The sequence below is a fragment of the Arachis hypogaea genome, chromosome 9 (genome assembly GCF_003086295.3).
Source record: "Arachis hypogaea cultivar Tifrunner chromosome 9, arahy.Tifrunner.gnm2.J5K5, whole genome shotgun sequence".
Taxonomy (NCBI): domain Eukaryota; kingdom Viridiplantae; phylum Streptophyta; class Magnoliopsida; order Fabales; family Fabaceae; genus Arachis; species Arachis hypogaea.
This window is the reverse complement of record NC_092044.1, coordinates 31,074,300-31,146,388: the sequence shown is the minus strand read 5'-3', so window position 1 is coordinate 31,146,388 and position 72,089 is coordinate 31,074,300. Positions and strand designations below refer to the sequence as shown.

The window sequence follows — 72,089 nt, the reverse complement described above, 5'->3', positions numbered from 1 at the left end:
CCTCGTTTTCTTTTAGAGTGGCAGAGGAATGTAGTTGTGTCTAAGTATACCTGGGAGATGTTAGACGAGGTCGAGCAGGCCTTCGTTGCTACTTTAGAGGACATTTGGGGGGAGCCTCCTCATCTTGAGACCAAGAAATTTCTGGGGGATCCGTCCTTGATTCGTGCTGTTCTGGGTATTTTTTAAACTGTGGTCCCATGTCTTTTGTTCTCTGCTTTCTTTTCTGGGTATTCACAAGTTGTTTGTATTTTTCCTGTTTTTCAGAGATGTCGAAGAATAATGATTCACTGAAGGCCTTTAAAAAGGCGAGGAAGGCTACCGCGGCTCAGAACATCCCGGCAAAGGTGGTCGGGGAAGGGTCGTCCCAAGTTTTATCGAAATCGTCCATCTCGAGCTCTCCTGGCCCGAGGAGGATGATCCCGACTCCCCAGGTTCATTTGGTCGACCGAACTCAGCCTTCAGTGGGTACCTCTACTCCTCCAGTTGCTCCTCCTCCAAAAAGACCTTGGACTATCGAGCCGTTTAATCTTGGTGCTCCCGATTTTGATGCCGTTGGGTTTGTAGACCAACAAATTGCTCCCTATGGTGTGATGCCTACCGAAGATATATCCATTCTTCATCATCTAGAGTTTATTACTCGGAGTGGTGTTACTCTGGCACACATGGGGGCGGCTTTGTACCGAACTGCTCAAGATCTTCCTATTCATGCTACCAAGGCTTTTATGGAGGAGGCAAAATCAGAATTTGACCGAATTAAGGGTTTGAAGGAGGAGCTCGAGGTGGAAGTGGCTGAGCTGAAAAAAGAGCTAAAGGGGGAAAAAGCCCAGGCTGTTGGTCTGGCGGCTGCTGCACAACTTGCCGAGGATACAGCTCAAAAGCACAAGGATAGCTATGTTACTACTTATAAAGAGATGACGGAGCTCAGGAGTAGGTTGGAGTTTGTTCAGGCCGATTATTCTGAACTTCAAAATCATCTCGTAGGTAGTGTTACTGCGGCTTATGAAAATCTGAAAGAGCAATTCCAAGTTCTTTCGCTAGATCTCGACCTTTCCCTTATTAGTCTGGATAATATTGTTAGGGATGGTAAGATTGTCCCTGACGACCCCGATGATGATGATGATGCCGTCCCTCCTCCAGTTACTTCTGTCAAAGCCTCTGTTGTCCCGCCTTCCTCAACCTCGGTAGTTGAAGCTACTCAGCCGGAATCTGATCCAGACGTCCAGATTTTGAACTGGGATGACGGGACAGTGGACGCAGTTCCCCTTTAGACTCGCCCTCCTTCTCCTCAAGATTTTGCTACTGGGAGGCCTTTGGATCCTCGATAATTTTTTTGATATGTTTGTGTATAGCCCGGTTTTTGTGGGCTTTTGAACTCTTTATTTTTGTAAGTTTGTGATCTCTGACTTTGGATGCTCCAATTGCTACTTTAGCAACTTTATTTTGAAAAACAAAATAGTTTCTCTTTCTCTTAGGGTTGGCTTCAAGTGGCCTCTTGAGTCTTTGTTTTATGGTAACTGCCTTGTTTTTGTGATATGCTTGCTTTGCAGCTTTCTTTAGCATTTACCTGGAATCTTCAGAGTGTTTTTTATCCGACCTCTTTTGATTGCCTTTGTGCTCCTCATTTTTGCTTTAGTTGAAGCGTCCATTTAAGGCTAGCTATTTGTTTGAGTATTCTTTTGATAGAATATTTTTTTGATTGACATTGGCGAGGTTGAGGTGATGACATGTCATCATATACCTATTTTTCTATGCTTTTTCATACAAGAAATTGATGAATTGTGCTTAAATATTGAATGCTTTTGTACTTAAATGATATATTTTCTTGATATTTTAATTTTATAAATCTTGTAGAAAATAAGAAGAAAAAGAAGCAAAGAAGCACAAAAAAGGGAGAAAAAAAGAGCTTTGGGGTACACTTTGGAGCCTTAGGCCACGCTTTTAAAAGCGTGGCCCATGACCAAATTAAAGAGGAAAACAACCAGCACGCACACTGCCCTGCCCTTACCAAGGGCAGGGCAGAATCGTGATGCACATTGAGGTTGGAAGCAAGAATTTCGCTAAGGTAAAATCTGGGCGCTCACAACATGACCATGCCTCCTTCAAAGGGCTATAACTTGAGCTACAGACGTCCAATTGATGTGCTTCCAGTTGCGTTGGAAAGCTGACATTCAGAGCTTTCCAACGATATATAACAATCCATATTTGGCATACAATTGAGGCAGAAACGAAAGGCATCTTTAAGGGCCATGAGGAAGCAAGAAACTAGGCCTTACTTTGGTGCCAAGAAAACCAAGGAAAAGAAGTAGCGTGTGCATCCACCAAGTTTCGAACTTGGAACTTCACTTTTGAAAACACTGCCCTGCCCTCCGCGAGGGCAGGGCAGCATTTTGGTGATGAACACACATGCACCAATCTGGCGCACCAAGGGAAGGCTCGGCAGCATCATTCTGGCGCACAGGCATCACCCGGCAGCACCAGCAGCACCATTCTGGCGCACCAAAAAAACTCTACCCTGCCCTCCGCGAGGGCAGGGCAGCATCCTGCAGCACCAACTCACACCAACCAGCACACACCAAGGGCGCACGAACATTTTCTGCCCTGCCCTCCACAAGGGCAGGGCAGCCTCCTGGGAGTGTTATGGGCCAAAAATCAACCAAAATTCAATTTAATTCAATTCCTCACCAAATTGAAACAAGGCCAACCAAACCCATTTCTCCTCAAATCCAAAGCAAGCTAAGCCCACATCATCACTCAAAGGCACATGGATCAATTAAATTAGGATTTTCATTTTTGTAATTTGTTTTAATTTCATTTTCATTTTTTATTTTGTAAAGCCTATATAAAGGCATCAATTAGAGCTCGGAAGGGGAGCTCCATTAAAAAGAGGCTAGACCCACTAGGGAATATTAGGATTTGAGAGCTCTCTCCTTTAAGTTTTCCTTTCTGCTTTAAATCTTGGGTAGAGAATTGAAGAAATTCTGTTTCAATCTCACCTTGAGATCTCTTGTTTACTTTTTCTGCATAATTGAAATTCACATACTGCTTCATCTTCTCTTTAATTCTGCAATTCATTTTTCTTCTTTCTTCTGCAAATTGTTCTCTGAATTGATCAAGGAAGGGCTTGAGATCTAGACTTGTTCTCTAGTCTCATTGATTCCCTGAGATCTTGAATTTCTTTTCTGAGTTTCACAATTGAGTTAAATTTTGTCTTGGTCAAGTGAGCAATTGAGCTCTTGGCTTTCCTTCTGTTTTTACTGTTTCATTGAAATTGTTAGTTTCACTTTGAGACTTGAAAAATGATCTATGTCTCTTTGTTGCACCTCATTGCTCCCAATTTAATTTCCTGCACTTGTGTTCTTCTGCAATTTACATTTAAGCTACTGTGACCTTGAATTTACTTTTCCTGCAATTTAATTTCCTTGCAATTGTTCTAAGCTTGGATCTACTGCTTTCATTTAATTTCTAGCACCCCAGCCCCCTTTACATTTAATGCAATTTACATTTCTTGTCATTTAAGATTCTTGCAATTTTATTTTCTTGTTCTTTAAGTTACTTGCAATTTTACTTTCTGCACTTTAATTTTCCTTGCCATTTACTTTCTGTTGGTTACACTTCATCCAAATTCACTTCAATGTTAGCTTGACTAAACTAATCACCCACTAAAGTTGCTTGATCCATCAATCCCTGTGGGATCGACCTCACTCTGAGTGAGTTATTATTACTTGATGCAACCCGGTACACTTGCTGGTTGGATTTGTGTGTTGGAAATTCGTTTTTCCACAAAAACACCATCATGAGGTCTATCGGGTCGAGTTATCTCCCCTCTGTTGGTTGATTCTCTCAGTTGATCTTTCTTGAGTTATTTCTAGTAACCCCTTGTGATTACTTTTTATAACTTTTTGTAGCTTTAACCCGACTTCTTCATGTTGGTCCCTGTTCTGTTACTAGGTGATCATTTTTCTTAGATCTTGTTCAGATCTCTTTTGAGGCTTTACCTTTTGTAACTTTATCTTTTTCGGGCCGACTTTGTCATGTCGGACTTCGTCGAGTTACTCGATAATCCTCTTTCTTGGACCTTGTTCAGGTCTCTTTCAGGGATTATCTTTCGTAACTTTATCTTTCCGGGCCGACTTCATCAGGTCGGGCCCTGTCGAGTTGACTTGATAATCCTCTTTCTTGGACTTTGTTCAGGTCTTTTTCAAGGATTACCTTTGTAGCTTTACATCTTGGACCGACTTTGTCATGTCGGATCCTGTCGAGTTACTTGGTAGTCCTCTTTCTTGGACCTTGTTTAGATCTCTTTCAGGGATTACCTTTGTAGCTTTACATCTTGGACCGACTTTGTCATGTCGGATCCTGTCGAGTTACTTGGTAATCCTCTTTCTTGGACCTTGTTTAGGTCTCTTTCAGGGATTACCTTTGTAGCTTTACATCTTGGACCGACTTTGTCATGTCGGATCCTGTCGAGTTACTTGGTAATCCTCTTTCTTGGACCTTGTTTAGGTCTCTTTCAGGGATTATCTTTTGTAACTTTTTGTAGGAGTCCGACTTCGTCATGTCGGGCTCTTCGAAGTTATAGTAATCCTCTTTTATAGGGTTGGCCAGACCATTTTCCAGGGCTTTACTTATAACTTGGTTTGTTGGGGCTGGTCCGACTTTAGGTGTCGGCTAGCCTTTAAGCTATTTTATAGCAATTCATTTTATTAGGACCTCGTCAGGTCCTTTCTATGGATCACTTTCTATAGCTTCTTGTATTATTCTATTTTCACCTTTGCCGATTTTGTAGAATTTTGGGTTTTAACCCTCGTTTTTATCGTGATCGCACAGTGAATTTGGTTTTCACTTTCTGTCAATCTGTAGCTTTATAATCGGGCGATGATTATTTTTAGAATAATACGACTTGAACGTTTGTAGAAAATCTAAAAAATTTTATTAAGAGAAATGCAAATATATACATGCGGGGGTTAGTTTGTAGGTCTTGGGCTTGGCACCTCGTTAAAAAACCTTTTCAGGAAAAAGAGTGTGCCTTGTCCCAAGATCCCTTATCCTCCCTAACTATAGTACCTTCTTAAGTTGCAGGCGTGCCATGACCTTGGCAGCTCTCACTCGTCGAGTTCAGAAAGTCTGTAGTAGCCCTTCCCTAGTACTTCTATGACTCGGTAGGGTCCTTTCCAATTTGCAGCCAGCTTTCCTTCTCCAAGTCGAGTTGTTCCAATGTCATTTCGGATTAGAATGAGGTCATTCTCCATGAAGGTCCACTGTATTACTTTTTGATTGTATCTGGAAGCCATTCGTCGCTTCAATGCTTCTTCCCTTATCCGAGCTCTTTTTCGGACTTCTGGGAGTAATTCGAGCTCTTCCCTTTGAAGTTGGAAATTGGCGTCTTCACTATAGTAGATCACTCTAGGGATCTTTCTTCAATCTCTAGTGGGATCATGGCCTCCATCCCGTAGGCTAATCGGAAAGGTGATTCTTTTGTTGTGGAATGTGGAGTCGTTCGATATGCCCATAGGACTTGCGGGAGCTCTTCAGCCCAGGCTCCCTTTGCATCTTGTAATATCCGTTTTAACCCTGCTAATATAACTTTGTTAGCAGCTTCAGCTTGCCCATTGGCTTGTGGGTGCTCAACAGAGGTGAATTGTTGTTTTATATTCAGGTCGGCCGCTAGTTTTCTGAAGCCTGCGTCTGTGAACTGGGTACCATTGTCTATAGTGATGGAGTATGGAACTCCGAACCTTGTGACGATATTTTGATACAGGAATTTCTGACTTCTTTGAGCTGTGGCATTGGCTAGGGGTTCTGCCTCGATCCATTTTGTGAAGTAGTCTATTCCTCCTATGTGGAATTTGACTTGTCCTGATCCTTGGGGAAAGGGTCCGAGAAGATCGAGTGTCCATTTTGCAAATGGCCATGGTGCGGTTACGCTGATGAGTTCCTCGGGCGGAGCGGTGTGGAAGTTGGCATGCTTTTGACATGGCGAACATGTCCTTACGAAATCTGTGGCTTTTTTTTGTAGAGTTAGCCAATAGAATCTGGCCTGTAGTACTTTTTTGGCGAGTGCTTGTGCTCCGAGGTGATTGCCACAAATGCCACTGTGTACTTCTTCTAAGATATCCTTAGTATTGTAAGTTGGCACGCATTTTAGCAATGGTGTTGAAATCCCTCTTTTGTATAAAGTGTTATTTACGATGGTATAGTATTGTGCTTTCCGTTTTAACCTTTTTGCCTCTTTCTCGTCTGTAGGGAGGGCCTCTGTTGTGAGGTAATTAATTATGGGGGTCATCCATCCCTGATCGCGACTTGTTATGGCTAGGACCTTTTCTTCTTCCGAGATTGATGCCTTCTGTAGAATTTCTTGAATAAGGCTTCTATTGTTACCTCCTAGTTTGGTGCTGGCTAGTTTTGAGAGTGCATCGGCTCGGGCATTCTGTCCTCGGGGTATGTGTCGAATCTCATGCTCTCTGAGTTATCCGAGCTGTTCCTTGGTTTTGTCCAGGTACTTTTTCATAGTAGGATCCTTGGCTTGGTAGCTGCCTGTTATTTGTGAAGTGACTACATGTGAATCGCTAAAGATGATAAGTTTTTGAGCTCTGACCTTCCTAGCCAGCTTCAAACCTGCTAGTAGTGCCTCATATTCCGCTTGATTATCGAGGCAGGAAACCCAAATTTGAGGGAGAGTTTGATCTAGGTCCCCTGGTCGCTTTCAATTATTACGCCTGCACCACTTCCCATTTTATTTGAGGATTCGTCTACGTATAGATTCCATTCTGTGGGGACTTTCGGTGTGTCCGTAAATTCCACAATGAAGTCGGCCAGGTATTGAGATTTGATGGCCGTCTGAGCTTCGTATTGAAGGTCGAATTCGGACAACTCGACTACCCATTACAAGATTCTGCCCGCCAAGTCTGTTTTCTGTAAGATTCCTTTTATGGGCTGGTTGGTCCGAATTTTAATGGTGTGAGACTGGAAATATAGGCGAAGTCGTCGAGATGTTACTATGAGAGCGTAAGCGAACTTTTCTATTTTTTGGTAGTTCAACTCGGATCCTTGTAATGCTTTGCTGATAAAGTATATGGGTTGTTGCCCATTGTTGTATTCTCGGACCATTGCTGAGGCTATTGCCCGATTTTCCACTGCGAGGTACAAGATGAGTGGTTCCCCTTCCCGTGGCCGACTCAATATAGGTGGCTATCCCAGAAATTTTTTGAAGTCTTGGAAGGCTTGCTCGCATTCAACTGTCCATTCAAACTCCTTTCCCTTCATTAGAGTGGCGTAGAAGGGGAGAGATCTTATTGCAGATCCTGCCAGGAATCTAGACAAGGCTGCCAGCCGCCCGTTAAGTTGTTGTACCTCTTTGATGCAAGTCGGGCTTTTCATGTCGAGTACGGCCCTGCACTTGTCCGGGTTTGCCTCGATTCCTCTTTGTGTGATCATAAAACCCAAGAATTTACCAACTTCTACTGCGAAAGTACATTTTGTGGGATTGAGTCGCACGCCGTGTTGTCTTATGGTGTTGAATACTTGTGTCAGGTCGGATAATAACATCTCTTCGTTTTGCGTCTTCACTAGCATGTCATCTACGTAGACCTCCATGATCTTTCTAATGTGTTCCAAAAAAACTTAATTCATTAATCTTTGGTAAGTGGCTCTCGCGTTCTTGAGACCGAAGGGCATAACAATGTAGAAGTAATTTGCCTTTGGGGTTAAGAAAGAGGTTTTTTCTTGGTCGGGTGGGTACATTGGGATTTGGTTATATCTCGAGTATGCGTCTATAAAGGAGAGGTATTTGTATCCGGAGGAGGCATCTACCAGTGCGTCGATGCTTGGGAGCGGATAAAGATCTTTCGGGCAAGCTTTGTTGAGATCGGTATAGTCGGTGCACATTCTCTACTTCCCATTTGACTTTTTTACCAAAACGACGTTAGCAAGCCGTAGCGGGTATTTGACTTCTCTTATGAAGCCTGCCTCCAGTAGAGCTCGTACCTGTTCTTCCACCGCTTGAAAGCGTTCTGGTCCTAGCTTTTTGCGCCTTTATTGTACCGGCCGAGATCCTGGCTAGACTGCTAGCTTGTGGCACATTAGTTTGGGATCTATGCCTGGCATGTCTGCGGCCTTCCACGCAAAGAGGTCGGCATTGTCGCGTAGGAACTATATGAGTGATTCTTTTATGTCCCCTTTTAGGAGTGTGCCGATGTTGGTTGTTTGGTCCGGGGTGTTCCCGATCTGGATTTTCTCTATTTCTCCTTCAGGTTGTGGGCAGAGTTCCTCCCGCCTTCGAACTCCACCGAGCTCGATTGTGCGGAATTCTTCTCCTCTGCCTCTGAGGTTTAGACTTTCGTTGTAACAGCGGCGCGCCATTTTTTGGTCTACTTTTACTGTGGCTATTCCTTCTGCGGTTGGGAACTTCATGCATAGATGCGGAGTCGAGACTATTGCGCCGAGTTGATTTAACGTTGTCCGACCTATTAGGGCATTGTAGGCTGAGCTTACGTCAACGACGATGTAATCTATTTTGAGTGTTCTTGACCGACTTCCCTTTCCAAAAGTTGTGTGGAGCGGGATGTATCCCATTGGTTGAACCGGGGTATCTCCTAACCCGAACAGGCTGTCTGGATATGCTCTGAGTTCCTTTTCTTCCAAGCTGAGTTTGTCGAAGGCAGTTTTGAATAAGATATCGGCAGAGCTTCCCTGGTCTATCAATGTGTGGTGAAGATTTGCGTTTGCTAGTATAATAGTGATCACCATGGGATCGTCATGCCCTACCGTGACGCCGAATGCGTCTTCCTTGGTAAAAGTGATCGCCGGGATGTCGGGTGTTTCCTTCTTTTCTGCGACGTAGTATACGTCTTTGAGATGTCTCTTGCGGGATGATTTGGAGATTCCTCCCTCGGCGAATCCACCGTGTATCATGTGGACATGTCTTTCTGGCGTCCGGGATGATCGTGCGGTTGGTCCGACGTCTTCTGCTCTTCTTCTTTTCCTTTGTTCATCATTACAGGTGGCTAGGTAGCGATCTAGCTTCCCTTCTCGTACGAGCTTTTCTATGACATTTTTCAAGCCAAAACACTCATTGGTGGAGTGCCCGCGGATCCGATGATATTCACAATATTCAGCCCGGTTTCCTCCTCCTTTTTTGCCTTTGAGTGGTCGAGCTGGTGGTATTTTTTCTGTGTTGCAAACCTCTCTGTAGACATCCACAAGAGACACCCAAAGAGGGGTGTAATTGTGGTACTTTTTTATTTTCTCTCCATGTCGATCTTCCTTTTTTCTAGAATCTTTGTCTTTATCCCGAGGGGTGAACCCTGCTTTTGAGGTCTCTCCTAATTGAGAGTTTTCCTCCATGTTGATGTACTTTTCTGCTCGCTCCTGCACCTCATTCAGAGATGTGGGGTACTTCTTTGATATGGATTGACTAAAAGGCCCTTCTCGCAGACCATTAATGAGACCCATGATGGCAGCTTCTGTTGGAAGTTTTTGTATATCCATGCATGTTTTGTTGAATCTCTCCATGTAGTTACGCAGGGCTTTCCGCTCTCCTTGTCTGATTCCTAGTAAGCTCGGAGCGTGTTTAGCTTTGTCCTTTTGGATGGAGAATCTGACCAGGAATTTTTTAGCCATGTCGTCGAAACTTGAGATGGACATATGAGGGAGATTGTCGAACCATCTAATTGCTGTTTTTGTTAAAGTGGTTGGAAAGGCTTTGCAATGAACTGCATCTGAGGCATCGGTGAGGTACATTCTGCTTCTGAAGTTGCTGAGATGATGGATGGGATCTATAGTGCCGTCGTATAAGGTCATGTCTGGGAGTTTAAATTCCTTTGGGATTTTTGTCTTCATGATTTCTTTGGTGAATGGGTATTGATCCTTTCGTGTGTTGTCTTCGGGAGTGGATCGGCTGGCTTTCGTCTTGACATCAGCTTCAAGTTTTAGGAGTTTGGTTTCCAGTTCCCGGCGTCGCCTTATCTCTCTTTGCAGATCCTTCTCAGCCTCTCGTTGACGTAGGGCGTCTTCCTCAAGTTGTTTTAACCGATCTTGGAATGCTTCCAGGGCTCCCTCGTTTAGGGAGTTCTTATTGTTAATTTGGGGAGTATCTTTTGGTGTTGTGCCCACGTTTTTGTGTGGCGTTCTTTCTTCTAGATCTGAGGTGTGATCGTTGTCATGGTCGTCTGCCATGGTAATGGGATGACTTCCAGGTCCCCGGCAGCAGCGCCAATGTTTCGAGGGTTACCTGAAAACTGTAAGCCAATCTCGGATGAGATCTTCTGTGACAGCTGGAGCTGTTGTGTCCGACTTGTTGGACTTGGTGATGGTGCTGATCCTTCGTCCCCGAAGGGGGGGGGTACCTACAAGGGACTCCGATGCTTAAGTTAGCAAGGGTATTAAGCAGGTTTTTAGTAGAATCAGAGTATGAGTTATACCTGGGTGCTCCAGTGTATTTATAATGGTGTAGAATGACCTTCTTAGATAAGATAAGTTAGTTATCTTATCTTATCTTTATCTTCGAGCGAGGTCATCTTATCTTTAAAGGAACCGCCTTTATCTCTATAGGCTTGGGCCACCCTTGGATTCGGGTCGTGCTCCTCTGCTTGGGCCCTTTTATTAGGCTTTCCTGTGACTTGGCCGAGCTCTTTAAGAAGAGGTCGATCGCTTTGTCTGTAGAACATCCCAGGTCGGACACCTCGACCCAGGGTATGAACAGCCGGCCTCTCGTTGACGTAGGGCATCTTCCTCAAGTTGTTTTAACCGATCTTGGAATTCTTCCAGGGCTCCCTCGTTTGGGGAGTTCTTATTGTTAATTTGGGGAGTATCATTTGGTGTTGTGCCCACATTTTTGTGCGGCGTTCTTTCGTCTAGATTTGAGGTGTGATCGTTGTCATGGTCGTCCGCCATGGTAATGGGATGACTTCCAGGTCCCCGGCAACGGCGCCAATGTTCCGAGGGTTACCTAAAACTGTAAGCCAATCTCGGATGAGATCTTCTATGAGGGCTGGAGCTGTTGTGTCTGACTTGTTGGACTTGGTGATGGTGCTGATACTTCGTCCCCGGAGGGTGGGGGGTACCTGCAAGGGACTCTGATGCTTAAGTTAGCAAGGGTATTAAGCAGGTTTTTAGTAGAATCAGAGTATGATTTATACCTGAGTGCTCTAGTGTATTTATAATGGCATAGAATGACCTTCTTAGATAAGATAAGTTAGTTATCTTATCTTATCTTTATCTTCGAGCGAGGTTATCTTATCTTTAAGGGAACCGCCTTTATCTCTATAGGCTTTGGCCGCCCTTGGATTCGGGTCGTGTTCCTCTGCTTGAGCCCTTTTATTGGGCTTTCCTGTGACTTGGCCGAGCTCTTTAAGAAGAGGTCGGGTCATCCTGATCGGAAGAGGTCGGTCGCTTTGTCTGTACAACATCTCGAGTCGGACACCTCGGCCCAGGGTATGAACAAGGTCCAAGAAAGAGGATTACCAAGTAACTCAACAGGATCCGACATGACAAAGTCGGTCCAAGATGTAAAGCTACAAAGGTAATCCCTAAAAGAGATCTAAACAAGGTCCAAGAAAGAGGATTACCAAGTAACTCGACAGGATCCGTCATGACAAAGTCGGTCCAAGATGTAAAGCTACAAAGGTAATCCCTGAAAGAGACCTGAACAAAGTCCAAGAAAGAGGATTATCAAGTCAACTCGACAGGGCCCGACCTGATGAAGTCGGCCCGGAAAGATAAAGTTACGAAAGATAATCCCTGAAAGAGACCTGAACAAGGTCCAAGAAAGAGGATTATTGAGTAACTCGACGAAGTCCGACATGACAAAGTCAGCCCGAAAAAGATAAAGTTATAAAAGGTAAAGCCTCAAAAGAGATCTGAACAAGATCTAAGAAAAAGGATCACCTAGTAACAGAACAGGGACCAACATGAAGAAGTCGGGTTAAAGATACAAAAAGTTATAAAAAGTAATCCCAAGGGGTTACTAAAAATAACTCAAGAAAGATCAACTGAGAGAATCAACCAACAGAGGGCAGATAATTTGACCTGATAGACCTCAACCTCGCCAAAGTCAATTAAAAAAATATTCTATCAAAAGAATACTCAAACAAACAGCTAGCCTTAAATGGACACTTCAACTAAAGCAAAAACGAGGAGCACAAAGGCAATCACAAGAGGTCGGATAAAAAACACTCTGAAGATTCCAGGTAAATTCTAAACAAAGCTGCAAAGCAAGCATATCACAAAAACAAGGCAGTTACCATAAAACAAAGACTCAAGAGGCCGCTTGAAGCCAACCCCAAGAGCAAGAGAAACTATTTTGTTTTTCAAAATAAAGTTGCTAAAGTAGCAACTGGAGCATCCAAAGTCAGAGATCACAAACTTACAAAAATAAAGAGTTCAAAAGCCCACAAAAATCGGGCTATACACAAACATATCAGAAAAATTATCGAGGATCCAAAGGCCTTAGCAGCATCTTGAGGAAAAGGAGGGCGAGTCTGAAGGGGAACTGCGTCCACTGTCCCGTCATCCCGGTTTAAAATTTGGACGTCTGGATCAGATTCCGGTTGAGTAGCTTCAATTGCCGAGGTTGAGGAAGGCAGGACAACAGAGGCTTTGACAGAAGTAACTGGAGGAGGGACGGCATCATCATCATCATCGGGGTCGTCAGGGACAATCTTACCATCCCTAACAATATTATCCAAACTAATAAGGGAAAGGTCGAGATCTAGCACAAGAACTTGGAATTGTTCTTTCAGATTCTCATAAGCCGCAGTAACACTACCTACAAGATGACTTTGAAGTTCAGAATAATCGGCCTGAACAGACTCCAACCTACTCCTGAGCTCCATCACCTCTTTATAAGTAGCAACATAGCTATCCTTGTGCTTTTGAGTTGTATCCTCGGCCAGTTGCGCGGCAGCCGCCAGACCAACAGCCCGGGCTTTTTCCCCTTTTAGCTCTTTTTTCAGCTCGGTCACTTCCACCTCGAGCTCCTCCTTCAAACCCTTAATTCGGTCAAATTCTGATTTCGCCTCCTCCATAAAAGCCTTGGTAGCATGAATAGGAAGATCTTGAGCAGTTCGGTACAAAGTCACCCCCATGTGTGCCATCGTAACACCACTCCGATTAAAAAACTCTAGATGATAAAGAATGGATACATCGTCGGTAGGCATCACACCATAGGGAGTAATTTGTTGGTCTACAAACCCGACGGCATCAAAATCGGGAGCACCAAGATTAAACGGCTCGACAGTCCGAGGTCTTTTTGGAGGAGGAGCAACTGGAGGAGCAGAGGTACCCACTGAAGGCTAAGGTGGGTCGACCAAATGAACCCGGGGAGTCAGGATCATCCTCCTCGGCCCAGGAGAGCTCGGGATGGACGGTTTCGATAAAACATGGGAAGACCCTTCCCCGACCACCTTTGCCGGGATGTTCTGAGCCGCGATAGCCTTCCTTGCCTTCTTAAAGGCCTTCAGTGAATCATTATTCTTTGACATCTCTGAAAAACAGGAAAAATACAAACAACTTGTGAATACCCAGAAAAGAAAGCAGAGAACAAAAGACATGGGAACACAGTTTGTAAAATACCCAGAACAGCACGAATCAAGGACGGATCCCCCAGAAATTTCTTGGTCTCAAGATGAGGAGGCTCCCCCCAAATGTCCTCTAAAGCAGCAACAAAGGCCTGATCGACCTCGTCTAACATCTCACAGGTATACCTAGACACAACTACATTCCTCTGCCACTTTAAAGGAAAATGAGGCTCACCATTCTCATCCAGGAAGAAAGGACGAGCTCCTTCAACAGCTCAGATCTTGAAAAAATAATTCTTAAAATCACGAAAAGACTCATCATACATGGAGAAGACTTTATGTCCCTGGGCTAGCCTAAAAGAAATCCAAGAAGCTTTCTTTTTGGTAGTCCCAGGCTTGGTCAACACAAAGAGATACAGAAAAAGGGTTGAAGAGGGTTTAACGCCAAACTCATGACAAACCATCTGAAAGATCTTGATAAAGCCCCAAGAGTTCGGATGAAGCTGAGAGGGGGCCACGTTGCAAGACCACAACAGGTCGGTCTCAAAAGAAGTAAAAGGAAGGGTAATTCCCATCTGGCTAAAGAAGAAATCGTAAGTATAAAAGAAAGGACGCTCTCCCTGGGTCGAAGTAGGAAAGCAGACCCTGTCATCAGAATCGGGTTCCACCAACTCATAATTGCGTTCTTGATTCTCGCTACTACAGATCCGATGGTATTTCCTAAGCTCTGTGCAGAATTCTGCATTAGCTAGGGATACACACAGCAACACCAGGGAGTCCAACCACTCGGACATCCCCTCAGGTACCTTAGAGGATGCCTCAACAATATTTTTGCGAGACGACATGGCCAACTAATCCTACAAAGAAAAGGAAACGTGTTACCAACACCAAAAAACAGGTCTGGACAAAAAGGAAGCAACTCGAGTAAACACGACCTTAAAGCACACAAAAACAGTAAAAGGAAAACCCCAAGACACACACCAAGGTCCAGGGGCATCCTTTAGAGGCAATAGCAGAGTGAAAGAGCTACAAAGATAAAATCATCTTTTTAAACAAAACGAGCGTCCCGAGAAGAAAAAAGGCAAAAAGTCAAAAGAAAGTCATCAAAAACCACCATCTCTACTGAAGAGCAGTCATCAACCAGTATAGCAAAATCATCAACGAAGCAAACAAGTTATCAAAGGAATAACCTTTTTCAAAATGGTAGTACAGAAATCAACCCTAAAAGGAAGCCAGAGCCATGAAATCTAGCCGAAAGCATACAAAAATATGAAAAAATCAGAAACATACATCATAGCGACAGTGGTACGAAAAGATGCAAGCTTTCCAACAACAACTCAGGCAAAATTAAAACTTTATTGGAGAATCGTATTCCAAAGATAGAAACGAAGAAAAAAGTTCAAGCTTTCCAAGCATACGAAATCAAGGCGTCATCTAAAAGGATCAAAAGCAAAAGTAGCAGAAATAAAAAGGTGAGGAAGAAAGCAAAACCAACCTGGAAGAAGGAAGAAAACTTTGAAAAGTGAGTAGCAGAGAATCGATCACAAAGCAGAAGCACCAAGCGAAGGCCAAAGCTTCACAGAGAGACGAGAAGTGCAGAACAGGAAACGGCAAAAGAAAAGCGAAGTTACAGGGAAAGGAAAACCGTCTCTCGGTGTTCCGAGGGTTACCTGAAACTGTAGGTCGATCTCGGTCGAGATCTTCTGTGTTGGTCAGAGCCGACGGGTCCAGCAGATGTATAGCGGCCGGAGCTGGTGTGTCTGACTTATGGAACTGAAAGTGCTGCTGATCCTTCGTCCCCGGAGGATGGGGGGTACTGATGAGCGGATAATTTATACGCTTTTTGGCATTATTTTTAGTATGTTTTTAGTATGTTTTAGTTAGTTTTTAGTATGTTTTTATTATTTTTTAGTTAAAATTCACTTTTCTGTACTTTACTATGAGTTTGTGTGTTTTTTCTGTGATTTCAGGTATTTTCTGGCGGAAATTGAGGGACCTGAGCAAAAATCTGATTCAGAGACTAAAAAGGACTGCAGATGCTGTTGGATTCTGACCTCCCTGCACTCTAAGTGGATTTTCTGGAGCTACAGAAGCCCAATTGGCGCGCTCTCAACGGCGTTAGAAAGTAGACATCCTGGGCTTTCCAGCAATATATAATAGTCTATACTTTGCCCGAGATTTGATGGCCCAAACCGGCGTTCCAAATCAACTCAAAACTGCCCGGCGTTAAACGCCGGAACTGGCACAAGAATGGGAGTTAAACGCCCAAACTGGCACAAAAGCTGGCGTTTAACTCCAAGAGAAGTCTCTACACGAAAATGCTTCAATGCTCAGCCCAAGCACACACCAAGTGGGCCCGGAAGTAGATTTTTATGTAATTTACTCATCTTTGTAAACCCTAGGCTACTAGTTCTCTACAAATAGGACCTTTTGCTATTGTATTTTCATCTTTTGATCTTTAGATCTTTGAATCTTTTGATCACTTTTATGGGGCTGGCCTCACGGACATGCCTAGACCTTGTTCTTATGTATTTTCAACGGTGGAGTTTCTACACACCATAGATTAAGGTGTCGAGCTCTGCTGTACATCGAGTATTAATGCAATTACTATTGTTCTTCTATTCAATTCAGCTTATTCTTGTTCTAAGATATTCATTTGCACCCAAGAACATGATGAATGTGATAATTATGTGACACTCATCATCATTCTCACTTATGAACGAGTGCCTGACAACCACTTCTGTTCTACAAGCAAACAAGGCTTGAATGTTTATCTCTTGGATCCCTTAATCGGAATCTTCGTGGTATAAGCTAGAATTGATGGTGGCATTCAAGAGAATCCGGAAGGTCTAAACCTTGTCTGTGGTATTCTGAGTAGGATTCAATGATTGAATGACTGTGACGAGCTTCAAACTCATGAAGGCTGGGCGTTAGTGACAGACGCAAAAGAATCACTGGATTCTATTCCAACCTGATTAAGAACCGACAGATGATTAGCCGTGCCGTGACAGGGTGCGTAGAACATTTTCACTGAGAGGATGGGAGGTAGCCACTGATAACGGTGAAACCCTACATACAGCTTGCCATGGAAAGGAGTAAGAAGGATTGGATGAAGACAGTAGGAAAGCAGAGAGACGGAAGGGACAAAGCATCTCCATACGCTTATCTGAAATTCTCACCAATGAATTACATAAGTATCTCTATCTTTATCTTTATGTTTTATTTATACATTATCCATAACCATTTGAGTTTTCCTGACTAAGATTTACAAGGTGACCATAGGTTGCTTCATACCAACAATCTCTGTGGGATCGACCCTTACTCGCGTAAGGTTTATTACTTGGATGACCCAGTACACTTGCTGGTTAGTTGTGCGAAGTTGTGATAAAGAGTTGAGATTACAATTGTGCGTACCATGTTGATGGCGCCATTGATGATCACAATTTCGTGCACCAAGTTTTTGGCGCTGTTGCCGGGGATTGTTGAGTTTGGACAACTGACGGTTCATCTTGTTGCTTAGATTAGGCATTTTTCTTCAGAATTCTTAAGAATGAATTCTAGAGTTTCATGATGATCTGTTGAAGTCTGGCTGGCTGTGAAGCCATGTCTAATTTTATTGGACCGAGGTTTCAATTTATTATCACAAGAGCTTGTTGATTTCTATCAATCTTGCTGTTGGAGCAATGATCTGCTAAGGCTTGGCTGGCCATTGGCCATGTCTAGTGTTTTGGACCGGAGCTTTCTTTGAAAGCTTGGCTGGCTATGAAGCCATGTCTAATTCCTGGACCGGAGTCTTAGACTAGCATTGCAATGATTCCTGGGATTCTCATTAAGAATTTTGAATCCTTTATTTTTCTTTTCCATATAATTTTCGAAAAAAATCAAAAAAATTACAAAATCATAAAAACCAAAAATATTTTATGTTTCTTATTGAGACACTAGTCTCATGTTAAGTTTGGTGTCAATTGCATGCTTCTGTTCTTCCTGCATTCATCCATGTGTCTTAAGTGATCTTCAAGATGTTCTTGATGATTTCATTGCTCTGATCTTTGAATTCTCTTGACTTGAGTTTTTGTTATGTGCATTCTCATTTTGTTAGTGTCAGTAGTATACAAACTGCTAAGTTTGGTGTCTTGCATGCATTGTTATTTGATTTTAGTTGCATTTTGATTATTCCTCATTATTAAAAATCCAAAAATATTTTTAATTTGTGTCTTTTCAAGTCAATAATACAGAGAATTGAAGATTCAGAACATACAGCAGAGGATTTACACAGAAAAAGATGGGCGTTCAAAATGCCCAGTGAGGAAGGCAAACTGGCGTTTAAACGCCAGCCAGGGTGCCTGGCTGGGCGTTTAACGCCCAAAAGGGTAGTGCTTTGGGCGTTAAACACCAGAATGTGCACCATTCTGGGCGTTTAACGCCAGGATGGCACAAGAGGGAAGATTCAAATTTTTTTCAAGTTTTCAACATTTTTCAAAATCAAATCTTTTTCAAATCATATCTTTTCAATCAAATCTTTTTCAAAATCAATTTCTTTCCATTTTCAAAAATACTTGCTATCAATTAATGATTTGATTCAACATTTCAAGTATGTTGCCTTTTCTGTTGAGAAAGGTTTAATGTTTGAATAATATCTTTTCTTGTTAGCCAAGTCATTAATTTTTAAAATCAAATCTTTTTAAATTGCTTTTCAAATCATATCTTCTCAATCACATCTTTTTAAAACCATAACTTTTCAATCATATCTTCTTAATCACATCTTTTTCAAAATAGTTTTCAATCATATCTTTTTACTTTCTAATTTCAAAATCTTTTTCAAAAATCACTTGATTTCTTTTCAACCCTTGGTTTTTGAAAATCAATTAGTATTTTTCAAAATGTTTTTCATTTATTTTCGAAAATTTCTTCCCCTCTTCTCACATCCTTCTATTTATGGACTAACACTATTCCTTAATGCACAATTCGAACTCCATCTTTCTTGATAAGTTCGAATTTTCTACCTCTTCCTTCTATTTTTCTTTTCCTCTGACACCTCAAGGAATCTCTATACTGTGTCATAGAGGATTCCATATTTTCTTGTTCTCTTCTCTTTCATATGAGCAGAAGCAAAGACAAAAGCATTCTTGTTGAGGCTGATCCTGAACCTGAAAGGACCTTGAAGCGAAAACTAAGAGAAGCTAAGGCACAACTCTCTGTAGAGGACCTAACAGAAATCTTCAAAGAAGAAAAACCCATGGCAGCTGAAAACAACAACAATGCCAACAATGCAAGGAAGGTGCTGGGTGATTTTACTGCACCTACTCCCAACTTCTATGGGAGAAGTATCTCTATCCCTGCCATTGGAGAAAACAACTTTGAGCTTAAGCCTCAATTGGTTTCTCTAATGCAACAGAATTGCAAGTTCCATGGACTTCCATTGGAAGATCCTCATCAGTTTTTAGCTGAGTTCTTGCAAATCTGTGACACTGTCAAGACTAATGGGGTTGACCCTGAGGTCTACAGACTTATGCTATTCCCTTTTGCTGTAAGAGACAGAGCTAGGACATGGTTGGACTCACAACCTAAAGAAAGCCTGAACTCTTGGGAAAAGCTAGTCAATGCCTTCTTGGCAAAGTTCTTTCCACCTCAAAAGTTGAGTAAGCTTAGAGTGGAAGTCCAAACCTTCAGACAGAAGGAAGGTGAATCCCTCTATGAAGCTTGGGAAAGCTACAAACAATTAATCAGAAAGTGTCCTTCTGACATGCTTTCTGAATGGAGCATCATAGGTATCTTCTATGATGGTCTGTCTGAACTGTCCAAGATGTCTTTGGATAGCTCTGCTGGAGGATCTCTTCATCTGAAGAAGACGCCTGCAGAAGCTCAATAACTGATTGAAATGGTTGCAAATAACCAATTCATGTACACTTCTGAAAGGAATCCTGTGAACAATGGGACGAATCAGAAGAAAGGAGTTCTTGAGATTGATACTGTGAATGCCATATTGGCTCAGAATAAAATATTGACTGAGCAAGTCAATATGATTTCTCAAAGTCTGTCTGGAATGCAAAATGCACCAGGCAGTACTAAGGAAGCTTCATCTGAAGAAGAAGCTTATGATCCTGAGAACCCTTCAATGGAAGAGGTGAATTACATGGGAGAACCCTATGGAAACACCTATAATCCTTCATGGAGAAATCATCCAAATCTCTCATGGAAGGATCAACAGAGACCTCAACAAGGTTTCAACAACAATAATGGTGGAAGAAACAGGTTTAGCAATGGCAAGCCTTTTCCATCATCTTCTCAACAACAGACAGAGAATTCTAAGCAGAGCCACTCTGACTTAGCAACCATGGTCTCTGATCTAATCAAAACCACCCAGAGTTTCATAATTGAAACAAGGTCCTCCATTAGGAATTTGGAGGCACAAGTGGGTCAGCTGAGTAAGAAAATTACTGAACTCCCTCCTAGTACTCTTCCAAGCAATACAGAAGAAAATCCAAAAGGAGAGTGCAAGGCCATCAACATGGCCAAATTTAGAGAGGAGGGAGAGGCAGTGAACGCCACTGAGGAAGACCTCAATGGACGTCGCCTCCAATGAGTTCCCTAATGAGGAACCATGGGAATCTGAGGCTCATAATGAGACCATAGAGATTTCATTGGACTTACTTCTACCATTCATGAGCTCTGATGAGTATTCTTCCTCTGAAGAGGATGAGTATGTCACTGAAGAGCAAGTTGCTAAATACCTTGGAGCAATCATGAAGCTAAATGACAAGTTATTTGGTAATGAGACTTGGGAGGATGAACCCCCTTTGCTCACCAAAGAACTGGATGACTTGTCTAGGTAGAAATTACCTCAAAAGAGACAAGATCCTGGGAAGTTCTCAATACCTTGTGCCATAGGCACCATGACCTTTAAGAAGGCTCTGTGTGACCTAGGGTCAAGTGTAAACCTCATGCCTCTCCATGTAATGGAGAAGCTAGGGATCTTTGAGGTACAAGCTGCAAGAATCTCACTAGAGATTGTAGACAATTCAAGAAAACAATCTTATGGACTTGTAGAGGATGCCCTGGTAAAAGTTGAAGACCATTATATCCCTGCTGATTTCATAGTCTTAGAGACTGGGAAGTACATGGATGAATCCATCATCCTTGGCAGACCCTTCCTAGCCACAGCAAAGGCTGTGATTGATGTAGACAGAGGAGAATTGATCATTCAAGTGAATGAAGAATCCATTGTGTTTAAGGCTCAAGGATATCCCTCTGTAACCATGGAGAGGAAGCATGAAGAGTTTCTCTCAAAACAGAGTCAAACAGAGCCTCCACAGTCAAACTCTAAGTTTGGTGTTGGGAGGCCACAACCAAATTCTAAGTTTGGTGTTGAACCCCCACATTCAAACTCTAAGTTTGGTGTTGGGAGGTTCCAACATTGCTCTGAGCATCTGTGAGGCTCCATGAGAGCCCACTGTCAAGCTACTGACATTAAAGAAGTGCTTGTTGGGAGGCAACCCAATGTTATATTTTATCTATTTTCCTTTGTTATTTTATGTTTTCTGTAGGTTGATGATCATGAGAAGTCACAAAATCAGTTGAAAAAGAAAAAACAGAATGAAAAATAGAAAGAAAAACAGCACACCCTGGAGGAGAACTTGCTGGCATTTAAACGCCAGTGAAGCTAGCAAATAGGCGTTTAACGCCCAGTCTGGCACCATTCTGGGCGTTTAACGCCAGAAAGGGGCACCAGACTGGCGTTAAACGCCAAGAAAGGGCAAGAAGCTGGCGTTAAACGCCAGAAATGGGTACCAGCCCGGCGTTTAACGCCAGAATTGGCACAAAGGGCATTTTTGCTCGCCACTTGGTGCAGGGATGACTTTTCCTTGACACCTCAGGATCTGTGGACCCCACAGGATCCCCACCTACCCCACCACTCTCTCTCTCTTCTTCACCCATTCACCAATCACCTCAACACCTCTTCCCCAAAAACCCCTCACCTATCAAATCCCATCTTTCTCTTCACCACTCACATCCATCCTTCATAAAACCCCACCTACCTAACCATTCAAATTCAAACCACTTTCCCTCCCAAACCCACCCTCAAATAACCGAACCCTACCCCTCTCTCCACCCCTATATAAACCCATCTTCACTCCTTCATTTTCACACAACCTAAACACTACTTCTCCCCCTTTGGCCGAACCACAAAGCCATCTCCATCTCCTTCATTTCTTCTTCTTCTACTCTCTTCTTTCTTCTTTTGCTCGAGGATGAGCAAACCTTTTAAGTTTGGTGTGGTAAAAGCATTGCTTTTTGTTTTTCCATAACCATTTATGGCATCCAAGGCCGGAGAAACCTCTAGAAAGAGAAAAGGGAAGGCAAAAGCTTCCACCTCCGAGTCATGGGAGATGGAGAGATTCATCTCAAGGGTGCATCAAGACCACTTCTATGAAGTTGTGGCCTTGAAGAAGGTGATCCCCGAGGTCCCTTTTAAACTCAAAAAGAGTGAATATCCGGAGATCCGACATGAGATCCGAAGAAGAGGTTGGGAAGTTCTTGCCAACCCCATTCAACAAGTCGGAATCTTAATGGTTCAAGAGTTCTATGCCAATGCATGGATCACCAAGAACCATGATCAAAATGTGAACCCGGACCCAAAGAATTGGATTACAATGGTTCGGGGGAAATAATTGGATTTTAGTCCGGAAAATGTGAGGTTGGCATTCAACTTGCCCATGATGCAAGGAGATGAACACCCATACACTAGAAGGGTCAACTTTGATCAAATGTTGGACCAAGTCCTCACAGTCATTTGTGAAGAGGGCGCCCAATGGAAGAGAGATTCAAGAGGAAAGCCGGTTCAATTGAGAAGGCATGACCTCAAGCCCGTAGCTAGGGGATGGTTGGAGTTTATCCAACGCTCAATCATTCCCACTAGCAACCGGTCTGAAGTTACTCTAGACCGGGCCATCATGATTCATAGCATCATGATTGGAGAGGAAGTAGAAGTTCATGAGGTTATAGCCCATGAACTTTATAAGGTGGCGGACAAGTCCTCTACCTTGGCAAGGTTAGCCTTTCCTCATCTCATTTGTCATCTTTGTTATTCAGTTGGAATTGACATAGAGGGAGACATCCCCATTGATGAGGACAAGCCCATCACTAAGAAAAGGATGGAGAAAATAAGAGATCCCACTCATCATGAAATCCCTGAGATGCCTCAAGGGATGCACCTTCCTCCACAAAACTATTGGGAGCAAATCAATACCTCCCTAGGAGAGTTAAGTTCCAACATGGGACAACTAAGGGTGGAGCACCAAGAACATTTCAGCCTCCTCCATGAAATTAGAGAAGATCAAAGAATCATGAGAAAGGAGCAACAAAGGCAAGGAAGAGACATTGAGGAGCTCAAGCACTCCATAAGATCTTCAAGAGGAAGAAACAAGCCGCCATCACTAAGGTGGACCCGTTCTTTAATCTCCTTGTTCTTTATTTTTCTGTTTTTCAAAAAATCATGCTTATGTTTATCTATGTTTGTGTCTTTTGATCATTAGTGTCTTAGTGTCTATGCCTTAAAGTTATGAATGTCCTATGAATCCATCACCTTTCTTAAATGTAAAATGTTCTTAATTGAAAAAGAGAAGAATTGCATGAATTTTGAATTTTATAACAGATTAATTATTTTGATGTGGAGGCAATACTTGTGTTTTCTGAATGTATGCTTAAACAGTGCATAAATCTTTTGAATTTGTTGTTCATGAATGTTGGCTCTTGAAAGAATGATGAAAAAGGAGACATGTTACTGAGGATCTGAAAAATCATAAAAATGATTCTTGAAGCAAGAAAAAAAGCAGTGAATACAAAAAAAAAAAGAAAGAGAAAAACGAAAAAAAAGAGAGAAAAACGAAAAAAAAAGAAAGAAAGAAAAAAAGAAAGAAATAAAAATGTAATCCAAGGCAAAAAGAGTGTGCTTAAGAACCCTGGACACCTCTAATTTGGGGACTCTAGCAAAGCTGAGTCACAATCTGAAAAGGTTCACCCAGTTATGTGTCTGTGGCATGTATGTATCCGGTGGTAATACTAGAAGACAGAGTGCTTTGGGCCATGGCCAAGACTCATAAAGTAACTGTGTTCAAGAATCATCATACTTAACTAGGAGAATCAATAACACTATCTGGATTCTGAGTTCCTATAGAAGCCAATCATTCTGAATTTCAAAGGATAGAGTGAGATGCCAAAACTATTCAGAGGCAAAAAGCTAAAAGCCCCGCTCATCTTATTAATACTGATCTTCATAGATGTTTTTGGAATTCATTGCATATTCTCTTCTCTTTATCTTATTTGATTTTCAGTTGCTTGGGGACAAGCAACAATTTAAGTTTGGTGTTGTGATGAGCGGATAATTTATACGCTTTTTGGCATTATTTTTAGTATGTTTTTAGTATGTTTTAGTTAGTTTTTAGTATATTTTTATTAGTTTTTAGTTAAAATTCACTTTTCTGTACTTTACTATGAGTTTGTGTATTTTTCTGTGATTTCAGGTATTTTCTGGCGGAAATTGAGGGACTTGAGCAAAAATCTGATTCAGAGACTAAAAAGGACTGCAGATGCTGTTGGATTCTGACCTCCCTGCACTCGAAGTAGATTTTTTGGATCTACAGAAGCCCAATTGGTGCGCTCTCAACGGCGTTGGAAAGTAGATATCCTGGGCTTTCCAGCAATATATAATAGTTCATACTTTGCCCGAGATTTAATGGCCCAAACCGGCGTTCCAAATCAGCTCAAAACTGCCCGGCGTTAAACGCCGGAACTGGCACAAGAATGGGAGTTAAACGCCCAAACTGGCACAAAAGCTGGCGTTTAACTCCAAGAGAAGTCTCTACACGAAAATGCTTCAATGCTCAGCCCAAGCACACACCAAGTGGGCCCGGAAGTGGATTTTTATGCAATTTACTCATCTTTGTAAACCCTAGGCTACTAGTTCTCTACAAATAGGACCTTTTGCTATTGTATTTTCATCTTTTGATCTTTAGATCTTTGAATCTTTTGATCACTTTTATGGGGCTGGCCTCACGGCCATGCCTAGACCTTGTTCTTATGTATTTTCAACGGTGGAGTTTCTACACACCATAGATTAAGGTGTGGAGCTCTGCTGTACCTCGAGTATTAATGCAATTACTATTGTTCTTCTATTCAATTCAGCTTATTCTTGTTCTAAGATATTCATTTGCACCCAAGAACATGATGAATGTTATGATTATGTGACACCCATCATCATTCTCACTTATGAACGAGTGCCTGACAACCACTTCTGTTCTACAAGCAAACAAGGCTTGAATGTTTATCTCTTGGATCCCTTAATCGGAATCTTCGTGGTATAAGCTAGAATTGATGGCGGCATTCAAGAGAATCCGGAAGGTCTAAACCTTGTCTGTGGTATTCTGAGTAGGATTCAATGATTGAATGACTATGACGAGCTTCAAACTCCTGAAGGCTGGGCGTTAGTGACAGACGCAAAAGAATCACTGGATTCTATTCCAACCTGATTGAGAACCGATAGATGATTAGCCGTGCCGTGACAGGGTGCGTAGAACATTTTCACTGAGAGGATGGGAGGTAGCCACTGACAATGGTGAAACCCTACATACAGCTTGCCATGGAAAGGAGTAAGAAGGATTGGATGAAGACAGTAGGAAAGCAGAGAGACGGAAGGGACAAAGCATCTCCATACGCTTATCTGAAATTCTCACCAATGAATTACATAAGTATCTCTATCTTTATCTTTATGTTTTATTTATACATTATCCATAACCATTTGAGTTTGCCTGACTAAGATTTACAAGGTGATCATAGCTTGCTTCATACCAACAATCTCTGTGGGATCGACCCTTATTCGCGTAAGGTTTATTACTTGGACGACCGAGTACACTTGCTGGTTAGTTGTGCAAAGTTGTGATAAAGAGTTGAGATTACAATTGTGCGTACCATGTTGATGGCGCCATTGATGATCACAATTTCGTGCACCAGGTACCTACAAGGGACTCCGATGCTTAAGTTAGCAAGGGTATTAAGCAGGTATTGAGTAGGATCAGAATAAGAGTTATACCTGGGTGCTCCAGTGTATTTATAATGGTGAGATGTGGCCTCTTGTGGATAAGATAAGTTAGTTATCTTATCTTATCTTTATCTTATCTTCAAGTGAGGTCATCTTATCTTCAAGGGAACCGCCCTTCTCTTGTAGGCTTGGGCCGCCTTAGGATCTAGGGCATGTTCCTCTATTTGGGCCCTTTGTTTGGGCTTTCTCGTGACTTGGCCGAGCTCTTTGAGAAGAGGTCAGATTGTCCTGACCTGAAGAGGTCGGTCGCTTTGTCTGTAGAACATCCCAGGTCGGACAACTCGACCCAAGATATGAACAGTGCCACTGCTTGAGCTCGGTCTTCTTTTTGAAGTTGAGTCCTTGACTTCGGTCTTTCTTTGGTGAAGCCGAACTCAAGCATTTTGTTGACTCCTTTTGTAGCAGCTTTGAATGTAGAACGTTTCTTCTAAAAGATGTGCGCTTTTATATCGGCACTTTTTTGGGAACGTGCAAGGGTTTAATGCCTTCTTTAATTTGAGCATTAATTGCCCCGTTTCCCTTTGGCTCTTTACTTTGATTTTGAAAACCCAGAAATGGTTTCTCTCCTTTAGCCTTTTCGTAACTTCTTTTCTCTGCTCTTTTTGCTTTCTGTTCTTTTGTTTGCGCTTCTGCTTTCTCTTGGAGTTTTTGTAGTTTTCGTGTTTTCTCTTCTGCGACATTGCCCTTGTTCACATTTTTGCTTGTGAGAGGGCGTCCCAGATTTCGTCTCCTTCTTCAATTTCTTTGAAGCTTGCTGTTCTTTCCAGGTTAGTACTGGCTTTCTTGTAGCTTCATTTTCAATTTTTGGTGAAGCTTTAATTTTGCATGTTTGAAAGTTTGAATTTTTTTGAGGTCCTGTATTTGCTTGTCACTGTAACATGTTTTTCCTGTCTTATACTTTGATAAAAATCTTTGTCTGTTCCTCGCTTTGTTTGGAGATTTGCTTTTTGTCTGATCTTGAAAAAGGTTACATCTTTAATGGTCTCTGCTTGGCATGTTTGGCAGAATGTAACTATTTTTTGTATTTCTCCTTGAAGAAAGGTGTTTGCTATTTTTTGAATTTCTTTTTGAGACATGCTGGGATGTAAGCTTGTAGATTGATTTCTGGAAACCTTGCTTTGTTACTGCCCCCAATGGATGCCCCAGGACTTTGGTTTGAGTCTTGGGGTTTTCCTTTTCTTTGTTCCATCGCCTGAGAAGTATTGACCGAGTTGTTTTCTCCCTTTGTCCGAGATGTTTGTGGTAACCCCATCTTCTTTTCTTACTTGTAGGGTTAGTTGGTCTCATGTCTTCTTGCAAAAATATTGTAGAGATGTCTTCCAGAGTTCCCGAGGGGATGTCCGATTGGCTGGACTCCCTTGTTTTGTTGTGTGTTTCCATTGTGGATGCTGAGTTTTGCACACAGCTGAGGAAGCGCTATAGGATTTGTGGTAACAATGCCCATGAGGAGGATTACGAGCTTGTCGCTCCTGATTCTGATGAGAGAGTTTGTTTTCCGACTTCCATTGAGAGGGAGCGTCCCTTCTTCTATGCCTATGAATACTTCTTCAGCCAGTTGAACGTTACTTTTTCTTTTACTGCTTTCGAGACCGACCTGTTGTGGTCGTGTAATATTGCCCCATCCCAGCTTCACCCCAATTCCTGGGGTTTTATTAAAATTTTTCAACTTCTCTGCCGTGAATTAGATGTAACACCTTCCCAGACTCTTTTCCTTTATTTGTTTGTTTCCGTCAAGCCTGGCGGTTCTTCAAAAAAGAAAGCTTCCTGGGTTTCCTTCAGGTCCGCCCAGGGCCACAAAGTTTTTGCTATGTATGATGAGTCCTTTAAGGACTTCAAGAATTACTTCTTTAAGGTTCGTGCTGTCGAGGGGGCCCGCCCCTTTTTTCTTGATGAAAATGATGAGCCTTCTTTCCCTTTAGAGTGGCAGAGGGATGTGAGAGTGTCTCGCTATACCTGGGAGATGCTTGATGATGTTGAGCGTGCCTTTTTTGTTGTTCTTGAGGATCTATGGGGGAGACCACCTCATCTTGATACAAAAAGGTTTTTGAATGACCCGTCCTTGGTTCGGACTGTTTTGGGTACTTGTATGACTTGTCTCTTATACTTGTTTCTTAATTTTTTCTTCCTCTTGTTGTGACTGTAACTCTTTGCTGTGGCTAATTCTGTATTTGCAGAGATGTCAAAGAACAATGACTCCATGAAGGCCTTTAAAAAGGCAAAGAAGGCAACTGCTGCTCTGAACATCTCGGCCAAAGTGGCCAGCGAGGGATCTTCTCAGGTCCCAGTGAAGCCTCCTGTGCCGAGTTCTCCCGGGCCGAGGAAAGCAATTCCTACTCCTCGGTTTCGTCAGGTCGATCCTCCACAGACTTCTGCCATTGCTTCTGGTGTTCCTCCCTTAAAAAAGCAAAAAACATCCGAGCCCTTTAACCTGGATGCCCCGGATTTTGATGCTATTGAGTTTGTTGACCAGCAACTTGCCCCCTAAGGTGGGCTCTCCATGGACGACGTGTCTCTTCTTCAGCATCTGGATTTTATCACCAAAAGTAGTGTGAAAATGGCACATATGGGTGCGGCTATTTTCCGAACAGTTCAGGGGATCCCAATTCATGCCACAAAATCCTTCATGCAAGAGGCCAAATCAGAATTTGATCGGATCAAGGGTCTGAAGGATGAGTTGGAGGTGAAGTTGGCGAAGGTAGAGAAGGAGCTGGAGGGTGAGAAGGCCAGCTCTATTGCTTTGGCTGCTTCTTTCAAGTTGGCTGAGGACATGGCATTGAAGTACAAGGATGCTATGTCTCAGCTTATAGGGAATTAATGCATCTCCGGGATGATTTGGAAACTGCTCGGGTTAACTATGCCGAGCTTCAGGGTCACCTTGTGGGCAGCGTAACTGCCGCCTCCGAGAACCTGATGGAGCAGTTCCGGATTGTTGCTCCTGATGCCGACTTGACTCTCGTCAGCCTGGACAATGTTGTGAGGGATGGTAAAATTGTCCCTGATGACCAGGATGATGATGATACTGACCCTCCTCCAGTGCCTTCTCTTAAAGTGTCGGCTTCCTCGGTTCCTCCCGTTACGTCTGATCTGGATTGCCAGATTCTGAACCGGGATGATGGAACTGTAGATGCTGTGCCTATTTAGACTTTCCCTCCTTCTCCCTGTACTGATGCTGCCGGGAAGGCTCCAGATCATGGTTGACCTCCTTTTTAAGTATTTGTGTAATTAACCCGGTTTGTGGGATTTGAACTCTTTTTTTTGTAAATGATGTTTTGTTGACTGTTGATATTCCAGTTGCTATTTTTAGCAACTTTATTTTGAAAAACAAAATGGTTTCTCTGGCTCTTGGGGTTGGCTTCAAGCGGCCTGTTGAGTCTTTGTTTTATGGTAACTGCGATATGCTTGCTTGCAGCTTTCTTTATTATTTACCTAGAATTTTCAGAGTTGTTTTTTATCCATCCTCTTTTGATCGCTTTTGTGGCGAGGTCAAGGTCTATCGGGTCGAATTGTCTCCCCTCTGTTGGTTGATCTTCTCAATTGATCTTTTCGAGCAACCCCTTGGGATTACTTTTTATAACTTTTCGTAGCTTTAGTCCGACTTCTTCATGTCGGTCCCCGTTTCGTTAGTAGGTGATCCTTTTTTCTTAGATCTTGTTTAGATCCCTTTTGAGGTTTTACCTTTTGTAACTTTATCTTTTTCGGGCGGACTTCGTCATACCGGACTATGTCGAGTTATTCGATAATCCTCTTTTTTTTTGTTCAGGTCTCTTTCAGGGATTATCTTGTTTTGTAGGAGACCGACTTCGTTAGGTCGATCTCTTCTAAGTTGCTTTTGTAATCCTCTTTCTTGGACCTTTGTTAGGTCTCTTTCAGGGATTACTTTTACAGCTTGTCTTGTAGGAGACCGACTTCGTTAGGTTGATCTCTTCTAAGTTATTTTTGTAATCCTCTTTCTTGGACCTTTGTTAGGTCTCTTTCAGGGATTACTTTTACAGCTTGTCTTGTAGGAGACCAACTTCGTTAGTTCGATCTCTTCTAAGTTGTTTTTGTAATCCTCTTTCTTGGACCTTTGTTAGGTCTCTTTCAGGGATTACTTTTACAACTTCTCTTTCAAGGATTACTTTTACAACTTGTCATGTAGGGGACCGACTTCGTTAGGTCGATCTCTTCTAAGTTGTTTTTTGTAATCCTCTTTCTTGGAACTTTGTTAGGTCTCTTTCAGGGATTACTTTTACAACTTGTCTTTGTAGGAGACCAACTTCGTTAGGTCGATCTCTTCTAAGTTGTTTTTGTAATCCTCTTTCTTGGACCTTTGTTAGGTCTCTTTCAGGGATTACTTTTACAACTTGTCTTTGTAGGAGACCGACTTCGTTAGGTCGATCTCTTCTAAGTTATAGCAATTCCTCTTTAATAGGGTTGTCCAGACCTCTTTCCAGGGATTTGCTGATAACTTGGATTGACTTGGTCCGACTTTTTAGCGTCGGCCAGTCTTTTTAAGTTATTATATAGCAATCCATAAGACCTCGTCAGGTTCTTTTTGGGATCACTTTCGATAACTTCTTGCATTATTTTGTGTTCATCTTCGCAGATTTGTAGATGGTGGTTTCTGTCCTTGTTTAATCGACCTTTAGGTGAATCGCGTTTTCACCTTTGTCGGTCGATCATTCCTATCGAGATCGTATAGTGAATCTGTTCTTCACTTTCTGTTCGAGCCGTTGCTTTATAATCGGACGATGAATGCTTCAGATTAATACGTCTTGGGAGTTTGTAGAATATCTGAAATGTATTTTATTTAAAGAAAGTGCAAATATATACAGGCGGGAGTTTTTCATACCCTTAAGTCGGATTAAATCTCAATCTTGACGCCTCATTAAAAAACATTTTCAGGAAAAAGAGTGCATCTTGTGATGAGACCTTTATCTTTCCTAACTATAGTACCTTCCTAGGTTACAGGCGTGCCATGATCTGGGGAGTTCTCGTCCCTCGAGTTCGGACAGTCTATAGTAGCCCTTCCCAAGTACTTCTGTGACTCGGTAGGGTCCTTTCCAGTTAGCTGCCAGCTTTTCTTCTCCGGGTCGGGTTCTTCCAATATCATTTCGGATTAAGATGAGATCATTCTCAGCAAAACCTCTTGGCACTATCTTTCGATTATACCTGGCAGCCATTCGCCATTTTAGTGCTTCTTCTCTGATCCGAGCTCTTTCTTGGATTTCCGAAAGTAGGTCAAGCTCTTCTCTTTGAAGTTGAGAGTTGGTTTGTTCATTGTAGTGGACTACTCAGGGAGACCCTTCCTCTACTTCTATTGGAATCATTGCCTCCACTCCGTATGCTAATCGAAATGGTGATTCGTTTGTAGTAGAATGGGGGGTTTTTCGATACGCCCATAGGACTTGTGGAAGTTCCTCAGCCCAAGCTCCCTTTGCTTCTTGCAGTCTCCGTTTCAGTCCGGTCAATATGACTTTGTTGGCCGCTTCGGCTTGTCCATTGGCTTGGGGATGTTCAACGGAGGTGAACTGGTGTTTTATATTCAAGTTGGCCACTAGTTTTCTGAAGCCTGCATCAGTAAATTGAGTGCCATTATCTGTGGTGATGGAGTATGGGACCCCGAACCTTGTAACGATGTTCCTATATAGGAATTTCTGACTTCTTTGAGCAGTGGCATTGGCTAGGGGTTCTGCCTCGATCCATTTTGTGAAATAGTCTACCCCACTATGAGGAACTTGACTTGTCCCAATCCCTGGGGAAAGGGTCCGAGAAGGTCGAGTCCCCATTTTGTAAATGGCCAAGGTGAGGTCATGCTGATGAGCTTTTCTGGTGGGGCGATGTGAAAGTTGGCATGCTTCTGACATGGTGGGCATGTCCTTACAAATTCTGTAGCTTCTTTTTATAGAGTTGGCCAATAGAATCCCGCCCGAAGTACCTTTTTGGTGAGAGCTTGTGCTCCGAGATGATTACCACAAATGCCGCTATGTACTTCTTCCAGGACTTCCTTTATGCTGGAGGACGGTACGCATTTTAACAATGGTATTGATATCCCTCTTTTGTACAGGGTGTTGTTTATGATAGCGTAGTACTGTGCCTCCCTTTTCAACATCTTTGCCTCCTTTTCATCTGTAGGGAGTGCTTCTGTTTTGAGGTAGTTAATTATGGGGGTCATCCATCCTTGATCCCGATCTATTATGGCTAGGATTTTTTTTCTTCTTCCGATATTGATGGGTTCTGCAGTATTTCCTGGATGAGGCTTCTATTATTTCCCCCTGGTTTGGTGCTGGCTAGTTTTGAGAGTGCGTCAGCTCGGGTATTTTGCTCGCGGGGTATGTGGCAGATCCTATATTCCCTGAGTTGTCTGAGCTGTTCTTTGGTTTTATCCAAATATTTTTTCATGATAGGATCTTTGGCTTGGTAGCTTCCCGTTATTTGTGAGGTAACGACTTGTAAGTCACTGTAGATGTTGAGTTTCTGAGCTCCGACTTCCCTAGCCAGCTTCAAACCAGCTAATAACGCTTCGTATTCCGCCTGATTGTTTGAGGTCGGGAATCCAAATTTCAGGGAAAGCTCAAGTTGGGTTCCTTGGTTGCTTTAGATTATCACACCTGCACTGCTTCCGATTTTATTCGAGGAACCGTCCACGTATATGTTCCACTCTATGGGGATTTTCGTGGTGTCTGTGAATTCTGCGATGAAGTCGGCTAGGTATTGTGATTTAATGGATGTCCGTGCCTCGTATTGGAGGTCGAACTCGGACAACTCGATTGCCCACTGTAGGATTCTTCCTGCTAGATCTGTTTTCTGCAATATCCTTTTTATGGGCTGGTTGGTCCAAACTTTAATCGTGTGCGCTTGGAAGTTTGGGCGAAGTCGTCGGGATGTGAGTATCAGAGTGTAGGCAAACTTCTCTATTTTCTGGTAGTTCAGCTCTGACCCCTGTAGTGCTTTACTAATGAAGTAGACGGGTTGTTGTCCCCCTTCATCTTCTCTAATTAGTGCTGAGGCTATTGCTCGACTTCCTACTGCGAGGTACAGTATGAGTAGTTCTCCCTTTTGTGGTCGAGATAGGATAGGGGGCTGTCCCAAGAATTCTTTGAAGTCTCGGAAGGCTTGTTCACATTCCGTTGTCCACTCGAAGTTCTTTCCCTTCCTTAAGGTAGCATAGAAGGGGAGGGATCTTATTGCTGGCCCTGCTAGGAATCTGGACAAGGCCGCCAATCTCCCATTGAGTTGTTGTACCTCTTTGACGCAGGTTGGGCTTTTCATGTTGAGTATGGCCTGGCATTTATCTGGATTTGCCTCGATTCCTCTTTGTGTGAGCATAAAGCCCAAGAAATTACCTGCTTCCACTGCAAAGGTGCATTTAGCCGGGTTGAGTCGCATGCCGTGCTTCCGTATGGTGTCGAACACTTGAACTAAGTCGGTTAGTAATGTCTCTTCACTTTGTGTCTTTATCAACATGTCATCCACATAGGCCTCCATGATTTTTCCGATGTGGTCTGAGAAGACTTTATTCATTAGCCTTTGATAAGTGGCTCCCGCGTTCTTAAGGCCGAAAGGCATTACGATGTAGCAATAATTTGCTTTTGGTGTGAGAGACGGGGTTTTTTCTTGATCCAGTGGATACATTGGGATCTGGTTGTACCCTGAGTATGCGTCCACGAACGAGAGATACTTATATCCTGATGAGGCATCTACTAGAGTGTCGATGCTTGGGAGTGGATAAGGGTCTTTTGGGCAGGCTTTGTTGAGGTCGGTGTAGTCGGTGCACATTCGCCACTTCCCATTTGACTTTCTCACCAAGATGACGTTTGCTAGCCATAGTGGGTATTTAACTTCTCTTTTGAACCCTGCCTCTAGTAGTGCTTGTACTTGTTCTTCTACAGCTTGAGACCGTTCTGGACCGAGTTTTCTTCGTCTTTGTTGTACCGGCCGGGATCCCGGGTAGACTGCCAACTTGTGGCTCATTAGTTCGGGATCTATGCCTGGCATGTCGGCAGCTTTCCATGCGAAGAGATCAACATTATCTCGTAGGAACCGTATTAGTGATTCCTTTGCGTCTCCTTTTAGGATTGTGCCAATATTAGTTGTTTTATCCAAGGTATCTCCGATCTGGACTCTTTCTATTTCTCCTTCGGGTAGTGGGCGGAGTTCTTCTCGTCTTTGAACTCCGCCGAGTTCGATTGTGTGGAACTCTCCTCCTTCACCTCGGAGGTTTAGACTTTCGTTATAACAGCGACGCGCCATCTTTTGATCTGCTTTTATTGTAGCTATCCCTTCTGCAGTTGGGAATTTCATACATAGATGTGGAGTTGAAACTATTGTGCCGAGTTGATTTAACGTTGTTCGACCTATTAATGCATTGTAGGCTGAGCTTACGTTGTCCACGATATAGTCTATCTTGAGTGTTCTAGATTGGTTCCTGGTGCACGAAATTGTGATCAATACTTTTCACAACACAAATAATCCCCGGTGATGAATCCAAAAACTTGGTGTTCAAAACCATGGCATAAACACAACTTCGCACAACTAACCAGCAAGTGTACTGGGTCGTCCAAGTAATAAACCTTACGCGAGTAAGGGTCGATCCCACAGAGATTGTTGGTATGAAGCAAGCTATGGTCACCTTGTAAATCTTAGTCAGGCAGACTCAAATGGATATGAATGATGATATACGAATAAAACATAAAGATAAAGATAGAGATACTTATGTAATTCATTGGTAGGAATTTCAGATAAGCGTATGAAGATGCTTGTCCCTTCCGTCTCTCTGCTTTCCTACTGTCTTCATCCAATCCTTCTTACTCCTTTCCATGGCAAGCTTATGCAAGGGTTTCACCGTTGTCGGTGGCTACCTCCCATCCTCTCAGTGGAAATGTTCAATGCACCCTGTCACGGCACGGCTATCCATCTGTCGGTTCTCAATCAGGCCGGAATAGAATCCAGTGATTCTTTTGCGTCTGTCACTAACGCCCCGCCTTCAGGAGTTTGAAGCTCGTCACAGTCATTCAATCATTGAATCCTACTCAGAATACCACAGACAAGGTTAGACCTTCCGGATTCTCTTGAATGCCGCCATCAGTTCTAGCCTATACCATGAAGACTCTGATCTCACGGAATGGCTGGCTCGGTTGTCAGGTGAGCACTCGGTTGTCAGGCGATCAACCATGCATCGTGTATCAGGAATCCAAGAGATATTCACCCAATCTAAGGTAGAACGGAGGTGGTTGTCAGGCACACGTTCATAGGTGAGAATGATGATGAGTGTCACGGATCATCACATTCATCAAGTTGAGAAAAAGTGATATCTTGGAACAAGAACAAGCGGAATTGAATAGAAGAACAATAGTAATTGCATTAATACTCGAGGTACAGCAGAGCTCCACACCTTAATCTATGGTGTGTAGAAACTCCACCGTTGAAAATACATAAGAACAAGGTCTAGGCATGGCCGAATGGCCAGCCTCCCAAAGAGGGTTCAATCATAAAAACATGATCAAAAGCTCTCAAAGATCCGAAGATTAAAATACAATAGTAAAAGGTCCTATATATAGAGAACTAGTAGCCTAGGGTTTACAGAGATGAGTAAATGACATAAAAATCCACTTCCAGGCCCACTTGGTGTGTGCTTGGGCTGAGCATTGAAGCATTTTCGTGTAGAGACTCTTCTTGGAGTTAAACGCCAGCTTTTATGCCAGTTTGGGCGTTTAACTCCCATTCTTGTGCCAGTTCCGGCGTTTAACGCTGGGAATTCTGAGGGTGACTTTGAACGCCAGTTTAGGCCATCAAATCTTGGGCAAAGTATAGACTATCATATATTTCTGGAAAGCCCAGGATGTCTACTTTCCAACGCCGTTGAGAGCGCGCCAATTGGGCTTCTGTAGCTCCAGAAAATCCGCTTCGAGTGCAGGGAGGTCAGAATCCAACAGCATCTGCAGTCCTTTTTAGTCTCTGAATCAGATTTTTGCTCAGGTCCCTCAATTTCAGCCAGAAAATACCTGAAATCACAGAAAAACACAAAAACTCATAGTAAAGTCCAGAAAAGTGAATTTTAACTAAAAACTAATAAAAATATACTAAAAACTAACTAGATCATACTAAAAACATACTGAAAACAATGCCAAAAAGCGTACAAATTATCCGCTCATCACAACACCAAACTTAAATTGTTGCTTGTCCTCAAGCAACTAAAAATCAAACAAGATAAAAAGAAGAGAATATGCAATGAATTCCAAAAACATCTATGAAGATCAGTATTAATTAGATGAGCGGGGCTTTTAGCTTTTTGCCTCTGAACAGTTTTGGCATCTCACTCTATCCTTTGAAATTCAGAATGATTGGCTTCTTTAGGAACTCAGAATCCAGATAGTGTCATTGATTCTCCTAGTTAAGTATGATGATTCTTGAACACAGCTACTTATTGAGTCTTGGCCGTGGCCCAAAGCACTCTGTCTTCCAGTATTACCACCGGATACATACATGCCACAGACACATAATTGGGTGAACCCTTTCAGATTGTGACTCAGCTTTGCTAGAGTCCCCAACTAGAGGTGTCCAGGGTTCTTAAGCACACTCTTTTTTTTTTTGCCTTGGATCACAACTTTATTTCTTTCTTTTTCTTTCTTTTTCTTTTTCTCTTTTTTTTTTTTTGTATTCACTGCTTTTTTTCTTGCTTCAAGAATCATTTTTATGATTTTTCAGATCCTCAGTAACATGTCTCCTTTTTCATTATTCTTTCAAGAGCCAACATTCATGAACCACAAATTCAAAAGACATATGCACTGTTTAAGCATACATTCAGAAAACAAAAATATTGCCACCACATCAAGATAATTAAACTGTTATAAAATTCAAAATTCATGCAATTCTTCTCTTTTTCAATTAAGAACATTTTTTATTTAAGAGAGGTGATGGATTCATAGGACATTCATAACTTTAAGGCATAGACACTAAGACACTAATGATCACAAGACACAAACATAGACAAACATAAGCACTAAAATTTGAAAAACAGGAAAATAAAGAACAAGGAAATTAAAGAACAGGTCCACCTTAGTGATGGCGGCTTGTTCTTCCTCTTGAAGATCTTATGGAGTGCTTGAGCTCCTCAATGTCTCTTCCTTGTCTTTGTTGCTCCTCTCTTATGATTCTTTGATCTTCTCTAATTTCATGGAGGAGAACAGAGTGTTCTTGGTGCTCCACCCTTAGTTGTCCCATGTTGGAACTCAATTCTCCTAGGGAGGTGTTTAGTTGCACCCAATAGTTTTGTGGAGGAAAGTGCATCCCTTGAGGCATCTCAGGGATTTGATGATGAGAGGGGTCTCTTGTTTGCTCCATCCTCTTCTTAGTGATGGGCTTGTCCTCATCAATGGGGATGTCTCCCTCTATGTCAACTCCAACTGAATAACAGAGGTGACAAATGAGATGAAGAAAGGCTAACCTTACCAAGGTAGAGGACTTGTCCGCCACCTTATAAAGTTCTTGGGATATTACCTCATGAACTTCTATTTCTTCTCCAATCATGATGCTATGAATCATGATAGCCCGGTCTATAGTAACTTCGGACCGATTGCTAGTGGGAATGATTGAGCGTTGGATAAACTCCAACCATCATCTGGCCACGGGTTTGAGGTCATGCCTTCTTAGTTGAACCGGCTTCCCTCTTGAATCTCTCTTCCATTGGGCGCCCTCTTCACATATGACTGTGAGGACTTGGTCCAACCTTTGATCAAAGTTGACCCTTCTAGTGTAAGGATGTTCATCTCCTTGCATCATGGGCAAGTTGAATGCCACCCTTACATTTTCCGGACTAAAATCCAAGTATTTCCCCCAAACCATAGTAAGCCAATTCTTTGGATCCGGGTTCACACTTTGGTCATGGTTCTTGGTGATCCATGCATTGGCATAGAACTCTTGAACCATTAAGATTCCGACTTGTTGAATGGGGTTGGTAAGAACTTCCCAACCTCTTCTTTGGATCTCATGTCGGATCTCCAGATATTCACTTTTTTTGAGTGAAAAAGGGACCTCGGGGATCACCTTCTTCAAGGCCACAACTTCATAGAAGTGGTCTTGATGCACCCTTGAGATGAATCTTTCCATCTCCCATGACTCGGAGGTGGAAGCTTTTGCCTTCCCTTTCCTCTTTCTAGAGGTTTCTCCGGCCTTGGATGCCATAAATGGTTATGGAAAAACAAAAAGCAATGCTTTTACCACACCAAACTTAAAAGGTTTGCTTGTCCTCGAGCAAAAGAAGAAAGAAGAGAGGAGAAGAAGAAGAAGAAATGAAGAAGAAGGGAATGGCTTTGTGTTCGGCCAAAAAGGGGGGAGAAGTGGTGGTTTGGTTGTGTGAAAATGAAGGGGTGAAGATAGGTTTATATAGGAGTGGGGGGGCTCATGGTTCGGTCATGTATGGGTGGGTTTGGGAGGGAAAGTGGTTTGAATTTGAAGGGTGAGGTAGGTGGGGTTTTATGAAGGATGGATGTGAGTGGTGAAGAGAAAGATGGGATTTGATAGGTGAAGGGTTTTTGGGGAAGAGGTGTTGAGGTGATTGGTGAATGGGTGAAGAAGAGAGAGAGTGGTGGGGTAGGTGGGGATCCTGTGGGGTCCACAGATCCTGAGGTGTCAAGGAAAAGTCATCCCTGCACCAAGTGGCAAGCAAAAATGCGTTTTGAGCCAATTCTGGCGTTAAACGCCGGGCTGGTGCCCATTTCTGGCGTTTAACGCCGAATGCTTGCCCTTTTCTGGCGTTTAACGCCAGTCTGGTGCCCCTTTCTGGCGTTAAACGCCCAGAATGGTGCCAGACTGGGCGTTAAACGCCCAACAGCTAGCCTTACTGGCGTTTAAACGCCAGTACGCTCTCCTCCAGGGTGTGCTGTTTTTCTTTCTGTTTTTCATTCTGTTTTTGCTTTTTCAATTGATTTTGTGACTTCTCATGATCATCAACCTACAAAAGAACATAAAATAACAAAGGAAAATAGATAAAATATAACATTGGGTTGCCTCCCAACAAGTGCTTCTTTAATGTCAGTAGCTTGACAGAGGGCTCTCATGGAGCCTCAGAAATACTCAGAGCAATGGTGGAACCTCCCAACACCAAACTTAGAGTTTGAATGTGGGGGTTCAACACCAAACTTAGAAGTTGGTTGTGGCCTCCCAACACCAAACTTAGAGTTTGACTGTGGGGGCTCTGTGTGGCTCTGTTTTGAGAGAAGCTCTTCATGCTTCCTCTCCATGATGACAGAGGGATATCCTTGAGCCTTAAACACAAAGGATTCTTCATTCACTTGAATGATCAATTCTCCTCTATCAACATCAATCACAGCCCTTGCTATGGCTAGGAAGGGTCTGCCAAGGATGATGGATTCATCCATGCACTTCCCAGTCTCTAGGACTATGAAATCAGCAGGGATGTAATGGTCTTCAACTTTTACCAGAACATCCTCTACAAGTCCATAGGCTTGTTTTCTTGAATTGTCTGCCATCTCTAGTGAGATTTTTGCAGTTTGCACCTCAAAGATCCCTAACTTCTCCATTACAGAGAGAGGCATGAGGTTTACACTTGACCCTAAGTCACACAAGGCCTTCTTGAAGGTCATGGTGCCTATGGTACAAGGTATTGAAAACTTCCCAGGATCCTGTCTCTTTTGAGGTAGTTTCTGCCTAGACAAGTCATCCAGTTCCTTGGTGAGCAAAGGGGGTTCATCTTCCCAAGTCTCATTTCCAAATAACTTGTCATTTAGCTTCATGATTGCTCCAAGGTATTTAGCAACTTGCTCTTCAGTGACATACTTATCCTCTTCAGAGGAAGAATACTCATCAGAGCTCATGAATGGCAGAAGTGAGTCCAATGGAACCTCTATGGTCTCATTTTGAGCCTCAGATTCCCATGGTTCCTCACTGGGGAACTCATTGGAGGCCAGTGGACGTCCATTGAGGTCTTCCTCAGTGGCGTTCACTGCCTCTTCCTCCTCTCCAAATTCGGCCATGTTGATGGCTTTGCACTCTCCTTTTGGATTTTCTTCTGTATTGCTTGGAAGAGTACTAGGAGGGAGTTCAGTAATTTTCTTGCTCAGCTGACCCACTTGTGCCTCTAAATTTCTAATGGAGGACCTTGTTTCAGTCATGAAACTTTGAGCGGTTTTGATTAGATCAGAGACCATGGTTGCTAAGTCAGAGGTATTCTGCTTAGAACTCTCTGTCTGTTGCTGAGAAGATGATGGAAAAGGCTTGCTATTGCTAAACCTGTTTCTTCCACCATTATTGTTGTTGAAACCTTGTTGAGGTCTCTGTTGATCCTTCCATGAGAGATTTGGATGATTTCTCCATGAGGGATTATAGGTGTTTCCATAGGGTTCTCAGGATCATAAGCTTCTTCTTCAGATGAAGCTTCCTTAGTACTGCTTGGTGCATTTTGCATTCCAGACAGACTTTGAGAAATTATATTGACTTGTTGAGTCAATATTTTATTATGAGCCAGTATGGCCTTCAGAGTGTCAATCTCAAGAACTCCTTTCTTCTGATTGGTCCCATTGTTCATAGGATTCCTTTCAGAAGTGTACATGAATTGGTTATTTGCAACCATTTCAATCAGCTCTTGAGCTTCTGTAGGCGTCTTCTTCAGATGAAGAGATCCTCCAGCAGAGCTATCCAAAGACATCTTGGATAGTTCAGAGAGACCATCATAGAAAATTCCAATGATGCTCCATTCAGAAAGCATATCAGTGGGACACTTTCTGATTAATTGTTTGTATCTTTCCCAAGCTTCATAGAGGGATTCTCCTTCCTTCTGTCTGAAGGTTTAGACTTCCACTCTAAGCTTACTCAATTTTTGAGGTGGAAAGAACTTTGCCAAGAAGGCATTGACTAGCTTTTCCCAAGAGTTAAGGCTTTCTTTAGGTTGTGAGTCCAACCATATTCTAGCTCTGTCTCTTACAGCAAAAGGGAATAGCATAAGTCTGTAGACCTCAGGGTCAACCCCATTAGTCTTGACAGTGCCACAGATTTGCAAGAACTCAGCTAAAAACTGATGAGGATCTTCCAATGAAAGTCCATGGAACTTGCAATTCTGTTGCATTAGAGAAACTAATTGAGGCTTAAGCTCAAAGTTGTTTGCTCCAATGGCAGGGATAGAGATGCTTCTCCCATAGAAGTCGGGAGTAGGTGCAGTAAAGTCACCCAGCACCTTCCTTGCATTGTTGGCATTGTTATTGTTTTCGGCTGCCATGGGTTCTTCTTCTTTGAAGATTTCTGTTAGGTCCTCTACAGAGAGTTGTGCCTTGGCTTCTCTTAGCTTTCGCTTCAAGGTCCTTTCAGGTTCAGGATCAGCCTCAACAAGAATGCTTTTGTCCTTGCTCCTGCTCATAAGAAAGAGAAGAGAACAAGAAAATGTGGAATCCTCTATGTCACAGTATAGAGATTCCTTGAGGTGTCAGAGGAAAAGAAAAATAGAAGGTAGAAGTAGAAAATTCGAACTTATCAAAGAAGATGGAGTTCGAATTTTGCATTAAGGAATAGTGTTAGTCCATAAATAGAAGGATGTGAGAAGAGGGGAAGTAATTTTCGAAAATCAAGTAAAAGATTTTGAAAACATTTTGAAAAACACTAATTGATTTTTGAAAATAAAAGTGGGAAAGAAATCAAGTGATTTTTGAAAAAGAATTTGAAATTAGAAATAAAAAAGATTTGATTGAAAGTTTTTTTGAAAAAGATGTGGTTAAGAAGATATGATTGGTTTTAAAAAGATGTGATTGAGAAGATATGATTTGAAAAACATTTTTTTTAAAAAAATTTGATTTTGAAAATTAATGACTTGGCTATCAAGAAAAGATATGATTCAAACATTAAACCTTTCTCAACAGAAAAGGCAACATACTTGAAATGTTGAATCAAATCATTAATTGATAGCAAGTATCTTTGAAAATAGAAAGAAATTGAATTTGAAAAAGATTTGATTGAAAAGATATGATTTGAAAAAGATTTGATTTTGAAAAGATTTTGAAAACTTGAAAAAAATTTGCATTGAAAACAAAATCTTCCCTCTTGTGCCATCCTAGCGTTAAACGCCCAGAATGGTGCACATTCTGGCGTTTAACGCCCAAAACTCTACCCTTTTGGGCGTTAAACGCCCAACCAGGCACCCTGGCTGGCGTTTAAACGCCAGTCTGTCCTTCTTCACTGGGCGTTTTGAACGCCCAGTGGTGGACAAAATTGTGATCACTATTCTTTAGGTTGTATTTTTATGGAATTTGAAATTGGCACGAGTGGACACAACTCCGTTCAACTAACCAGCAAGTGTACTGGGTCGTCCAAGTAATAAACCTTACGTGAGTAAGGGTCGATCCCACAGAGATTGTTGGTATGAAGCAAGCTATGGTCACCTTGTAAATCTCAGTTAGGCAGATAAAATTATGGAATTTAGAAAATCAAATAATAAAAAGGAATAATAAAAGGGATACTTATGCAGATTCATTGGTGGGAATTTCAGATAAGCATATGGAGATACTGTATGGCTCACGGATGCCTACTTTCCTACTGCTTCAACTCAATCCTTCTTACTCATTTCCATGGCAAGCTGTGTATAGGGGTTCACCGTTCGACAATGGCTACTTTGAATCCTCTCGGGAAAATGGTCCTCTGCGGCTGTCACTCGCATGGCTAATCGTCTGGAGGCATCACACTGGCCGAAGGCTACATCCCATCCTCGCAGTGAAAACTACGCTCACGCGCTCTGTCACAGCACGGCTAATCACTGGTTGGTTCCCGCTCCTACTGGAATAGAATCCCTTGATTCTTTTGCGTCTGTCACTAACGCCCAGCACTTGCGAGTCTGAAGCACGTCACAGTCATTCATTACCGGAATCCTACTCGGAATACCACAGACAAGGTTAGACTTTCCGGATTCCCAGGATCCTACTCGGAATACCACAGACAAGGTGAGACTTTCTGGATCCTCATAAATGCCGCCATCTATCTAGCTTATACCACGAAGATTCTGTTGGGGAATCTAAGAGATACACATTCAAGCTCTGTTGCATGTAGAACGGAAGTGGTTGTCAATCACGTGCGTTCATAAGTGAGAATGATAATGAGCGTCACATAATCATCACATTCATCATGTTCTTAGGTACGAATGAATATCTTGGAATAAGAATAAGAGAGATTTGAATAAAAGAAAATAGAATTGCATTAATACTTGAGGTACAGTAGAGCTCCACACCCTTAATCTATGGTGTGCAGAAACTCCACCGTTGAAAATGCATAAGTAAAAGGTTCAGGCATGGCCGAATGGCCAGCCCCCCTGAATGTGATCAATAGTCTCCTAAGATGAAGAATAAAACAAAACTGAGACCAAAGATGTCTAATACAATAGTAACTTATCCTATTTATACTAGACTAGCTACTAGGGTTTACATAAGTGAGTAATTGATGCATAAATCCACTTCCGGGGCCCACTTGGTGTATGCTTGGGCTGAGCTTGATCAATCCACGAGCTGAGGCTTCTCTTGGAGTTGAACTCCGAGTTATGACGTGTTTTGGGCGTTCAACTCCGGATCATGACGTTTTTCTGGCGTTTAACTCCAGACAGCAGCATGAACTTGGCGTTCAACGCCAAGTTACGTCGTCAATTCCCGAATAAAGTATGGACTATTATATATTGCTGGAAAGCCCTGGATGTCTACTTTCCAACGCCGTTGAGAGCGCGCCAATTGGAGTTCTGTAGCTCCAGAAAATCCATTTCGAGTGCAGGGAGGTCAGATTCCAACAGCATCAGCAGTCCTTTTGTCAGCCTTTTTCAGAGTTTTGCTCAAGTCCCTCAATTTCAGCCAGAAATTACCTGAAATCACAGAAAAACACACAAACTCATAGTAAAGTCCAGAAATGTGAATTTAACATAAAAACTAATGAAAACATCCCTAAAAGTAGCTTAAACTTACTAAAAACTACCTAAAAACAATGCCAAAAAGCGTATAAATTATCCGCTCATCACAACACCAAACTTAAATTGTTGCTTGTCCCCAAGCAACTGAAAATCAAATAGGATAAAAGAAGAGAATATACTATAAATTCCAGAATATCAATGAATATTAATTATAATTAGATGAGCGGGACTTGTAGCTTTTTGCTTCTGAACAGTTTTGGCATCTCACTTTTTCCTTTGAAGTTTAGAGTGATTGGCGTCTCTGGGAACTTAGAATTTTGGATAGTGTTATTGACTTTCCTAGTTAAGCATGTTGATTCTTGAACACAGCTACTTATGAGTCTTGGCCGTGGCCCTAAGCATTTTGTTTTCCAGTATTACCACCGGATACATAAATGCCACAGACACATAACTGGGTGAACATATTCAGATTGTGACTTAGCTTTGCTAGAGTCCCCAGTTGGTGGTGTCCAGAGCTCTTAAGCACACTCTTTTTGCTTAGGATCACGACTTTAACCACTCAGTCTCAAGCTTTTCACTTGGACCTTCATGACACAAGCACATGGTTAGGGACAGCTTGATTTAGCTGCTTAGGCCTGGATTTAATTTCCTTGGGCCCTCCTATCCATTGATGCTCAAAGCCTTGGATCCTTTTTACCCTTGCCTTTTGGTTTTAAGGGCTATTGGCTTTTTCTGTTTGCTTTTTCTTTTTCTTTCTATTTTTTTTCGCCATTTTTTTCTTTTTTTTTCCACAAGCTTTTGCTTTTTCACTGCTTTTTCTTGCTTCAAGAATCAATTTCATGATTTTTCAGATCATCAATAACATTTCTCTTTGTTCATAATTCTTTCAAGAGCCAACAATTTTAACACTCATAAACAACAATATCAAAAGACATATGCACTGTTCAATCATTCATTCAGAAAACAAAAAGTGTTGTCACCACATCAATATAATTAAACTAAATTCAATGATAAATTCGAAATTTATGTACTTCTTGTTCTTTTGAATTAAAACATTTTTCATTTAAGAGAGGTGAAGGATTAATGGATTTTATTCATAGCTTTAAGGCATGGTTTCATACTAATGATCATGAAGTAGAGACACAAAATATAGATAAACACAATATTAAAAACCGAAAACAGAAAGAAATAAAAAAACAAGGAATGAATCCACCTTTAGTGGCGTCTTCTTCTTGAAGGACCAACAATGTCCTTAAGCTCTTCTATGTCCCTTCCTTGCCTTTGTTGCTCCTCCTTCATTGCTCTTTGATCTTCTCTTATTTCTTGGAGAATAATGGAGTGCTCATGATGTTCCACCCTTAATTGTTCCACATTGTGACTCAAATCTTCTAAGGAGGTGTTGAGTTGCTCCCAATAGTTGTTGGGAGGAAAGTGCATCCCTTGAGGCATCTTAGGAATTTGTTGATGATGAGCTTCCTCATGCACTTCTTGAGAACCGTGCATGATCTCTCTTGCTTGCTCCATCCTCTTCTTGGTGATGGGCTTATCCTCTTCAATAGGGGTATCTCCTTCTATGATAACTCCAGCTGAGTAACACAGATGGCAAATAAGGTGAGGAAAAGCTAGCCTTGCCATGGTGGAGGACTTATCGGCTATTTTGTAGAGTTCATTGGAGATGACCTCATGAACTTCTACTTCCTCTCCAATCATGATGCTATGGATCATGATGGCCCGATCCACAGTGACTTCAGATCGGTTGCTAGTAGGAATGATGGAGCGTTGAATGAACTCCAACCATCCTCTAGCCACAGGCTTGAGATCCAGTCTTCTTAGTTGAACTGGCTTGCCTTTGGAATCTATTCTCCACTGAGCTCCTTCCACACATATGTCCATAAGGACTTAGTCCAATCTTTGGTTAAAGTTGACCCTTCTAGTGTAGGGGCGTTCATCTCCTTGCATCATGGGCAAGTGAAACGCCAACCTCACATTTTCCGGACTAAAATCTAAGTATTTCCCTCGAACCATTGTGAGATAGTTCTTTGGATTCGGGTTCATACTTTGATCATGGTTCCTAGTGATCCATGCATTGGCATAGAACTCTTAAACCATCAATATTTCGACTTGTTGCATGGGGTTGGTTAGGACTTCCCAACCTCTTCTTTGGATTTCATGTCGGATTTTCGGATACTCATTCTTTTTGAGCTTGAAAGGGACCTTGGGGATCACCTTCTTCTTTGCCACAACATCATAGAAGTGGTCTTGATGGCTCTTGGAGATGAATCTTTCCATCTCCCATGACTCGGAGGTGGAAGCTTTTGTCTTCCCTTTCCCTTTTTTAGAGGATGCTCCGGCCTTAGGTGCCATTGATGGTAATGGAAAAACAAAAAGCTTATGCTTTTACCACACCAAACTTAAAATTTTGCTCGCCCTCGAGCAAGAAAGAAAAGAAGAGAAGAAGAAGAAGAAGAAAATATGGTAGAGAGGGAGAGAGGTAGGTTCGGCTAAGGGGGAGAAGATGGGTTAGTGTTGTGTGAAAATGAAGTAGAATGGAAGGGTATTTATAGGGAGAGGGGAGGGTGTATGTTCGGCCATTTTGGGTGGGAATGGGTGGGAAATTGAATTTGAATTTAAGAAGGTAGGTGGGGTTTATGGGGAAGAGTGGATTGATGTGAGTGGTGAAGGGGTAATTGGGAAGAGGAATTGAGGTGATTGGTGAGGAGTGTTGGGTTTTGTGACATGGGGAATACAAATCACAAAAATAGGATTAGGAGGTAAGGTGGGAATATATTAGGTGGGGATCCTGTGGGGTCCATAGATCCTGAGGTGATCCTGTGGGGTCCACAGGATCCTGAGGTGTCAAGAAATTCCATTCCTGCACCAAATAGGCATGTAAAATGCCTTGGCACACCATTTTGGCGTTTAAACGCCCATTGGTGCACGTTCTGGGCGTTCAACGCCCATGTAAAGCATGTTTCTGGCGTTGAACGCCAGTTTCATGCTTGTTACTGGCGTTCAGCGCCAGCTTTTCTCTTCTGGGCACATTCCTGGAGTTCAGCGCCAGGATGTTGCTTGTTTCTGGCGTTCAGCGCCAGAATGGTGCTCTGTTTTGGTGTTGAACGCCGGCCATATGCATCTTACTGGCGTTGAACGCCAGCCTGTACGTCCTCCAGGGTGAAAAAATTTTTTTTTCTTCTGTTTTTGACTCTGTTTTTAATTTTTTTGATTTTTTCGTGATTCCTCATGATCATGTACCTAATAAAACACAATATAACAATATAATAAAAATTAGATAAATAAAATTGGGTTGCCTCCCAACAAGCGCTTCTTTAATGTCAATAGCTTGACAGTGGCTTTCGTGGAGCCACAAGGTGATCAGGTCAATGTTAGTGTAGTCCCAACACCAAACTTAGAGTTTGGATATGGGGTCTTAACACCAAACTTAGAGTTTGGTTGTGGCCTCACAACACCAAACTTAGAGTTTGACTGTGTGGGTTCTTCTTGACTCTGAACTGAGAGAAGCTCTTCATGCTTACTCTCTTCTGTCACAGAGGGAAGGCCATGTGCCTTAAACACAAGGTAGTCCCCATTCAATTGAAGGACTAACTCACCTCTGTTGACATCTATCACAGCTTCTGCTGTGGCTAGGAAAGGTCTTCCAAGGATGATGCAATCATCCTCTTCCTTCCTAGTGTCTAAGATTATGAAATCAGCAGGGATGTAAAGGCCTTCAACCTTTACTAACACGTCCTCTACTATTCCATAAGCTTGTCTCAATGACTTGTCTGCCAATTGTAATAAGAACAAGGCAGGTTGTACCTCAATGATCCCCAGCTTCTCCATTACAGAGAGTGGCATAAGATTTATCCCTGACCCCAGATCACATAGAGCTTTTTCAAAGCTCATGGTGCCAATGGTACAAGGTATTAAGAACTTGTCAGGATCTTGTTTCTTTTGAGGTAGAGTTTTCTGAATCCAAGTATCTAGTTCACTAATGAGCAAGGGAGGTTCACTTTCCCAAGTCTCATTACCAAACAACTTGGCATTCAGCTTCATGATAGCTCCTAAATATTGAGCAACTTGCTCTCCAGTCACATCTTCATCCTCTTCAGAGGAAGAATAGTCTTCAGAGCTCATGAATGGCAGAAGGAGATTTAATGGAATCTCTATGGTCTCTATATGAGCCTCAGATTCCTCTAGATCCTTAATAGGAAACTCCTTCTTGCTTGAAGGACGTCCCAGGAGGTCTTCCTCACTAGGATTTTCGTCATCTTCCTCCCTTGTGCATTCGGCCACATTGATCACATCAATGGCCTTGCACTCTCCTTTTGGATTCTCTTCTGTATTACTTGGGAGAATACTGGGAGGAGTTTCAATGACTTTCTTACTCAGCTGGCCCACTTGTGCCTCCAAATTTCTAATGGAGGATCTTGTTTCATTCATGAAACTGAAAGTGGCCTTTGACAGATCAGAGACTATATTGGCTAAATTAGAAGTGTTTTGTTCAGAATTCTCTGTCTGTTGCTGAGAAGATGATGGATATGGCTTGCTATTGTTCAGCCTATTGCGTCCACCATTGTTAAAGCCTTGTTGAGGCTTTTGTTGATCCTTCCAGGAGAAATTTGGATGATTTCTCCATGATGGATTATAGGTGTTTCCATATGGTTCACCCATGTAATTAACCTCTGCCATGGCAGGGTTCTCAGGATCATAAGCTTCTTCAGAAGCTGCCTCTCTAGTACTGTGATTTTTGAAAAAGAATTTGAAATTAGAAATAAAAAAGATTTGATTGAAAGTTATTTTGAAAAAGATGTGGTTAAGGAGATATGATTGGTTTTAAAAAGATGTGATTGAGAAGATATGATTTGAAAAACATTTTTTTTTAAAAAGTTTGATTTTGAAAATTAATGACTTTGCTATCAAGAGAAGATATGATTCAAACATTAAACCTTTCTCAACAGAAAAGGCAACATACTTGAAATGTTGAATCAAATCATTAATTGATAGCAAGTATCTTTGAAAATAGAAAGAAATTGAATTTGAAAAATATTTGATTGAAAAGATATGATTTGAAAAAGATTTGATTTTGAAAAGATTTTGAAAACTTGAAAAAAATTTGCATTGAAAACAAAATCTTCCCTCTTGTGCCATCCTGGCGTTAAACGCCCAGAATGGTGCACATTCTGGCGTTTAACGCCCAAAACTCTACCCTTTTGGGCGTTAAACGCCCAACCAGGCACCCTGGCTGGCGTTTAAACGCCAGTCTGTCCTTCTTCACTGGGCGTTTTGAACGCCCAGTGGTGGACGAAATTGTGATCACTATTCTTTAGGTTGTATTTTTATGGAATTTGAAATTGGCACGAGTGGACACAACTCCGTTCAACTAACCAGCAAGTGTACTGGGTCGTCCAAGTAATAAACCTTACGTGAGTAAGGGTCGATCCCACAGAGATTGTTGGTATGAAGCAAGCTATGGTCACCTTGTAAATCTCAGTTAGGCAGATAAAATTATGGAATTTAGAAAATCAAATAATAAAAAGGAATAATAAAAGGGATACTTATGCAGATTCATTGGTGGGAATTTCAGATAAGCATATGGAGATACTGTATGGCTCACGGATGCCTACTTTCCTACTGCTTCAACTCAATCCTTCTTACTCCTTTCCATGGCAAGCTGTGTATAGGGGTTCACCGTTCGACGATGGCTACTTTGAATCCTCTCGGGAAAATGGTCCTCTGCGGCTGTCACTCGCATGGCTAATCGTCTGGAGGCATCACACTGGCCGAAGGCTACATCCCATCCTCGCAGTGAAAACTACGCTCACGCGCTCTGTCACAGCACGGCTAATCACTGGTTGGTTCCCGCTCCTACTGGAATAGAATCCCTTAATTCTTTTGCGTCTGTCACTAACGCCCAGCACTTGCGAGTCTGAAGCACGTCACAATCATTCATTACCGGAATCCTACTCGGAATACCACAGACAAGGTTAGACTTTCCGGATTCCCAGGATCCTACTCGGAATACCACAGACAAGGTGAGACTTTCTGGATCCTCATAAATGCCGCCATCTATCTAGCTTATACCACGAAGATTCTGTTAGGGAATCTAAGAGATACACATTCAAGCTCTGTTGCATGTAGAACGGAAGTGGTTGTCAATCACGTGCGTTCATAAGTGAGAATGATAATGAGCGTCACATAATCATCACATTCATCATGTTCTTAGGTACGAATGAATATCTTGGAATAAGAATAAGAGAGATTTGAATAAAAGAAAATAGAATTGCATTAATACTTGAGGTACAGTAGAGCTCCACACCCTTAATCTATGGTGTGCAGAAACTCCACCGTTGAAAATGCATAAGTAAAAGGTTCAGGCATGGCATAAGTAAAACTCCACACCCTGAATGTGATCAATAGTCTCCTAAGATGAAGAATAAAACAAAACTGAGACCAAAGATGTCTAATACAATAGTAACTTATCCTATTTATACTAGACTAGCTACTAGGGTTTACATAAGTGAGTAATTGATGCATAAATCCACTTCCGGGGCCCACTTGGTGTATGCTTGGGCTGAGCTTGATCAATCCACGAGCTGAGGCTTCTCTTGGAGTTGAACTCCGAGTTATGACGTGTTTTGGGCGTTCAACTCCGGATCATGACGTTTTTCTGGCGTTTAACTCCAGACAGCAGCATGAACTTGGCGTTCAACGCCAAGTTACGTCGTCAATTCCCGAATAAAGTATGGACTATTATATATTGCTGGAAAGCCCTGGATGTCTACTTTCCAACGCCGTTGAGAGCGCGCCAATTGGAGTTCTGTAGCTCCAGAAAATCCATTTCGAGTGCAGGGAGGTCAGATTCCAACAGCATCAGCAGTCCTTTTGTCAGCCTTTTTCAGAGTTTTGCTCAAGTCCCTCAATTTCAGCCAGAAATTACCTGAAATCACAGAAAAACACACAAACTCATAGTAAAGTCCAGAAATGTGAATTTAACATAAAAACTAATGAAAACATCCCTAAAAGTAGCTTAAACTTACTAAAAACTACCTAAAAACAATGCCAAAAAGCGTATAAATTATCCGCTCATCACCCAGCTTTTTCTGTGTAATTCCTCTGCTGTATGTTCTGAATCTTTAATTCTCTGTATTATTGACTTGAAAAGACACAAATTAAAAATATTTTTGGATTTTTAATAGTGAGGAATAATCAAAATGCAACTAAAATCAAATAATAATGCATGCAAGACACCAAACTTAGCAATTTGTATACTACTGACACTAATGAGAATGCATATGAGACACATAAACACTCAAGTCAAGAGGAATTAAAGATCAGAGTAATGAAATCATCAAGAACATCTTGAAGATCACTAAGACACATGAATGAATGCAAGAAAAACAGAAACATGCAATTGACACCAAACTTAAAATGAGACTCTAGACTCAAACAAGAAATTTTTGGATTTTATGATTTTCTAAATTTTTTGGTTTTTTTTTTTTTGAAAATTAAGTGAAGAGGAAAAATAAAAATATCAAAATTCTTAATGAGAATTCCAGGAATCATGCAATGTTAGTCTAAAGCTTCAGTCTAAAGAAATTAGACATGGCTGAACAAGCTTCAGCAGGACATTGCATTCAAGAGCTAAATTGATGAAAATTAATCATCTTTGGTGATGATAAGAACATCACCTTGAAACACTAGAATTCATTCTTAAGAACTCTGAAGAAAAATACCTAATCTAAGCAACAAGATGAACCGTCAGTTGTCCAAACTCAACAATCCCCGGCAACGGCGCCAAAAACTTGGTGCACGAAATTGTGATCAATACTTTTCACAACACAAATAATCCCCGGTGATGAATCCAAAAACTTGGTGTTCAAAACCATGGCATAAACACAACTTCGCACAACTAACCAGCAAGTGTACTGGGTCGTCCAAGTAATAAACCTTACGCGAGTAAGGGTCGATCCCACAGAGATTGTTGGTATGAAGCAAGCTATGGTCACCTTGTAAATCTTAGTCAGGCAGACTCAAATGGATATTAATGATGATATACGAATAAAACATAAAGATAAAGATAGAGATACTTATGTAATTCATTGGTAGGAATTTCAGATAAGCGTATGAAGATGCTTGTCCCTTCCGTCTCTCTGCTTTCCTACTGTCTTCATCCAATCCTTCTTACTCCTTTCCATGGCAAGCTTATGCAAGGGTTTCACCGTTGTCAGTGGCTACCTCCCATCCTCTCAGTGGAAATGTTCAACGCACCCTGTCACGGCACGGCTATCCATCTGTCGGTTCTCAATCAGGCCGGAATAGAATCCAGTGATTCTTTTGCGTCTGTCACTAACGCCCCGCCTTCAGGAGTTTGAAGCTCGTCACAGTCATTCAATCATTGAATCCTACTCAGAATACCGCAGACAAGGTTAGACCTTCCGGATTCTCTTGAATGCCGCCATCAGTTCTAGCCTATACCACGAAGACTCTGATCTCACGGAATGGCTGGCTCGGTTGTCAGGCGAGCACTCGGTTGTCAGGCGATCAACCATGCATCGTGTATCAGGAATCCAAGAGATATTCACCCAATCTAAGGTAGAACGGAGGTGGTTGTCAGGCACACGTTCATAGGTGAGAATGATGATGAGTGTCACGGATCATCACATTCATCAAGTTGAAGAACAAGTGATATCTTGGAACAAGAACAAGCGGAATTGAATAGAAGAACAATAGTAATTGCATTAATACTCGAGGTACAGCAGAGCTCCACACCTTAATCTATGGTGTGTAGAAACTCCACCGTTGAAAATACATAAGAACAAGGTCTAGGCATGGCCGAATGGCCAGCCTCCCAAAGAGGGTTCAATCATAAAAACATGATCAAAAGCTCTCAAAGATCCGAAGATTAAAATACAATAGTAAAAGGTCCTATATATAGAGAACTAGTAGCCTAGGGTTTACAGAGATGAGTAAATGACATAAAAATCCACTTCCGGGCTCACTTGGTGTGTGCTTGGGCTGAGCATTGAAGCATTTTCGTGTAGAGACTCTTCTTGGAGTTAAACGCCAGCTTTTATGCCAGTTTGGGCGTTTAACTCCCATTCTTGTGCCAGTTCTGGCGTTTAACGCTGGGAATTCTGAGGGTGACTTTGAACGCCGGTTTGGGCCATCAAATATTGGGCAAAGTATAGACTATCATATATTGCTGGAAAGCCCAGGATGTCTACTTTCCAACGCCGTTGAGAGCGCGCCAATTGGGCTTCTGTAGCTCCAGAAAATCCGCTTCGAGTGCAGGGAGGTCAGAATCCAACAGCATCTGCAGTCATTTTTAGTCTCTGAATCAGATTTTTGCTCAGGTCCCTCAATTTCAGCCAGAAAATACCTGAAATCACAGAAAAACACACAAACTCATAGTAAAGTCCAGAAAAGTGAATTTTAACTAAAAACTAATAAAAATATACTAAAAACTAACTAGATCATACTAAAAACATACTGAAAACAATGCCAAAAAGCGTACAAATTATCCGCTCATCAGTTCCCCTTTCCGAAGGTTGTATGTAATGATACGTATCCCGGTGGCTGTACTGGGGTATCCCCAAGTCCGAACAGGCTGTTCGGGTATGCTCTTAGCTCTTTTTCTTCTAAGCCGAGCTTGTCGAAGGCGGTTTTGAATAAGATGTCGGCAGAGCTTCCTTGGTCAATTAATGTACGGTGGAGGTTGGCGTTTGCCAATATGATTGTGATGACCATGGGGTTGTCGTGTCCTGAGATGATTTCGGATGCATCTTCTTTGGTAAATGTGATTGCTGGGATGTCTGGCGCCTCCTTCTTTCCTTCAACATGGTATACTTCTTTGAGGTGTCGCTTGCAGGATGATTTGGAGATTCCTCCTCCAGCAAATCCGCCGTGTATCACGTGGACGTGTCTCTCCGGTGTGCGGGTGATCGTTCAGACCGTCCGACATCATCATCCCTTCTTCTTTTTCTTGGTTCTTTGTCCCGATTGGCCAAGAACCGATCTAGTTTTCCTTCCCTTACTAATTTCTCTATGACGTTTTTCAAGTCAAAGCATTCGTTGGTGGAATGTCCTCGGACTCGATGATACTCACAGTATTCGTTCCGATTTCCTCCTCCCCTTTTGCCTTTGAGTGGCCGAGTTGGGGGTATTTTTTCCGTATGGCAGACTTCTTTGTAAACATCTACCAAGGATACCCTAAGAGGAGTGTAGTTATGATATTTTTTATTTTCTCCCCGAAGCGATCTTCCTTCTTCTTGGATTCTTTATCTTTATCTCGGTAGGCAGAACCGAACCTCGAGGCTTCCCCAAGTCGAGAATTCTCCTCCATGTTGATGTACTTCTACGCCCGTTCTTGTACTTCGTCTAGGGATACTGGGGACTTCTTTGATATAGATTGGATAAATGGTCCTTCTCGTAGGCCATTTATGAGGCCCATGATGGCAGCTTCTGTTTGTAGACTTTGTATGTCCATGCATGTTTTGTTGAATCTTTCCATGTAGTTACGAAGGCTCTCCCGATCTCCTTGCTTGATTCCTAGTAGGCTGGGTGCGTGTTTGGCTTTGTCCTTTTGTATGGAAAATCTGGCCAGGAACTTTTTGGCCAGGTCGTCGAAACTCGAGATGGATTTTGGAGGTAGGTTGTCGAACCATCTAATGGCTGTCTTGGTAAGAGTTGTTGGAAATGCTTTGCAGTGAACTGCATCTGAGGCGTCAGTGAGGTACATCCTACTTCTGAAGTTGCTGAGATGGTGGTTGGGGTCCGAGGTGCCGTCATACAGAGTCAGATCCGGAAGTTTGAAATCTTTTGGAATTTTGGTCTTCATAATTTCCCTGGTGAATGGATCTTGATCTTTGTGAGAGCTATCCTCTGGGGTGGATCGAGTAGCTTTAGTTTTGAGATAAGCTTCGAGTTTCATAAGCTTATCTTCTAATTCTCGACGCCGCCTTATCTCCCGATGTAGATCCTCTTCTTTTTCACGTTGATGTTGGGCTTCTTTCTCAAGTTGCTTTAATCGATCTTGAAGTGCTTCTATCATCCCCGGATTTGATGAATTTTTGTCTCCATTGGATTTCGAAGTATCTTTAAGTATAGCATCCATGTTCTTGTGCGGCGTTCTATCTTCCAAACCTGAGTCGTGGTTGTTGTCATGGTTGTCCACCATGGTGTTGGGATGACTTCCAGGTTCCCCGGCAACGGCACCAATGTTCCGGGGGTTACCTGAAACTGTAGGTCGATCTTGGTCGAGATCTTCTGTGTTGGTTGGAGCCGACGTGTCCGGCAGATGTATAGCGGCCGGAGCTGGTGTGTCCGACTTATAGAACTGAAAGTGCTGCTAATCCTTTGTCCCCGGAGGGTGGGGGGTACCTACAAAGGACTCCGATGCTTAAGTTAGCAAGGGTATTAAGCAGGTATTGAGTAGGATCAGAATATGAGTTATACCTGAGTGCTCTAGTGTATTTATAATGGTGAGATGTGGCCTCTTATGGATAAGATAAGTTAGTTATCTTATCTTATCTTATCTTTATCTTATCTTCAAGTGAGGTCATCTTATCTTCAAGGGAACCGCACTTCTCTTGTAGGCTTGGGCTACCTTAGGATCTGGGGCGTGTTCCTCTATTTGGGCCTTTTGTTTGGGCTTTCTCGTGACTTGGCCGAGCTCTTTGAGAAGAGGTCGGATTGTCCTGACCTGAAGAGGTCGATCGCTTTGTCTGTAGAACATCCCGGGTCAGACAACTTGACCCAGGATATGAACACTTGGATACAAAAATTTGAAAAGAGAAAAATCAAGAGAAACGAAACAAATTAATGGGGGCATTAAAAACCCTCGCACATTTCCAAGGAAAACGCTAAAAGGCAAAAGCGCACGCTTTCAGAAGAAACGGAACAGAAACGTTCCGCATTCAAGAAAGAGCTCTACGGAAGATAAAGCGACAAAATGCTCGAGTTCGGCTTTACCCAAGAAGGCTTGAAGTCCTAAAACCAAGACTCGACTGCCAGATAAAAGACCAAGCTCGAGCAGGGGCACTGTTCATACCCTGGGTCAAGGTGTCCGACCCGGGATGTTCTACAGACAAAGCGACCGACCTCTTCCGGTCAGGATGACCCGACCTCTTCTTAAAGAGCTCGGCCAAGTCACAGGAAAGCCCAATAAAAGGGCCCAAGTAGAGGAGCACGACCCGAATCCAAGGGCAGCCCAAGCTTATAGAGATAAAGGCGGTTCCCTTAAAGATAAGATGACCTCGCTCGAAGATAAAGATAAGATAAGATAACTAACTTAGCTTATCTAAGAAGGTCATTCTACGCTATTATAAATACACTGGAGCACCCAGGTATAACTCATACTCTGATTCTACAAAAAATCTGCTTAATACCCTTACTAACTTAAGCATCGGAGTCCCTTGCAAGTACCCCCCACCCTCCGAGGACGAAGGATCAGCACCATCATCAAGTCTGACAAGTCGGACACAACAGCTCCAGCCCTCACAGAAGATCTCATCCGAGATCGACTTACAGTTTTAGGTAACCTTCGGAACAACTCTGATCTCACAGAATGGAAGGCTCGGTTGTCAGGCGAGGGCAACCATGCGTCGTGCATCAGGAATCCAAGAGATACACACTCTAGCTTTTGCTTGTAGAATGGAAGTGGTTGTCAGGCACGCGTTCATAGGGACGGATGATGATGAGTGTCATGGATCATCACATCCATCAGATTGAAGTATGAGTAGTATCTTAGAACAGAAATAAGATTGAATTTGAATAAAAGATAGTAGTAATTGCATTAAAACTCGAGGTATAGCAGAGCTCCACACCCTTAATCTATGGTGTATAGAAACTCCACCGTTGAAAATACATAAGTGATGAAGGTTTAGGCATGGCCGAATGGCCAGCCTCCAAAACGTGATCACAGGATCAAAAATACAATCCAGGATCCAGGATGTCTAATACAATAATAAAATGTCATATTTATACTAGACTAGCTACTAGGGTTTAAGAAGTAAGTAATTGATGCAGAAATCCACTTTCGGGGCCCACTTGGTGTGTGCTTGGGCTGAGCTCAAGCTTTACACGTGCAGAGGCTTCTTTTGGATTTGAACGCCAAGTTGTAACGTGTTTTTGGTGTTCAACTCTGGTTCGTGACGTGTTATTAGCTAAGAAGGAGTCCAAACCAGGGCTAATACGTCGGATATTGTTGCTGCAAGAATTTTATTTAGAAATTAAGGATAAGAGTGGTTTCCAGAATTTAGTGGCTGACCATTTGAGTTGCCTGGAGCACATTAAGGATGACTCTACTCCTATCAATGACACTTTTCCATTTGATAGCTTGCATGCAATATCTGAAGTAGTTCCTTGGTATCCACCTATAGCTAATTATTTGGTTAGTCGTACCTTCCCTCCCAATTTTATTAAGCATCAGAGAGACAAGCTTAAAAGCGAGTCCAAATATTATATATGGGATGACCCATATCTATGGAGATGTGGTGCTAACCAAATAATTAGAAGGTGTGTGCCGAAATCAGAATTCCAATCCATTTTAGAGGCCTGCCACTCTTTAGAGAGCGGAAGACATTTTGGTCCTCAAAGAACAGCTAGAAAAATTTTAGACTGTGGTTTCTAGTAGCCCACACTGTTTAAGGATGCTAGAATTTATTGTGACTCTTGTTCTTCATGCCAAAGGTTTGGTAATATATCAAAGAGGGATGAGATGCCCCAACAATTTATGTTGTTCTGTGAAATTTTTTATGTGTGGGATATTGACTTCATGGGTCTATTTCCAAACTCCAATGGTTTCTTATATGTACTGCTAGCTGTGGATTATGTTTCTAAATGGGTGGAAACTATACCTACCCGTACTGATGATACTAACACTGTTGTTTCCTTTGTTCGAAATAATATTATCTGTCGCTTTGGATCACCACGAGCAATCGTGAGCGATCAAGGCACTCACTTTTGCAACAAGAGATTAATAGGTCTACTGAAGAAACATGGAATTGTTCGTAAGGTTGCAATAGCTTACCATCCCCAGACCAATGGACAAGCCGAGGTCTCTAATAGAGAGATAAAGTGTATCCTGGAGAAAGTCGTCAAGCCCCATAGAAAGGACTGGAGTTCCAGGCTTGCAGATGTGCTTTGGGCTTATCGGACAGCATACAAGACACCAATCGGAATGAGTCCCTTCCGCTTAGTCTACGGAAAGGCATGTCACCTCCCAGTGGAGATAGAATACAAAGCCTTCTGGGTAGTGCGGGAATGCAACATGGGATTTGAGAAAACCGGATCTGAGAGGAAGTTGCATCTACAGGAGCTAGAATGCCTTCTACTGGAAGCATACGAGAACTCCAGGCTATACAAGGAGAATGTGAGGGCTGTTCATGACAAGAATATAAAGCACAGAGAGTTCAGACCTGGTGAGTTAGTTCTCCTTTACAACTCCAGGTTGAGACTCGTGCCAGGCAAGCTGAGATCAAGGTGGGAAGGCCCTTACAGGGTAGAAAAGGCTGAACTATATGGCGTCTTCCACCTGCGCCATCCCTCAAGCCCCAAAATTCTCAAGGTTAATGGCCACCGCTTAAAGCTATACAATGATGAGAAGATGAGGGACAACAAAGAGCTAGAAATCTTCCTCTTGGAAGACCTACCAACAGTAGAAAACTGAGCTTCTGGACCGTCCAACTTAAGGACGTTAAAGCAAAGTGCTAGGTGGGAGACAACCCACCATGGTATGATCATTCCTTTCTTCCTTATGAGTTTTATTTCGTTTCATCTTTATCTGTGTTAGTTCATATATCATACATTATCCCTGCATTCTGCAAAAAAAAAAAAAACTCTTGACGCTCACGCATCTCTGGCGCGCCCGCGCCCCAGCAAAGGTCGAAATTGATCCAAAAGTTACAGAAAATTTGGGCTGGAGGCGCATAGGAGGGGGGCTTCACGCCTGAATCACCCACACGTGCACGCACACTGTGCGAACGCGCCCTATGTGCCTTTGCCCATCCACGCGTAGGGGCCCCTGCCGCGTATGCGTGCGTCTGGAAATCAGCGTAATTGAATGTTTTGGCCGAAAGTTGTGCTGGCCTCGCGCTGGATTCACGCTAGAGGTGCAGCCACTGTCGCGCGCAAGCGCTCTGGACGCGTCCGCGTCCCTCCCCTTTTTCACGAGCCACGCAAACGCACGTTGTGCACGTCTGCGTCGGTTGCGCCGCATCACTCACCCAGTGCCCCACCCAATTTTCATTCTCTCTCTCTCCCAAATCCTAATTCTCTCTTTCACAATCCTAATTTCTTTCTTCTTTTCTCTTCTTCTATCTTTCCTACTTTCTTTTTCTTCTTTTCTTCTCCCCTCTTTCCCACTCACATTCTCCATCCACTATCTATTTTCATCTTCTCAAGGTTTCTTTTTCTTTCTTTTTTCTCCCTTCCTCTTTATTTATTTTTGCATTCTTATGTTTGGTGTTAGAAATTTATTTTGGCGGTTGCCTTCTTCTATATTTGCTTGTGGATATATTGAGGAGTGACTTGACAATTAACAATTTTAATTTTGGATTGCATGCATGCTTGGATTAATTACTATACTTAACATGTTTTACGTGCATACCAAGTATTTGTGAGAAAGTCCCTATGGCATTATGAACTCTCAATTCTTTTATTCTTCTACTCTAATGCCTATTTTTCACAAAACCCTTGCAATTCCTTCTTTATTCAATATAATTGTCAATACAAACATGATTGTTAAGTTTGTTACATATGTTAATAAATTTTCACTATTGCTGTTTGATCTATGCTACTCATGCCTTTGCTTGCATACTTTTAAACATCTTGTATCTAATCGCTTTAATATGCCTTGCTATATTTCCATTGATGTCCTAATTGCATATAGTCGCGACCATGTATTTAAGACATTATCCTTTACCTTGGCATTGATTATCACTTGTACCTTCCTCCTCCCAGTTCTAGATATTTGAATTACATGTCCCTTTCCTTTCTCCCTTTTTCAAGATGGCTACCAAGAAGGGTAAAGAGAAAGCCTCGACAAAGACACCAGCAAGGCAAGGCACTAAGAAAACCTTGGCCAAAATACAACCCTCTGCGAGCGTCAAGCCGCCCACGAAGCGGATAAAGAGGATCATCAAAGTCAACGAAGCGGAGAAAGCTTTTCATGCTAGGGACTCTGCACGGTTCGACAACCGTTACTATGAGCAGATGTTCCCCACCTTGGCTGAGCAAAATTACCATAATGAGCACCTACTCATTCTTCCAACACATCTTGTGGATTTTGTAGAGCCTCGAATCGAAAGGAGACAGTGGGGATTCTTGAGGAGACAGCCGCAGGAGGCTAATCTGTCATGGGTAGTTGAATTCTACTCCAACTTTCATCTGCCAACCCTGCCTTCTGTCTATGTTCATCAAAAGTAAGTCCCTGTCTCCGAGGAAGCAATCCAGCGAGTATTAGACCTTCCACCTGGCCCAGAGGGATTAAACGCCTATCAAGAGGCCTCCCACAAGCGCCAATCATACACTTTTAACTGGAAAAGTGTCTTAGGCATCATCGCCCTCCTTGGAAGCAACTGGATCTACGGACGACACCAGGCTAAACCGAAAGGCATCTGCGCATATGCACTTACCTTAGAGGCTCGAGTGTGGGTAAATTTTATGTCCCACTATGTCTTTTCAAGCACTCATGAGTCCTCCTTCACTGCAGACATGGCTATTCTCATCTGGTGCATTCTTACAGACCAACCTCTCAATTTACCCAGACACATCCGGCAAGCCATGAGACACGTGCAGATTGCGGGCAACCTACCCTTTCCCGCATTGGTTTCGGATCTAGTCTCAGCTGCCGGAGCTTCCTATAGAGCTAGAGATACCACAGCCATGATCCCATGGGCGGATCAGTATGTTTCGAGTGGGAAGTACATCAGACCCTCAGCATCTACTACAAGCCAGACTGAAGACCCGACCAGCAACACTCCCTCTCCTTCCACACCACAAGCACCTTCAACTAATCCGCTGCTTCTTTAGTTACTCAAGAGGTTGGACCGGTAGGCGAAGCGAATGGAGTACCATAATAAGCGCCGATTCAACTACCTCAAGGAGCTGATTATTGACAACCACCCACCTCAGGAAAAGCCAGATACTCCAGACTCCACTTCACCTACCAGCACCGGGAGCCTTGACGAGCCTGACTGTGGGGATGCTGCTACAAGCCCAACTTTGCTCTTTACTGATGGCACCGAGGATGGTGCCAAGCTTTAAGTGTGGGGAGGTCAGTACCTGACTTCCGGAGGTAATTTTTCTCTTTCTTAACACCAATATGTTATTTTTCTTTTGTTAAATAGGATAGATTGCATGATAATAATTATTTTCATGTATGTTCTACTTTGTTAAAGTAACAAGTTTCTTTTCAAGACTCCATTTGTGAGTATTTCACTAATTCAAATTAGAAAAATTTGTGTTAAACTTGTTTGAAGATTGTAATTTGGAACATGGCTCATAGCTAAGAACACACAACCTGTGAGATTTTGAGCTTAATTGTATGGTTACATCATTTAACCATGATTTTTATTCTTGTGTGTTTTCTCTCCTCTATGATTGTAATCTATGCTTTGTTCCATTCTATATGTCCATTGTTTAGTGTATATTCATGCATATATACGATTGAGGCCATCATTTGTTACTAGCTCACTATCCCAAATAGCCCACCATTCTAATTACCTTTGTTTGCCAATTTGAGCCTTTTCTATCTCCATTTGTTCTTTATGTTACCACATCACTAGCCTTAAGCGAAAAACAATGAATTACCCCAATTGAATCTTTGGTTAGCTTAAGATAGAGATGATGTGTCAATTAAGTGTGGGGAACTATGGGAACTTTAGTTAATAAGAATGTCTATTACTCAATTGACAATTATTGAGAATTTGGGTGTTACTCATGTGAAATTATGAAAAACCTATGCATTGATTTATTATACTATAAAAAATGTTTTCTGTTTAATTTTAGGGGAATAAAAGTCATCCCAATGTTAAGTTCAAATAAAAAGGATCAATGCATATGAGTTAAAATAGAAAAGTATTTAGATATATGAGTACATGAACATACAAAGTGAGACTATGAGTTGTTAAGCATGATTATAGGAGTATAAAGAATGTGTGTATGTTAGGTGAGAACTTAAGCTATTCAAGGATTCAATTATAACTCACTTGGCCATACATGTATCCTCACCCTTACCTTAGCCCCATTACAACCTTGAAAAAGACCTCATGATGTTTGCATTTATGCATTAGATATTTGTTTATTGGTTAGATGAAGAAAAAAGTTTTAGAACGCATGAGTAGAGGAGACTAGAGTGGATTACCCTAGACACTTGAGTGATTAGAGTGCATATACACTTCCAATGAGGGTTCAAAGCTTGACTCTATGTTTCCGGGTTTCATGAGCTATCTTCCTACAAGTTTACTTGCCTATTATTGTGTGATTAGAATTAGTGGAATCTTATTTTTGTTGTCTTGAAGAAATTGTTTATTTTCTTAACCAAGTGGGTAGAACATTTCAGCATATAGTTGCATTCATATAGGTTGCATTGCATTACATGAGTCTTATTGTCTCCATTCATTCTTTTTAGTCTCCTTGAGCTTAGCATGAGGACATGCTAATGTTTAAGTGTGGGGAGGTTGATAAACCACTATTTTATGATTTATCTTGTGCTAAATTGAGTGGTTTTTATCAATCCTTTGCACATTTATTCATGTAAATTGCATGTTCTACATTTGCCTTCCTAATTTTGTGTTATGATTAAAAACTTGCTTCCTAAACCCTTAAATTATCAATTTTTAATTTTCCTTTTTACCATTCATTGCCATGATCTGTGTGTTAAGTGTTTTCAGGCTTTATAGGGCAGGAATGGCTTAGAGGACAGAAAGGAAGGAACTCAAAGAAACAAAGGAGCTGACCAGCGAGGATCAACGTGCGCATGCACCCAGCACGCACGCGTACATTGGCACAGAAGACCATCGCCGCGCACGCGCACCTGGCGCATACGCGCGACATGCGCGGAACACCATCGACGCGCACGCGCACCTGACACGTACGTGTGACATGCGCGACGTACAGCAGCTGCAGAAATACGCTGGGGGCGATTTTGGGCTAATTTTGGACCTAGTTTTCAGCCCAGAAACACAGATTAGAGCCAGGGGACAGCAGAGACTCAAGATACATTCACACAATTCATCATTCATCAGTTTTAATTTTAGTTTTTGAATCTTTGAGAGAGAGATACTACTTCCTCCAGGGTTCCTCATAGTTATAGGTTTTGCTAGTGCTACATTTTGGATTGGATATTGAGAAAAGTCATTACCTCCGTTGAAACCTTTATTAGTCTAGTTCGTTTACTTTTTCCCTTACTCTTTCATATCCTTAATCTTTGTTCAGAGTTACAATTGGATTGTTTTTAGAAGTTATTAATGCAAGAAGTATTTTTTTCATTTAATTTTATTATTTATTTAATTGCTTCCATTTAATTTTAATTACCATGTTCCCTTTTTACTTCTTTTATGAGTTTATGAAAATGGCATTCATGTTAACCGAGTAGACTCCCAACTTGACTTGGGAGTTGATTAAGAGGAGACCCTTGAGTTGGAATACTCAAGAATTAATTGGTAATTGAAAGTTGTTGGCTAGATCTCTAGTTACTAACGCTAATCCTTCCCAAGGGAGAGGATTAGGACTTGTGAATAGAAGTTGGCTTAACTACTTGACTTTCTCTTATTCGATAAGGGTTAACTAGGTAGAAACAATAATTAATTATCAACTGATCTTGGAAAATCAACAAGGATAGAACTTCCGATTAATCTTCTCCCAATCAAGGCCTTTTATCTTAATCAAGTAAACTCTCTTGTTAATTTTTGCTACTTTAAATTCACTCTTCAACTCCAAATTTCTCAGAGACCAACCTAATCAATAAATAGCACTCTTTTAGCAACTCGTTGGGAGACGAATTGGGATTTCTACTCCCAGTATTTTATTCTAAAATTGTGACAAACCCCTTTCTAAATTAATACACAGAATTTTCGTTCGTTAAGAATTATACTCGCAATGTCAGTTCACTATAAATTTTTAATCGACAACTTTCTGCGCCCATCAATGAGCTCGCCCCCGTGAATATACACCAGTGAGGGTGTTGGATATGAATTATGAATTATGAATTATACTGAGTATAACTCGAATTGGGGATGCACGACAGAGGGACAGTCCAATGGTTAGCTACCAGGACTTGTCGGGTTGGCTATATAACCGACAAATGATATCATCAGCCACTAGGACAGGCATGCATCATATGCATCTATGTGACATTGTTTGGGTGTAAATATTGTACTTGGTTTGCCTTTATGATTACTTGTGATTAACTGCTAATTGTTCTACTTGTTGTAACTGTTTGTTTGTGGTTGAACTTTCCTAATTGTGTTTGCTATAGAGACTCTGTTGGACCGTGATGGTTGGTTGATGTTTGGGTTATTTGGGTCTAAAGCCGTGATTGATCATAAGGTGGGCCAAGGCCATGTCTGGTTGATGTTTTTGGTTTGAAAAAATATGAAAAGATAATTTGGTTCAACATAGATGAATCTTTTGAAAAGCTTTTGAATTTTTAAGAAATGAACAGTTCCTTTTTCCGAAAAGATTTCAGATTCTTCTTTTATTGTAAACCTTTATTTTTGAAAAGAGGCATAAGATGGTTATTAATCACTGGAACGGTTTTACTTCACGTATCCTATTATAGTAATTCCCAAAAACCCTCTATTGTAGGGATGGCAATTTTTCCCGGCGGGCAGGTATCCGCGGGGATTTACCCGCCGGGGGACAGGTTTGGAGGCCAATTTCTCCCTGCGGGGGTGGGGAACGGGTATCCGTTTAGTAAACGGGGCGGGGGTGGGGATAGAGATCCCCGCCCCGTGGATACCCGTTTAATACCCATAAATATGAATTTACCAAAATGTCCCCAATATATATATATATTTTTAACAAACCTTATTCCCACTTTCCCATTTCACTCATTCTCTCTGCCCGAACCTCACTCTCAGATCCTCTCCTCATCACTGCCGCCACCTCCCTCGCTCACTTCCCAGACTCACCGCATGCTTCTCCTCCTTCGGCGAGGTCGCTGGTCGCCTCCCCTTCCCCCTTCCTTTTCCCCCTTTTCTCATCAGATCTCCTCTTCGCGTGCCATCCCTCTTTCTCCTCGTCAGATCATCAACGCCACGGATCTACCCATCACCGTCTCTGCCACAGATATGCGCATCGCCATCAGCACATCGCCGATTTTTTGTCACCGTCTACTCCTTCTTTGGGTCTGCTTCTCGCCGCTGTTGATTGCAACTGCCTCGTCATTTACAGATCTGTGTGTTTTAATTTTTTTAAATCTATTGTTAATTTGCATTGTTATAAAATATGCATTATATAGATCTGGGATTTTTTAAATTGTTCTAAAATATGTATTGTTAATCTTCATTGTTTTAAAATTTGCATTGTACAGATCTGAGTTCTTTAAAATTGTTCTGAAATCAAAGTTTTTAATATCCATTGTTATGAATGCTGTATTGTTAATGTGCATTGTTTCTGAAATATGGGTTCTTTGAATTTTTTAATTTTTTTTAAGGAAAATCTGCGGGGATATCCACGGGGAATGGATATCCGGCGGATATCGGGTATCCGCTACCCGTCACGGATACAGGGCGGGGACGGGGGGCTTTTTGGGGCCGCGGGGCGGGGGGTGGGGGGCATGTCCCCGTCCCCATGGGGACCCGTTGCCATCCCTACTCTATTGAGAACCCTTTCGGGGATGATGTTCTCACTCCCCTACAATTTTTTCCCTTTCAGGATATGGACGCGGAAGTCACGAAGAGCTTATTTAGTTGTTGTAGTGATGTTTTGTATTGCTTTAGTTATTGTTTATTGTTCCCTCGCCTTTATCTTTATACATTCTCTAAGAGGGATAGGAATTGTATTGGTTAGTGCTTGTAAAGTTATTTAATATATATATATATGTATGTGCTCTTTGTGAGTTGTGTAAGTTGTATGGTATGTATGGATGTACGTTACCTAACAAAAGTATTTTGGAGCGGTATTGCGGTCTAAAGTTTTAAACAAGCTCATATTTTAGTATTAAATAGCGTAAGAGTCGTCGTAATGTCCGAGCTATCAGAGTAGCGCAGCCGGAAGCGTGAGCTTTGATAGTTAGGGTGTTACATCGTACAATATATATGATGTACAAAAGAATTTCTTATTTTAAAATTAATTCTGGTTAGTGAGATAAAATTTAAAATATCTTTTTATTTTCTTACTTAAATTTAAATTTAAATTTATAATTGATTAACAACTCATCCTTTTTTAATTTCAATAACAAAATAAATTGGTTAGATGCAAAATATTCAGTATTTAATAATTTAAATAATTTAAATTTTAATTACCAAAAATTAGGTTAAAAATTAATTATAAATATATATATATTTACGTACTAATATATATATATATTATTATAGTACGTAAATAATAATATCCAATGTATTGATTATTTATTTATTTTTTTGATAGAATTAATGTATAATCTATTGAATATTGATTTATTATCCAAAATTTTTTTATAAACTTTGTAATATATGAAAATAATGATCTTATTTTTTATTATTATTTAAGAAATTCTTCATAATTTTTTAATTGTGTAATTAACTTAATTAATAACCTTTATTATTGTTTTTATACTAAAAAAATATCAATTTATACTATTTACATATTTTTTATGGAAAAGTCTAGGGGGGCAGCAACTTCATTAAATTTTGGCCAGTATATAACCAGCAAAGAAAAGTGAGCCATTAGATAAAATCTCACACCAATCTCAAACCATTAAAATCATCATTAATGGCTATTTGATGGCTACAAATCACAAAAGTTGATGGCTCCTTAGCACTCCTCTTTTTTTATTACTAATAAATAAATAAGTATTTGCACTATTATACTTATTATTCTAGATGATGAATTAAGTTACTTATTTTATATGTTAAATAATATTTTGTATGTTAAATTTATTAAATATTAAGATGAAAAATTGTTCAATAAATTACATAAATAGTCATTATATAAAAAAATTATACATCATATATATTGATCCCCTGATATATAGAGTTTCATGTATATATTAAGATTATGTATTTTAATTATATGAGTGATTATTGTTATTTTCACTTTTTCATTATATTAGAAAATAATATTTAAAACTAAAAAAGAGATAATTAATTTTTTTAATTTGAATTAAAAAATATCTTATAAATATATCCAACTTTTACATATACTAAGTATTATAATATCAAATAGTATAGTATTTGCTATAACAATGACTCAAAATATTAATCTAAGATATATTTGGACCTAGTAAGATCCCAATGCAAGCAAAATCAACTAAAATTCATTATTAGGGTTCCAAATCTGACTTAGGTTCATTACCTTAAAGGTCCAATGCAGATAAAGTTCACGCATTCCCTCTTAAACCAGCTAAGATTGGATCTCCGTTGATAGTTAGATATGGTTATGAGTATTCAGAGGAGCATGAGAAGCCCCTTCCTATCCCTCACTCCTATTTTAAAAAAATGTCCCCATTCCTTCTCCATCATTGCAAGTTCCTGTTTAATTATACTTTAGGAAACGCAGATCTCCTCGGGAATTTATGAATATTTTTTTAAAACTTTTGAAAAAATTAACACAAAACATAATATAATAATCATAAAATAATCAATTCAATATAATTCAACACAATTTATAATATATTTATGAAAAATAACATTTCAAAAGGAGAAAATATAAAAACATATTCTAACATATTAACATAACATAATTTTTTGGGACGATACTGAGCGATGTAGTTACGGACTTGAGAGACAGAAAAAGTGAGTCAGAGAGAGAAAGAAAGAGAGAGGATCGAGGCTGAGAATGAGTATGGAAGAAAAAGAAATAATTCGAATTGGAGGCAGAAATTAGGGTTATTAAATTCAAGAATTGAATTTATGTATATATAAATTAGGATAAATTAATAATTTTATATTCGTGTATATTTAAAGATTCCATGGGGCAGGTACTTATGTCCGTGTCCCCATTAGGGGTGGCAAACGAAAAAGTCTATCCTATCTCGCCAAAAGCCCGCCATCTGGTGGGCTGGCCCGCCTCGCCCCGTCTAATAAGGCGGTCTTGAAATTCTCTCTCGTCCTGATTAATGGTAGGCTGACAGGTTGGTGGGATCTCTTTTTTTTTATAAACCATAAATATGAAATAATATATATAATTTCACAACAATTTCAATAAATTTATAATTTCTAAAAATAAAAAATTATAATTTTTAAATTCACACACATTAAAGTCTTTATAATTATAAATATGTAATAATCATAAATATAAACCAAAATTTTTAAAACAAAATAATAAAATTAACATTGTCCAAAGTAAAACAAATATTGTCCAAAATATATAATTAAACATCTTCAAGTTTGTAATCAATCAAACATAAAACATAATCTAAAATATAACTTAGAACATCTTCAATTATCATCTTCATCCTCTTGTAGATCAATAACATCATAGAAATTTTTAAAAAAATGACCCTGACAAAATAAAAGCTTAGCCCAGCAGGTAAGCCTGTCCCACCCCCACCCTGTCCAGCCAAAATCCATAGATTAGGTGGTGTAGGGGTAGCGGAATTTTTATGTTTGGTGGTTTCAAATTTCCAACTCAACCCACCTTTTTTGGCAAGTTATGTGGGCCAGCTCGACGGGTTTGGTTCATTTGCCACTCCTATTCTCCATCCATTTTCACATGGCAGGTCGTGAGGATTTCACGAGTCACCATCTAGCCCTAAAACGCGAGTAATCCATACAAATATCCGTTTCGACTGTTTTTGTGATTATCCCTATTACTAGCATTCATTGGTTCATAACGTGAAGCTATTCTAGCCACTCAATAAATTTTCATATAATTAAAATTTAGGTTATATCATTTTTATAGAGTCACATGTATCCTTGTTATAAGAATATTAATAGAAGATAAATGGATAAACACTATGTTATTGTTTGGATATAAGATAGAAAATAAGAGGAAAGAAAATAGAAAAAAAAGTATATTTTTTGTGTTGTTTAGATGAATGGAAAAAAAATAAATTTTTTTTTTACTTAGATGGAAGAAAAAATAAGAGAAAAACGTTATAATAGAGTAAAATTATACTAATATTTTTATATATTACATATAAATTATAATTCAAATGGTAACTCCGTATTTTTACCCATGTTTACACTTTTGCATCAGTTTTCTTTGCAAATTTAAAGAGAAAAAATTTACATGAGCTCCACATACACTTTTATGTTTTTCATTCAATTACTTTGTTGATCCAAACAATAAAAAATTAAATTTTTTCATCTATTTTCTTCTCCAGTATTTCATTTCCCTACAAATTCTTCTAATCCAATCAATGCATAAATAAGTCACATTTTTCATATATATATAACAATAACTAATATCATATATTTGGTTAATTTGCGTTGATAAACCAAAGCCACCCCAAAATTTAGTTTAGTCCTTAATTCACATGATTTAAATTTAACTCAAGATAAATGATTGATTTGATTAAATTATTAGTAAAAAATATCTCGAGAACCTATTTTATTCATAGATTTATTATTTTAATAATTAATTAATTAATCTAATTAATTAATTAATACAGATAATTAGTATAATTAATTTGGTTTAATAAATTAAAAAAATACTAACAAAACATTAAAAGAAATAAATTAAAAAATACTACCAAATCAAATTGATATAAATTATAATAAATTATGTGATATTTAGATATCTAATTAAATCAATTAGTTGATATAGTTAATTTATCATAATAAATTGTATTTAATAAGTTAAAAGAAACAAATCGCTAAACAGTAAATACTCTCATAAGCATGTCACGTCAACTCCATCGTTAAATGTAGAAACCTAATTTTTATATAATAGAATAGATAATAAATACAATATATGAGAATATGTGACATATTTTAATTATGAAATTGGTATTATATAATAGATTTTTTCTAAATCCTTATTGCTTGTTCGTTGCTAATTTTTACTTAATTACTTAATAATTTTCGCCTATAAAACTACCAACTACCTAATATTATGATTTAATTAATAAGAATGATGACATTAATATTTTTTCATAAGTCTTGTTATTATTTATAATTAGGAAATAGCCATAAATAAATTTATTTCTTTAACGAATGTTAATTTTGTTGTCAAATTCTATATTGCCTTTAAAATTTTAGCGTAAATGAGTCTAATTTCTACATTTGAAATGAATTTATTCAAAAAAAATAATATGTAAATCATATTATTATTACAAAATTACTTTTTTTTAACATAATTAGTGGTGCTTATTTAAACCATTAAATTTAGCGTCTAATGATATTAAAATCAACCTATTTTATTATCTTGTGCCTTTAAAGAATTTACACGACTGACATAAAAATATAACAATTGAAAAAAAAATCATTACAATGGGTATATTCATTTTAACAAATATTTTTCTATGTAATACTATAAAAAAATACATTGGCCACTTTGAATTGCTATAGGTTAACTTCCATTCACAGTAGTAGAATGTCTAAATTGAGATATATTCATCAAACAAACAATCAACAAAATACTCATCCATACTTTCTCATTTTGGGTATATTTATACATAAAAGAAATTATACATAAAGAAAAAAAAGATAAAAAAAGAGTTGAAATAGCAAAAGCGATAAAAATCACGATTCTTATAATTTTGTGTGGTCATCTATATATAGTAGACTAGACAATTATGATTATCTAACAAAATTAATTTGTATTTATTGCACTCAACTTGAATAAGTAAGAAATTATCTTATTTTAATTTTGTCTTTATTCACATGATTTGAAACTAGCTCAATATATATGATTTGATTGATTTAATTTAATTATTAGTTGAAAATATCTCAGTTGTCTATTCAATTCATAGATTTATCATTTTAATGACTAATAAATTAATCAAATTAATTAATTAGTACACACAATAAATTTGGTTTAATAAATTAAAAAAATAAATTAAAAAATACTAACAGAATATTAAAATAAATAAATTAAAAAATACTACCAAATCAAATTGATATAAATTATAATAAATTATATGATATTTAATATCTAATCAAATTAATTAGTTGATATAATTAGTTTATGGTAATAACTTGTATTTAATGAGTTAAAAGAAATAAATTGGGAAACACTCTTAGAAGCATACAACGTAAACTCCATCATTAAGTACAAAAACCCGATTTTTATATAATAGAATAGAATAGAATAAAAGAAATAAATTAAAAGACACTAAACAAAATATTAAAATAAATAAATTAGAAAATACTACTAAATTAAATTGATATAAATTATAATAAATTATATGATATTTAAATATCTAATCAAATCAATTAGTTAATATAGTTAGTTTATGGTAATAAATTGTATTTAATGAGTTAAAAGAAATAAATCGGGAAATACTCTCAGAAGCATGCGACGTAAACTCCATCATTAAGTGCAAAAACCTTATTTTTATATAATAGAATAAATAGAATAAAAGAAATAAATTAAAAAATACTAACAAAATATTAAAATAAATAAATTAAAAAATATTACCAAATCAAATTGATATAAATTATAATAAATTATATGATATTTAAATATCTAATCTATCAATTAGCTGATATAGTTAGTTTATGGTAATAACTTGTATTTAATGAGTTAAAAGAAATAAATTGGGAAACACACTCAGAAGCATGTAACGTAAACTCCATCATTAAATGCAAAAATCTGATTTTTATATAATAGAATAGATAGAATAAAAGAAATAAATTAAAAAATACTAATAGAATATTAAAATAAATAAATTAGGAAATACTACCAAATCAAATTTATATAAATTATAATAAACTACTATATGATATTTAAATATCTAATCAAATTAATTAGTTGATATAGTTAGTTTATTGTAATAACTTGTATTTGATGAATTAAAAGAAATAAATCGGAAAACACTCTCAGAAGCATGACACATTAGCTCCATCATTAAGTGCCAAAACCCGATTTTTATATAATAGAATAGAAAAAATAAATTAAAAAATACTAACAGAATATTAAATAAATAAATTAGGAAATACTACCAAATTAAATTGATATAAATTATAATAAACTATATGATATTTAAATATCTAATCAAATCAGTTAGTTGATATAGTTAGTTTATCGTAATAACTTATATTAAATGAGTTAAAAGAAATAAATTGAAAAACACTCTCAAAAGCATGCCACATTAGCTCCATTATTAAGTGTAAAAACCCGATTTTTATATAATAGAATAGAAGAAATAAATTAAAAAATACTAACAGAATATTAAAATAAATAAATTAGGAAATACTACCAAATCAAATTGATATAAATTATAATAAATTATATGATATTTAAATATCTAATCAAATTAATTAGTTGATATAGTTAGTTTATCATAATAATTTGTATTTAATGA

General features: G+C 40.3%; 2 non-coding genes across 2 annotated transcripts; one reads left to right on the top strand and one right to left on the bottom strand.

Moving 5' to 3' along the window:
- Positions 1 to 19,155: 19,155 nt before the first annotated feature.
- LOC112713168 (small nucleolar RNA R71) lies at positions 19,156 to 19,263 on the bottom strand. Its single transcript, XR_003158143.1, has one exon. It is a non-coding gene; the product is annotated as a small nucleolar RNA R71 (small nucleolar RNA).
- Positions 19,264 to 40,306: 21,043 nt separating this feature from the next.
- On the top strand, positions 40,307 to 40,414 carry LOC112713877 (small nucleolar RNA R71). The gene has a single exon (XR_003158837.1). It is a non-coding gene; the product is annotated as a small nucleolar RNA R71 (small nucleolar RNA).
- The last annotated feature ends 31,675 nt before the right edge of the window (positions 40,415 to 72,089 follow it).